This window comes from Vicia villosa, unplaced genomic scaffold, assembly GCF_029867415.1.
Source record: "Vicia villosa cultivar HV-30 ecotype Madison, WI unplaced genomic scaffold, Vvil1.0 ctg.001413F_1_1, whole genome shotgun sequence".
Classification (NCBI taxonomy): Eukaryota; Viridiplantae; Streptophyta; class Magnoliopsida; order Fabales; family Fabaceae; genus Vicia; species Vicia villosa.
The window spans coordinates 478,062-550,150 of NW_026705608.1; the positions used below are offsets into that span (position 1 = coordinate 478,062).

The 72,089-nt window shown below is 34.1% G+C and overlaps 2 protein-coding genes across 2 annotated transcripts; one reads left to right on the top strand and one right to left on the bottom strand.

The window, feature by feature from the left end:
• Positions 1-7,807: 7,807 nt before the first annotated feature.
• On the bottom strand, positions 7,808-9,751 carry LOC131635037 (uncharacterized). The gene is made up of 4 exons (XM_058905639.1): positions 9,245-9,751; positions 8,557-9,057; positions 8,248-8,449; positions 7,808-8,154 (listed from the first exon to the last, which is right to left on the bottom strand). The coding sequence occupies exons 1-4, from the start codon at positions 9,749-9,751 to the stop codon at positions 7,808-7,810; spliced, it is 1,557 nt and encodes a 518-aa protein (XP_058761622.1).
• A 21,094-nt stretch (positions 9,752-30,845) lies between these two features.
• On the top strand, positions 30,846-33,439 carry LOC131635027 (GRAS family protein RAM1). The gene is made up of 2 exons (XM_058905630.1): positions 30,846-31,682; positions 32,282-33,439. The coding sequence occupies exons 1-2, from the start codon at positions 30,846-30,848 to the stop codon at positions 33,437-33,439; spliced, it is 1,995 nt and encodes a 664-aa protein (XP_058761613.1).
• Positions 33,440-72,089: the final 38,650 nt, after the last annotated feature.

Consider the following 72,089-nt stretch of genomic DNA (forward strand, 5'->3'; position numbering starts at 1 on the left):
CTCTCTCATTTCTCAAGCTTGGGGAGCCAAAAAATTGCTTGCAAATTCATTTCTCACCCTTTCCAAAACCCTCACCCAAAGTTCATTTTCATAAGATTAGTAAGGTTCACATTGAATCTTGCTAATTTTGAACTAAGCCTCCTACATTTCACTCTTAACTTTGATTGCTCATCTCCATACTTGAAGGATCTACACTTTGTGCTTGTTCTTGAAGCTACTTCAACACTTTAATTCAAGAATTGGTAAATTTCTCAATTCTAAGATGTAGATCTTTGTTGCTTGTGTTCAATGCATCTTTGATGCTATATTGGTGCTATTTGATGATGATTTGATGGAAAATTCGTGCTCCAATGGATATGTGATCATAAGGTGTTTGTATGTTTGCTTAAGTCAAGTTTTATGCCTCCTAATGCTGATTTTTTGAATGCTGCGTGCAGGAAATCGATTTCCCTCTGTAGGAAATCGATTTCCACCTTATTTTTTTTCAAAATTTGAACTCTGCACTCAGGAAATCGATTTCCTACAGAGGTAAATCGATTTCCTGCTGGCAGAATGTGTTTTTTTGCCTTTTTTATGCTTGTTTTGGCTTCCTACTTCCTCCACTTCATTAATATCATTGGATCTAGGATGTTGATAGGTTTGAAATGACCTAATCCATAATATTAGATGAATGATATTAATGATAGTGTGAGTTGATTATCTTTTGTGAATTTTATTCTTATTCCTCCATTTCATTAATATCATTGGATCTAGGATGTTGATAGGTTTGAAAGAACCAAATCCATAATATTAGATGAATGATATTAATGATAGTGTGAGTTGATTATCTTTATGCATTTTATCTTCTCCTTCTCCTTTTTTTCTTTTGATCGATGAAAGTCTTAATACTTTGAGAATTCTTATGGATTCTTAGTAAAGACTAGATCGTTACCTATTTTCTTTTCGTGCGGTATTGCTTTCGGAAGGCGATCTACATATCGTTCTTCTCGCATGCATTAGCACATAAAGTTTTGACCGGCCTCGTTGTAGGGTGATTTCTACATAAATCACTTGGCGATCTGCTTAACATAGCGCAATATTTCGTGTCCCGAATAAAAAAGGATCAAACATGGAAGAGAATTGTATGCGGTTGATTTAAGACTTGTGGAGGTTTTTATCGTGTAGTCGCTATGATTTTATCAAGCTTCTGATAAACCCCATTGAATTTAAATCCGAGTACATCATTCACTCACCATAGATCTTCCTACTAACTTTGATAACATACTTGACAAGTTTCAAGATGGTTATCTTTAACACTTAACAACTAACTTTAATTTCCGCACTTTTACTATACCGCTCTTTATATTACCGCTCTTTATATTACTGCTCTTTATATTTCTCGCTTTATCGCTTTACTTTATCATTTCATCATATTTACTTTCCGTCATTTTCTCTTTGTCCACTTGGACATATGTTTATGTTTCCGTATTTTTTTCTTTTGTCCACTTGGACCATACTTTACTCTTTCGTTAAAACACTAATAAACAACTGAAAATCTAAAAAATACATAAGGTTCTCTTTGGACTATCGGTTACTATCCCTAGCGCTTTGGAGATTCGGACTTATGGACCTAGTACCTCTAGACTCATTCTATTACTATCCTGTGATTGTTCTGTCTGTCTGGCATTGTTCTGTTGTATGTTTATGTGTGCAGGTATTTCCTTGAAAGCCCTTGATGGTTAATTCCAAGGCATTGATATAAGGATTTTACCCGAAAACAGCCGTTACTCTGCCCAATTTTCGTCAGAATCTTAATGTGCTTAATGAAAAAGGGTTCTAAGACAATAAGTTCATCTGGATCCCCAAGTGTTAATGTGTTGGTATTGGTAAATCCAAAGGATGGGAAAACTACCTTGGCTCTTAATGTCAAGTGTTGGCTTCTTATTCGGTTAGACCGTTTCTTTCCTTAGCTTTTATTTTATGCATTAGGTTAGCCTCTTCATCTCCTCCCATTCTTAAATTTTCAAAATCTTCTCCCTTTTTCCAAAATATTCTTATGTTTGCAAACCTTTTCAAAACTTTTTTTTTTCTTTTCTTAAAAATATCTTTCGCCCTTAGTGGCTTTTCTTCAAAAGTTTAGACACCGTTAATTGTCGAAACGAGTGGTTATACCCCACGATTTTGAAATTGATTGATAATAACAAGATCTTTTCCGCGTGAGAGAGCTAGTGGCATACTCGTTGATTTTATCCGAGTTGGAGCCCTTCTTTCATTTGCGATGCAAAGAACTTGTTTGTTCTCATGCTCAAGGTCAATGGCTGAGTATTTCTCTCTAACGACAACAAAGTGTTTATTCGTTTTTAAAATGTTTTTTCCCAAAAGCGGAACTACATTAGCTCTGACTTCTCCATTGCACCGAGGAGGTATGTAGGCCCAAAGCTTAACGCTTTGCCGAGCTTATTTTAAAAATAAAACAAACCATTTTTAGCATACACACAACACAGATTTTCAAAAAGGTTCCCGTGGAGTACCACGGATATGAGGGGTGCTTTAAACCTTCCCCTCATATAATCAACACCCGAACCTGAGTTCTCTTTCTTGTTTTAAAAAAAAACAGAACTTTGGGTTTTACGTTCTTTTCCCTTTTCCTTTGAAAAAATAAAGCGCGGTGGCGATTTCAAACGGAATATTGATTCGAGTCAATCCCATGGCTTCGATGTCAGATTTTCCCCGCTACAATGGGCAAGTGTTTTCGAATGTGATTTTAGTTATGTTGATTTTTGTAAAACTGATGTTGTGTTATGTTGCAAAAGTGATTTTGAAGTGAAATGGCTTATATTTAGAATTTAACCACTTGAATGCGATTGCTAGGTAGAGTTTCTTTTGCCATGGTCATATTCAAACACATGAATGTGAAAGCTAGGTGGAGTTCTACACACGTTTTAAAATGACAGAGCTCTAGTTGATTGTTGAAAATATGGGGTTGTAGCACCAAATGCACTTTTGAAACATAGATAACGAAAATCTTATGTATCAATTGACCTTACTGTTGCTTTTGCTTAGAAATGATTACAACTTTAGATATTATATTAATATATAACACTTAGCTTCGTTGTAAGTCATATAGGAAGAAAAGATGAAGGTAATTTATTTTCCTTCATTTCCTTGAGACTGTCTCTGGTTTAAAGTTTATTTTGAACAAAAGTGATTTGATAAATAATAGTCCTTTTCTTAGCTTCCTTTTCCACACTTTACATTGTTTGTTTCTTTAAATGGTGTTTCCCAGACAGGTTTGTTTTGTATGATTTTAAATTTAGAACAATTAATTTATGTATTTAGGTTATCTTGAATTCATAATGGCCTTTTTTTGTGTAATCCTTCTCAAGCCTATATTTACTATAATTATGTTCTCGTGTTCTCCACTTCTTGTGGAGTTCGTTTGGTGGCTATCATGGTTATTATAATTAAGGCAGGTTTCGTTTAAGTGATTGTTTCTATTTTGCTCAGTCTCTGGCTTCGGATGGAGCATAGCAACTTTTGATATTAAGACAAAGACACCTTTCAATGTCATTGATACTCCAACCTTAAAAATACATAAAGCTTAAAAGGCAGTTGTGCTTGTGCTATAAATGATTTCTTCATATTCCAAGAGTTACAAACCTCATAATCTGCATTTTGCATTTGATAAAACAGTTTCATTCTTATGCCACTTTTTATTCATATTCCAAGATCTATTAATGTCATCAAACTTTTAATTTTTGACAAGTTTCATAAATTTTAGGGGATTAATTTTCAAGAATATGTATTGGCAGTTGTTTTTTTTCAAGGGATAGTTTTCAATTCACTTACTGAGATTAATATCTCTTGTATTAGTTTGACAAGTTCCCCTTATTTCAAGAATATGAGATTAGTTTTCAATTCAAAATTGGTATCTATTGTATTAAGCAAGGGTTATTTTGTATAGTTAATGCAATGAAAAAGACATGATTGTATTTACACTTTGAAAATTGTCATACTTATTAGCAGGATTTGACGGTGTAACCGCATATATGACTTCAATTTCTAATTGAAACAAAATATTCTGTTTTTTTTTTACTAAAAAGATATTCATTAATTCAAATTAAAAATACATCGATCATTACAAATTCAAGATCGCTAAAAACTGAAAAAGGTGAATCTGCAAACAATCTCCTAACACCTAGGTTAATAGCATGCAACGGCAACATGAAAGTGCCTACAAATATGACAAAATAAAAGTCACCAGAATATTTATACTTCTGGATCTGCAACATTGACGCCCAAGTCTTTCTTAGATCTGCAATGATTTGAAGTGAATGTGTCAATTTGAACCAACAAACACCGTACTAAGACGGAAAAATCAACAAACACCGTACTAAGACGGGAAAACCAACAAACACTGTACAAGACGACGGAAACTTAAAAACACACAAAACAAGAAGCAAATCTGTATAAATAACCACTTATTTAAATAAAAAAGAAAAAGAAAAACGGTGTTGAGTAAAATCACTTGAATTACAACAAAGATCATGAAATTAGTCCATTAAAATTTATTAACAATGAGTAAAATCAAATTAACTAATAATAAATATCCAACTTTTTAAATAATTCATTTTTAGTAATAGAAATCATAAAATGACATGTTTTTGACAGCTAATTATTTTATATAAAATGCTTATTGCATTGCGATATACTACTAATTTATAGCCTATAAAAGTTCTAAATAATTGGACATGAAAAAAAGTTATCACTTATATAATGCTACTTATTGAATTGATACTATATTGAATGCTTAAAATGTAGTACTAAACTTATATAGAATGCTTACAATATAGTACTAAGTTTATATAGAATGGTTACAATATAGTACTAAGTTTATATAGAATGGTTACAATATAGTACTAAATTTATATAGAATGCTTATTGAATTTATACTGTATTGTTAAATTTGGACATGAAAAAAGTTATCACTTATATAAAAAAAAAATTGGACATGAATTTAGTTTTTTAATCTAGAATATTTTTTATCACTTATATAATTTTGAAATGTATCAAAACAAATATAAAATCAAAGAATACAAAAAATAGTATTAATTTTTTTTAGATAAATAGAAAGTTTAGAATGGTAAACTATAAAATAAAATTCAACGTGGTAGTCCAGTCACGACTTAAAAGTAAGAAAAAAAATAAAATTAAAAAAATATGTATGAAAGGACTAGTTAAATTTTGTAAGAAAAATCAAATTTTTTTATCAGAGATTAATTTGAGTTCTATAATTTTTGTAAGAGACTAAAATAATCATCATTCCATATTTAATTTATCATCCTTCAATTTAATTCAATTAATAGTTTTCTTTAAGAACCAAATGAGCTCACATATACTCCAAGAGTGAGGCAGAACAGTATTAGTAGCATTTTTAGGAAGAAAATTTGGAAAGATTGTGTGCGAAACATTCCTCTTTAAATGCACGAGTAATGAGCAATAATCATGGAGCAGATTCTAGACATCTAGTGTGTCCACTGCATTAAACCATTTGTTGATTGAATTTATTTCCTAGTAAAAGTATCTGTGTTTTTTTATCTAACCGACATAAAATATGATAAGGCATTGAAGAATAGTGTGGAGAAGAGTTGGTGGAGGAGTGTTAAACAGCATTCATGTCACTCATGTGCACTTTCAGAGCAGAGCCGTTGCTGCTGGAAAGTGTCGTTTCAGTGAAAGCATTGAAAGTTGAAATAACTCCTCTCATCCTTTCTCATAAATATGACAACAAAAGGGTGCTTTTTGCATTTACTTTGGAAAAACTACAGTGTCTTTTAGCTTAATTTTTGCATCTACTTTTTTTATCCGTAAAAATGTTTACAATGTTATCAAATTTTAGCTTAAGTTTAGTATAGAGTGTTAAGACACTTGGCTATAATTTGATTTGTTTTTAAGAGAATTTGTTGTGTATTGCCCGCATCCAAAATTTAAATGTTTTTGAAATTTTGCCGAAGTGTATGAATAAGTCACTAGGTTTATTGAACAATTCATTTATTATTATTATTATTATTATTATTATTATTATTATTATTATTATTATTATTATTATTATTATTATTATTATTACATTTTTTTAATTAAAAAATAAACTTTATTGATGGATTTAAAAAAAATGATCCTAAGGATTCAATTAATCCAACTTACAAAATAACAACTAGCCTAGAATTAAGGCATAAGAATTCTAATGATAGGAATCTTTAACTTTGGCTTAAACCAACATTTGTACACAATTGCATCAATAATCTTAGAAACAACTATTTTGTGATAAGGTTTGTCCCCAAAACAAGTTTGGTTTCGAAACCTTGTAAACTGTCTCAGTAAAAGTATATTGTAAAATCTTGATCTTCCAACCTTTTTTGTTGCACATACCGGTCATCTATAGAATTTTCTCCTTCCACTCTTTAGGACAATGCACAATTTCCTGCCACTGCAATATACTCTTCCAAATTGCTTAGGTACCAGGAAATTCAAAGAATAAGTGATCCAAAATTTCAGTGTTCTTGCAAAAGCTACAAACAACATTATCCAACATTCCAAATCTATTGATTCTTTGATTAGTTGGTAGGCTCCCATGGCATGCCATCCATAAAGTGTGAATGACTCGTGGTCTAGCAACATTGCCATACACGACTTTTCTCCAAGGCACATCTTGGACTTGCTCAGTGAAAATCTGATAACCCCTGCCAGTATAGATCTTATCCTGATTTAAGATGTTGTTCCAATCCTGCAAATTAGCAATCTCACTCTTGAGATTCAAAATATATTTTATAATTCATGATGTCGAATTCTTGATAGGAACAATCATGATATCCAAACCTTTGGAATAATATATATGGATCCACCTAAACCAAAGGCTATCAGCCTTATTGTTCAGATTCCACAGGTTTTTTTAACATGCTTGCCTTGTTCTAAACTTGCAGCACAATAATGTTGAGGCCATCCTTATTTCTTGGAGAGCACACCTTCTTTCAAGACACATGGGATTTTTAGTAATAATCTCAATGCTTGACCACAAGAAGGATCTGCAAATAGCTTCCACCCTCTTGATAATTTTCTTAGGCATAGGCAAGCATTGCACCCAAAAATCACTAATGGCAAAAAGGACACTTTTAATCAGTTGAGTCCTACCAGCCATACTCAACGACCTAGAGCTCCAATGTCTAATTCTACTAACTATTTTGTCAACCAACCCAATGCAATTATTAACAGTTAGTTTCTTACTAGTGAGGGGAATACCTAAATATCTTAAAGGAAATGGACCCTCAACAAAGGTAGTGGCTCTAAGGATCTCCTATTTGACCTCATCCTTTACATTACCAAAGTAAGCTCTACATTTGTTGGGGTTAATTGACAAACATGTGGACTCAGAAAATCTTTTTAAAGCTTGCAAAGCAAGGTTTACAAAGCCAATGTCTCCTCTAGTAAATACCAAGAATCATCAGCAAAACTCACATTTATAATTTTCAACTTTTCACATTTTGAGTGAAAATTAAAATTGGGATTTTTACCAAGCTTTTGCAACACTCTTTGAAAGTACTCCATAACTAGAACAAAGAGAAGGGGAGACATAGGATCAGGGGCGGAGCCAAGGCCCAGCTAGCCCGGGCAGGCGCCGGGCTCAACCCCTATTTTCTTTGTATTCCCCCCGATTTAATAGTAGGTTTTTAGACAAAATTAAGGGCAAAATTAGGGGCAAAATTAGTAAAAATAGGGTGTGAAAATTAAAATAGATGAATAATCAATGGTGTAAAGATTTTGCCCAGGCTGTCTAAAATTCCTGGCTCCGCCACTGCATAGGATCACCTTGTCTCAACCCCTTTTTGGCCTGCATATTATCAGAAGTCACATTGTTAATCTTATACCTGGAAGAAACACTTCTCACCATGGTCATAGTCCAACCTATGAACTTGTTAGGAAAACCAAGTTCTAAGAGAATATCTTCCATGGCTTTCCATTCCACACTATCATAAGCCTTTTGGATGTCCATTTGGATCAAACATATGGGGGCTCCTCCTCTAGTACTATAACCCCTAATTAACTCATATGCTAAGAGAATATGGTCTTGAATGTGCTGACCTAAAACATATGCAATTTGATTGAGATCAACAATACTCCCTAGAAATTTTCCCATCCTATTAGACATAATTTTGAAGATCACTTTATATAAGATGGTACATCATGAGATAGGTTTAAAGTCTTTCCCCATACAAGCATTGACATGCTTAGGAGTGATAGTAACCAAGGTATTGTTCACAGCTTTGTTCATTCTTCCTCTAACAAAGAAGTCCTGAATAGCTTCAATAATATCCTCATTGATTACGTGCCAAGTAGATTTGTAGAATTTAGCACCATAACAATCCACCCCTGGAGCAGTTAGGTCACTTATCTTCTTCAAGGCAACATAAATCTCCTTTTCAGTTACGGGGGCAGTTAGCATTCTACACGGATCAGCATTAACTTGCTTCCTATCTCTCATAACCTAAATGTCAATTTTCTTTATCTTGGAGGCTGACTTACCAATCGGGTCTCTATAAAATCATGGGTTACAAGCTGATTACCATTCTTATCTTTGAGAAAACTAATATTAGTCTGCTTATACTTACTCTTCAAAGTGGCATAAAAGAACGAATTTTTGCTATCCCCAAGCTTGATCCAATCAATCTTGGCCCTTTGTCTCAACAAATTCTCTTCAATTTTAGCAAGATTCATCACCTCACGGGTATAGAATTTAACCATGTTGATCCTACCAACATCCATTCTATCAATTAACAGGTTTTGTTGAGCTTTATCTAGATTTTCTCTAGCCTTTTCTAACTGTTTCCCATTACCATGGAAAGGCTTTCTCCTCTCTTTGATAACCCTCTGCAGTCTTTGAAGTTTTTTCCACACTCGGTACATAGGCTTGCCCTTCATATCTTGTTTCCAGTTAGCCTCCACAACTTCCAGAAACCATTCAATTTGAACCATGACATTGAAGAATTTGAAGCTCTTATTAAACTTCGGTCTCTGCTTAGTAGTCTACAAGCACACAAAGAGCATGTTCAGGTAGCCTTTGTTCCATAATCCTCAAGATTGTGACAATATGCATCTGCTGCTAATTAACATTGCTTATAACTTTGTCTATTCTTGAGTAGATTGTACCACTACTATGATTATTGGACTAGGTAAAGTGGTCTCCTATACTATCTATTTCAAACAATCCTACTCTATTCATCATATATCTTAAGACAATGCATTCTTTTTCCTGAACTGGATTCCCCCCAATCCTCTCATGAATTGTCATCACATTGTTATAATCTCCCATAAAAAACCAGGGCCCTTTTGTGTTACTTAAGATAGCTTGAATATACTGCCACAAAACTTTCCTTTTCTCCAAAGTGTTATAAGCATAAATTACAGTGCACCACATACGAAGATCACCACTAGCATTATAGATTCCAAAATGCACCAATTGCTCAATGCTACAGGTAGCTCTAATGTTAAATTTATTATTATCCCAAAGAGTCCAAAGTCCATCATTCTCGTGTTTATTGTAATTATTTATAAAAGACCAATGGTTCCCCAACTTACTTCTAATACCATTGGCTTTATTCTGTTTAACTCGAGTTTCTATAAAAATTCCAATCTCAGGGTTTAGCTTCTTGAGACGAGTTGCAATCTCTCTAAATTCCCATGACCTATTCAACCCTCTCATATTCCTTGAGATATTCATGGCACATGCTTTGTTCCCACTTTAGGATCATCTCCAATCCTGAGTGGTTCATAGCCATTTCTACATGATATATTTACCCTGGTTATAACATCTTTAAGCACATTCTTTCCCTTCATTTTCCTAGTGATAACTTGAGTCCAAGGATTGAAAGTTGTCACAATAGGGTTGTTATGAGTACATACTTCAACTGGCTGATTTTTACCCTCCACTTGCATTGGTTTCAATTGCTTGTTCGTCTTTGGCTTTTCCTTCTCACATTGGTGGGCCAGTCTTCTAATAGATGTCACAGAACTTCAGCTTCCATTTAAACTCCCCCAGTTTCTCAAACTTATTCCCTTTATTGTCTTTGATAGAGATACGCTCCTTTTGTTTCTTGGTAATTTTAATTTCCACAAGAATTATTGTAAATGAAATCCTCAGTTTATTAGCAGTACACTCATCAGTGAAAAGAGGCTTCCCAATTCCATTCCATATCTTCCCAAGGTTTGAAGCATCCCATAAAGGGAGGGAAAGACTAGGAAGCTTCACCCACACATGTATTGTCCTTATTATGTCCCTTTTTAAGTTGAATTTAGGGCTCCAATTCTTCAATACCATTGACATGTTCTGAATTGAATATGGCCCTTTTAAAAGCATTATTTCCTTATCATGAGTCGAGTGAAACTTCATCTAAAAGTAACCTTCTTCGTAGTAGTATAATTCCGACAATTGAACAAAAATCCAAAACCTTATCATGAAATGCTTTACAACATTCATGCTCAGATCCTTGCCCAGAACATACATGATGATAATGTCCTTCCAAAAACGAACTTCTGATTTCACATATAAGGCATCAAATTCCACTTTAATTTCTCCTTCTATGATTTTTGGAGCTGAGTATACAATCGTTAATCCATTAGCAGAAAGTCTGTTACCACTAATAACATCCATCCATAACTTTTTGTCTTTGTTATCCTCTTTTCAATACCAAATGCAAATTAATCTTAACACTACAATGATTAGGTTTGGAGCTAGGATGACAAATCAAAACAATCTCCAAAAATTCCTCTCTACACCATACAAAATCCACTAAGAATTCATTGAGAATTCTCCTTTATACCCGCACTCCTGCTCACTAGCTATTGCCCCACCTACTGCTCTTTAATTTTAGTTACTCTTCTTCCTCGTAACCTTTGGTTTTTTTTCTAATCACCAACATAAAAAATAATTAAGTGTAATTATATATATATATATATATATATATATATATATATATATATATATATATATATATATATATATATTAAATTTTAAATAAATATAAACAAAATTTAAAAAATTGTCTTAATTATTTTTAATTTAATAGAGAAGCTCACCCAACTACCCGCATTTAATATTTATATATTATATGAAAGATATATTATAAGAATTAAAACATTAATTAATAAGTAGTTAAATTTTGTTTATAATTATTATGAGTAAAAATATGTTATTTGAACACTCAATTTTAAACACATATTGAACATCTTATATTAAATATTAAAGTATCTGTCTCTCTTTGTCTACCACTTGTAAGTATTTCTAAAATGTTATACACTCTAAATCACACTGGGTGTCATCTTTTTAATATTTATTTATCTCAAATTATTTGTTCTTTTAAAATACTAATGTTGTATTTATTATTATTTTTATTAATTTACTCTTGTTTTGATTCATTTAACTACTTCACTACTTATTATTAATAACATTATTCTAATAAATGATATTTATTTTATCATTGAAATCAACATAATTAATCATTATTTTAAAAAATTAAAAATTTCAAAGAGAACACTAGGGAGTATTAACCAATATCTATCATTATATATTCTACATCATTTTATGTTTCAAAAACTAACCATTTTCAAAGCACGCAGTGACAGAGAAAAATCCAAATAAAATCTAAGCCTATTTGACTTTGCCATAATTATTTAGTGAAAAATATAATAGGAAGATCATGCAGTAATAGAGAAAATATGTGATGATAACGGCATTCATGTGTTTGGAGCTATGTTCATAACTATCACATAGAATAGAACCAAAGCCAAATAGTATATGGTTCGAAATATGGAAACAATGCATAAAACAACTGATGATGCTAGTCGAATGTATTAGAAACATAGGCTTATTGGGCTTATTTCCTTTCCTTTTATTTCATTGGGCTTTAGATTATCTTATGTAACACGGCCCATCTATCATTGTATATAGGCCACTGCATATTGTGGTTTGACTTAATGAGAAACGAGGGAAAATTCTACATTTGAATTTTCCACTTCATCTTCATGTTTACACCTTCTTTACCATGTATCTTCATGTTGTAATATGGTATCAGTAGAAATACATTTTTTCTTCACCTTCCGCACCACTTCTCTCATTCATCTTCTTCCTTGATTTTTTTCCCCTATGGCTTCTGATTCTGAATCTGAACATTCAGAAGTTCATAAATCACCCAAAACAAAGATCACCGATCCAACCACAAATCCGTGTGATCCATTCTACCTTCATCCCGGCGAGAATCCGGGTGCAACCATTGTCTCCCCTCCGCTTGATGACAACAATTATCATAGCTGGAGCAAATCTATGCGTCGTGCCCTAACCTCCAAGAACAAGATCTCATTCATCAATGGAAGAATCAAGAAACCTTCGCTAATGGATGATAACTACGAAATCTGGGATCGAGCAAACAGTATGGTTCTATCTTGGATCAACCGGACATTATCTCCGCATATCGCTCAAAGCACGATCTGCTTCGATTCCGCTTTCGACCTATGGGAGGATCTTCGTGAACGATTCACCAGAGGTAACCATTTTCGATTCTCTGATCTTCTTCGTGAAATCCATTCTATACAGCAGGGAGATCGCACCTTATCTGCATACTTTACTGCCTTGAAAATACTATGGGATGAATTAGAGGATCTTAGACCAACACCTTCATGTTCTTGCTTCAATCCCTACACTTGCGATCTTGCTAAAGTTGTTCGTCATTACAAACACATGGAATACGTCACGTGTTTCTTGAAAGGGCTTAATGACACTTACCACAACATTCACATCCAAATCCTTTTACTTGATCCTCTGCCCAGCATCAGCAAAGTGCATTCCCTCATTGTCCAACAACAAATCATCCCCACACCATTGCCATCTCCCACCGTTCTTGCCGCTACCAGACACAATGCCAAACCAAAACCCAAAAGTAACCAAAAATCGGCTATGCTTTGCACTAATTTCCAGAAGACGAACCATACCATTGACAATTGTTACTTCAAACACGGTTTTCCACCAGGTTATCGTAACAACAACCCCAAGAACACTTCGGAATCCAAAACTGTTCCTCCTAACAATAAGGATATTGGTCTTACTCGAGAAGACTACAAACACCTTGTGCATCTTCTCCAACAGTCACGCAAAGATTCAACACAGCCTGCATCAGACAAATCCACACCTGCTACAGCCCTAATCTCAGGTATTGTACAAAAAGGGAGTATTTTTAATCAACCATCTATGTGGATCTTAGACTCTGGTGCTTCTCACCATGTATGTCCATTCATTCAATGTTTCTCCTATATTACTGCTATCAAATCTATTCCTATACATTTGCCTAATGGATCCTGTTTATATGCTGATTTCTGTGGTACTGTTATCTTTGATAATTCTTTTCAATTGCATCATGTTTTCTTTATTCCTGTTTTTAAATTCAACCTCATATCCATATCAAAACTATGTAGTACATCCAGATACAACATCTCCTTCTTACACAATTCTTGTCAAATCCAGGATGTGTGTACCAAGAAGATGATTGGCCCTGTGACTCAAATGCTTAACCTCTACATTTTGCACAAGACACCTATTGCACATACATCCACAAATGACAATCTTAGTGTTTTTTCTTCTATTAATACCAGCCATGCCACTCATAATGGTGACTTATGGCACTTTAGATTAGGACATCCATCCACTGAGGTGCTTCAGCATATGTCACAATCTTTTTCTGAAATTACATTTCATAAGAATTCTGTTCGTAATGCTTGCCACTTGGCCAAACAATGCAAGTTATCTTTTCCTTTAAGCAACTCTGTTTCATCTCAATGCTTTGATCTAATACATATGGATATATGGGGACCTATCTCCATTCCTTTCTTAGATAATTTTCCTTATTTCCTTACTATTGTTGATGACTATTCTAGATATACATGGACCATACTTATGCATTCCAAATCTGAAACTCGAATTCACATTCAAAATTTCATAGCTTACTGCAAAAATCAATTTAAATGCAATATTAAAACCATTAGGACTGATCATGGCTCAGAATTTCTTATGACTCCCTACCTTTCTTCCCTAGGTATTCTTCACCAAAAGAGTTGTGTTGAAACACCACAACAAAACTCTATTGTTGAAAGAAAACACAGACATCTCTTGAATGTTACAAGAGCCCTGCTTTTTCATGCCAAATTACCCAAGTGTTTTTGGTCCTATTCTCTTTGCCATGCCACCTACCTAATAAACAGACTCACTACCCCTGTTTTGCAAAACAAAACACCTTACAACATTCTTTTCAACACTGAACCAAGTTTCTCTAACCTTAAAACATTTGGTTGCTTATGCTATGCATCTACCCTTCTTAGACATACAGATAAGTTGGATCCTAGGGCCACCAAATGCATATTCATAGGATTTAGCTCTGGTATCAAAGGATACCTCTTATTTGATCTTAACAATAGAAAAATCCTTACCTCTCGAAACTGTATTTTTTATGAGAGCATTTTTCCATACACAGACTACCCTCCCACACAATTCTTCCCCACTCTTGATATTGACAATACCAACACCAGCTTCTTATTTGATATAGATCACTTTACCCCTAACAATGCCAACAGTCCTGCTATTGATTCCCAAAATAATCAAATCAATAACAACACTGATCTAGAACATACTACTACCCATCAGGATCCTGTCCTTATTCATGACTCTAACAATTCAGCCACTAATAAGCATAATACTTAGTCTAATGCCTCTAACAATTCTGCCACTGATAGGCATAACTCTGAGTCTAATAATGCTTCTCATCTTAACAATAATTCTGATAGAAACAATGATGCTGATAATAATGTCTCTAGTGATGTTGCTTCTTCTAATCCTAATATGTTAAGAAAATCTCTTAGAACTAAATCTGCTCCTGCACATCTCAAAGATTTTATATGTAACACTAATTGTCTTTATGATATTTCCAATTTTATTTCATATAAATCTGTATCCAATGCATATTTCAACTTTCTGTCTTCAATTTCTGTTACTGCTGACCCTACTTCTTATAAGCAAGCCAGCATACATCCCCATTGGAATCAGGCAATGAATGCTGAAATCCAAGCCCTTATCAAAAACAAAACATGGCAATACATGCCATTGCCACCAGGTAAAAAGTGCATAGGATGTAAATGGGTATATAAGACTAAGTTCAATTCTGATGGAACTCTAGAACGACACAAAGCAAGGTTAGTTGCTCAGGGATTCAAACAAGTACAAGGTATTGACTTCTTTGATACTTACTCACCCGTCATTAAACTCACTACTGTAAGACTCATTCTAGCTCTTGCCTCTATTTTAAATATGCACCTGTTTCAATTAGATGTTCATAACGCTTTCTTGCATGGAGAGTTGACTGAAGAAGTATACATGTCTCTTCCTAAAGGCATTACACCTTCTTATCCTAATCAAGTCTGCCGCCTTTTAAAATCTCTTTATGGATTAAAACAGTCTAGCAGACTCTGGTTTGAAAAACTGTCTCGGGTGCTATTGGACAATAAGTTCAAGCAATGCTCCTCAGATCACTCCTTATTCATAAATCAGTCCAACTCTTCCCTAACATTTGTACTTATATATGTTGATGATCTCCTTATTGCAGGCACTAATCTAACAAACATCAACAACACAAAGCAACTGCTTCATCATCATTTTCATCTGAAGGACCTTGGCAGCCTCAAATATTTCCTGGGACTGGAAATTGCTCGGAACAAGTCAGGCATTCACATAAATCAACGAAAATATACACTTGATCTTTTGTCTCAAACTGGTCTTCTTGGCTGCAAACCTGCCTCGACACCAATGACACGTGATACACGCCTCACCTCAACCAATGGCATTCCGCTCACAGACCCAACGAAATACCGCAAACTCATTGGCCAACTAATATACCTTCTCAACACTCGCCCTGATATTTCCTACGCAGTTCAACAACTGAGCCAACACATGTCTCATCCAACTGACATACACTACAACGCAGCTCTCCGTGTCCTACGATATTTGAAGTCATCTCCTGCCTAAGGCCTCCTTTTTCCCAGCAACTCTTCCCTTCAATTGAAGGCCTTCTAAGACTCGGATTGGGCAACTTGCCCCGAAACAAGAAAATCCATAACCGGATTCTGCATCTATCTCGGAAATTCGCTTATCTCCTGGAAATCAAAGAAACAAGCCACTGTCTCTCGCAGCTCAACAGAAGCCGAATACCGCTCCATGGCCACCACAGTTTGTGAGTTACAATGGTTGAACAACATTCTTCAAGAACTCCACATCAACTTCAAACAACCGGCCTTACTCTACTGCGACAATGCTTCAGCTATCCATATCGCCAACAACTCTTCCTTCCATGAACGCACTAAACATATCGAGATCGATTGCCACATTGTTCGTGAAAAGCTACAACAAAAACTATTCCACTTATTACCTGTCTCCTCAAACCAACAACTTACAGATATGTTCACTAAGCCTTTAGATTCATCCTTATTCAAATCAAACATCAGTAAACTTGGGTTACATTCCATATATCCTCAAGTTTATGGGGGGGTATTAGAAACATAGGCTTATTGGGCTTATTCCTTTCCTTTTATTTCATTGGGCTTTAGATTATCTTATGTAACACGGCCCATCTATCATTGTATATAGGCCACTGCATATTGTGGTTTGACTTAATGAGAAACGAGGGAAAATTCTACATTTGAATTTTCCACTTCATCTTCATGTTTACATCTTCTTTACCATGTATCTTCATGTTGTAATAGAATGTTTAAAGTATTTGACCCTTAAGTTTCACAATATTATTATGAGCTACATAATTCATATTTAATTGGACTTTTGCCTCCTTTTTATATTTTTTTAAGTGGGGTTAATTTATTATTTAAATGATGTGCGGACGTTTTCAATTCAAAGCTATTTCTTTTGTCGCATGTTTAAACCCATGGTTAAACCCTTAAGTTATATTTGAAAGTTTGAAGAGGAGAGGAAGTGACGACTTCGAAAATTAATTTTTAAAAAATAAATATATAGAAATTTTTTAAACATTTTTTTAAAAAAAATATTTTGTTTAGAATGATCAAATAATATTTATCTTTAATGTATTTTTATTTTTTGAAATACTATAACAACAAAAATTATTTTTGAACATTTTGTCTAAGCCCTCTAAAAACCTTCAAAATTTTTTTTTTAATACAAATTTCATATTCTCTAAATTAGGGGATTTTTGGTGTTATGAAGAAAACCAAATCCTCCAAAACCCTCAAAATTAAAATTTTCCTATTCTTTTTTCCCAATCCTTCATATTTTTCAAAACCCCCCTCCATTCTCTTCCAAACTCCCAAACATAACCTTATCAACTTTTAATCTCTAAAAATGAAAAATTAAAACAATATATATTTTTATATATAAGAGAAAATTGCACTCACTTTTCTTGAAGTTCTTTAAAAACTTAAAATAACATGGATATTATCTCTAGTTTTAAAATATGGACTAACTTTTCTTAAGCATATTTATACCAGCATAAGTTTTTAATAACAGACAAAAAAAACTATAGGTAAATCTCATTTATATCTACGATATTTGTCTGTCACTAAAAATTATAGATTATGTTGATGTCATTTTAACCAATTTCAGAGGAGATCAATATATATTTTAAAACTAGAAGGAATATCGATGACATTTTAATATAACTTAGGAAAAATAATTGTAATTTCCCATATATATAAAATAACAAAAATGAACAATTTGAAAAACTTCTCCATTTTTTTAAGTAAATTAAAAATATTTTGAAATAAATTCACATTTACTATTTTTAGAAAACCAATATCAACATAAAATTAAAACAAATATTTTTTAAAATAAACAAAGAGAATAGCATATATCAAAGAGTTTCAACTATGATGGCATCGACAAAACTCTTTATCATCTGTCATATTAACATCAATTATATTTTTGACAAAATTTAGTAAAATTGATACTTTTTCAAAAACATTCAACATCTACTCAAAAGACTTTTTAAAAAGTTACAAGGAACACGAGATGAAGCTAAAGAGGCTAGTTAGTGATGAAGAAGGTGACAAAAAGAAGAAAAACCTATTTTAAAAAGTCGAGGAAGAAAAACTTTGGGATTTAATTGAAGACTTTCAAAATGAAAGTGATGAAGATATGGATTTCATATTTCAAAAATTTGAGGAACTTCTAAGGCATGAAAAAAAAAAAACTTCAAAATTTCAGAAGTAGGGTAAAGAAAGATCAATTATCATTTCAATTTGCTTCTAGTGTGGCAAGAATAAAAGTCACATAAATTTAGAATGTTCACGGAATCAAAGGATATCTAGAAGATACAAAAGACTACAATAAGATTGAGAGAGAGAGAGAGAGAGAGAGAGAGAGAGAGAGAGAGAGAGAGAGAGAGAGAGAGAGAGAGAGAGAGAGAGAGAGAGAGAGAGAGAGAGAGAGAGAGGGAGGGAGGGAGGGAGGGAGGGAGGGAGAGAGAGAGAGAGAGAGAGAGAGAGAGAGAGAGAGAGAGAGCTTACACTGCATGAGGCGAAAATGACATGGACTCCTCTAATGAATCTATAAAATGGAAGAAACCATCCACACAAAAAATGAAGTAAATAATCTAACTTTTGAATTTACTAACAATGAATTGCCCATTTCGATTTGAGTTAAATACATAGTGGATAATTCAAATCTAGTGAGAGATTAATTTGAATAAAGTAAGCAAAATATATGAATTTCGTTTTGGTGACTCGAATCACACTCAAATAAATCATAATTCAAATGATGTTCCAAAGCTCATTTTAAAAGAATTAAAGAGTTGTTCATGATTCAAATCAAACAACTACAAATCCAAATCAAAACACACTTATGATTCAAATCAAGTGTGGGTGTGATATGAATCACATTTCCAAAACGAGATTCCATATTTTTAAACTTGCTCATGATTTGAATCAATGTTATTCATGATCCAAATAATATTTTCCGAAAACCAACTTTTGGGAAAAGAAAAGTATTCATGATTTGAATCAAAGATTTAAATAATTCGAATCATGTATGCTAAAATTTATTGATTCAAGTCACATACTAATTAGTTTGATTCAACATATGTTGACTTTTAGTCAAAATCTTGTTTTATGCATGCGAAAGATATTTTCAAGAGACGTGCAACAAATAATATTGTGAGAGACTCAATTACTAAAATAATAAATGTAGTAATAGGCAAAAAAAGACCCAAAAAAAGGGATAACCTAAAAGCAATTTCAGTCTCTCCCCTATTGATACCTGAAAACTTGCATTGTAATTGAGCGAACATGAGCAAAGCTCCCTTGAAAAAATTGCTTACAATTGCATAAAACAGGTATAGACTCATGATCATCTCTTCTCCTTTAACAAAATCAAAAAGAGCAACATGATTTAAAAAAAAATACATTAAAAAATATTTTAAATGCAACACAACTAGTTGTATAGCAGTTACAAATTAAGAAGATAAGGAGTCTATCAAATAAAAGTTCGTAGGCATAAGACTAGGCCAACGTTTGGTCGAACCTGAATAAATTATTGAATGAGAATACAGAGTAATGAAATGGTCTAGAGGGGGTGATTCAAAAACAATTTAAAAATTCGAGCGATTATCTAAAATAGATTACCAGAGATTTTTCAAAAATGCGCACAGAAGATTTAAAGTGAAAATATGAAGATTATATTTTATTGGAACTTGATCATGCTAAACCCTAATTTACTCCCAAATACCAAAGATGGTTTTAAGATGATACACAGAAGGTAATCAATTGATTTAGTTGTATATCTCAACAGTTTTTCAGACTTTAATCACCACTAAAGCTCGATTAGTCACCAATTATAACAAAACCTAACTTTACATAATAAATTTCTACCAATTGAATAAAGGATAAGCAAAACCAAATGATGCATGAAATGAATATGCAAATGATTGTTTAAAAAGATTTCTTTTTACGTTTTCAAGGAACGAAGAAACTATAAACATATTGCAAACATCATAAGTAATAACAAATCAATTGAGAGAAACTGAATCTTTATTTCACTGCCAAATTCTAGAAGGATTACAAATTCAGTACATAGTTTCAAAGTAAAAGATATAAACTAAAGCCTAGGAACTGAAGTAAATCTATATCTATGCTACAACTTCTACTTGAGCTTCCTAATATGACCTTCAAAGGCAGCCATCGTGCCAGCTTTCTCCTTCAAGACTTTGCCAACAACACCCTTCCAATTGTCGGATCTAGCTTGAGTATCATAAATATGATTGCTACGATGAGATAGAAGGTTGTTGGAGGAAAATAAACCATCTTGACCCTCTTCCTCTTCTTTTCATATTGCTCAAGTAAGTCATCCTTCTAGCGAAGCAACTCATATTTCTTATTCAATTGTCTCTGAAGCTCCAACTATTTTGCATTTAAAGAGTGAAACTGGTTCTCTGAAGTATCCCTCTCTTGCTTCATATGAGCCAAAGAAGCTTTGAGCTCTCCCACATCTTCAACTAGAACAATAGGTCCTATGACTTGAGGGAACATAGGCTCTTTAGGAGGATAAGGCATCTAAGTTGTAGTAGCTCTAGTTTTCACCCACTGAGTGTAAGCCTCAAAAGCAACAAAATTCTTCCTTCCTAACTCATCCCTTCCTTTCTTGTAATCTTATGTCAGGCACAACTATCCTCTCTTTCAACTCTTTGTTGTCAACACCTTCTTCGATGAAAAGACCTTTTACAAGACTATTGTTTTGGTTATCCTTTATAGCATATCTAAGTTGGCGTCGAGCTAAGATCAAATTGTAGTTAATACATCATTTTATACCAAGAAGAGGAACATTAGGGAATTCACACAACTATCAATAATCTTCATGTCATCATAAAGTCTAGAATACCAAGTCAGATTAACATTGGTGAGAGACATAAGCTTCTGAGACCACCTTAAATGGTTCTTATTATCCTTGAATAAGCTGGACTGTGGCAAGTGTGAAATAAACCACTCGTACATTAGATGAGCACAACACACGATGGTCCCTCCATTCTTCTCAGTGTTGTAACAAATGGAATAATAAGTGTCGACAATCAAAGTGGTAACCGGATTTCGAATCAGAAAGATACGAATATCATGGACGTCCACAAAGTTGTCAATGTTGGGAAAGAGAACTATGTCATAGTTAAGAAAAGCAAGGACAACTTCAAAATCAACCATACTTCCCATGCTAAAAAGAGTAATAAATTTCTCCATCAGAAATTTGGCAGGCAACCCCATAATTCCTCCTTTAGTCACGAGATAAGCTTCAATCTCTGCTTTCCTCAAGTGCACAACTTATCCAATAACAAGAGCCTTGGGAATCACCTCTAAACCACTAAACGGTAACTGATATGATACAAGTAACCCTATCTGATAAGAATAATCCTCCAAGATGGGTGCAAGCTGATAGTTAGGAAAAGTGAAACACTGATACGTCGAATCATAGAGCTAAACCAAAGTCTCCAAAATCCCTTCTTCAACATCAGTATTCAACATAGTCAGCAGTATTCCATAACGGTCTTTGAAATCAGAAGGACTAGCCACCAAAGATCATATCTTACTCAACTCTTTCAACTCAGGATGCTTGAAATGGAACTAGTGAATGCTTCTCCTTCCCAAATCCATGTTAAAATTACCTACTACGTTTGCAAGTAAAGTTCCTAAGTTCCTTGAAAACTAGATGGAAAAGGATGTTTACGAATGCATGCTTATGCCACAATCACAAACATGGTAGGTTCAAAGGTTCAAGATCACAAACATGGAGCCAGGTAGACAGGGTGACGACCATCCCACAAGGTGTGTTCTAGAGTTTAGGATATCTCGAACAGTAACTGGGTTCTAATAAAGTTCCCAGATTCACGGATCCCTTTTACAAATATTATCTGTTTAGTGACTGCTCACAAACCAATAATATTCCTCAGAGAACCTCATATGAGTGTAGTATCGTGTATCAACCAAAATAGTTATGCACCCAAATGGTCACCACACTACATCCTAAAAGGCCAATAGGGTTTATAAATGTTCTAAAGGTCTCTCAGAATCATGGGCTCCCAGGTTGAAAGTAACAACGCCAGTATGACTGCTCGTAAGACATCAATCACTTTCAAAGGGGTGTCATATGAGCAGCGGGTCTCAAGTCAACCAAACGAGGTTTGCGCCCAAAAGGTCAAACATGACTATACCATTATACTAACCTTAAGTGCACTCAAGTCTGGGTAGAGGAATTTTTCCTTACCACGCATAGATCACCAAGCACAAAAAAAAAAACGAACAGAAAAGAAAATAATAAGCAATAACATGAACATAGATAAACAAGTTAGGCTTAACCCGCTTAGGATGGAACAACTTCCCAGCAGAGTCACCAAGCTGTCGCGGCAGAAAAGTTGAGATTAAGCTACTGATTAACTTAACTCACAAACTAAGAGTTGCCACCGAATTTTATTGTTTCAAAAGGAAAGGGAAAATATCGATAAAACCCAACATAATAAAATATTTGGATATGGGGGTTGGTTATGAAAGGGGAAGGTATTAGCACCCTTCACATATGTGGTACTCCATAACAACCTCTTGAAAATATGCGTTTTAGGTTAAAGCAGCATGTTTGCAAAAGATTGATGAGATGAGAAAATAAATTTTTCTATTATTTTTGTATGCTCGGTAAGACGTTGCATCTTGTGCATACATACCCTTTATGTGCAATAGGGAGGTTAGAGCATTTATAGTTCTTCTTAAAAAGAACCACAGAAGTTTGTTTGTTTGATTTTTATGGAAAAGACATTTTGTCATCTTCGAGTGAAAAACACTTATTGCCATCCACAACTATGAGGGAGTGTGTATTTGGATCATCTTAATATGGAGATATTTACTTGGATTTAATCAACAAGCATGTCTCACATTCAAGTGAAAAATATCAACAACTTCAACCTTAACTCTTAGGGGCTTAGGATTTGCATCACTGCAAGAGTTGGACTAATGTTCTTCCTTTCTGAAAAGGTTTTTAAAATAAAAGTGCATAAAGGAACAAAAAAAAGTTTGATGAGGTTTATCTTTTTGAGGTTTTTTGAAAGAGCTTGAATATGCTTTAGTGTTTTAGCATTTATTTAATAAAAATATTTCCACGATCACTTGACAAAGTCAACGTTTATTATAAAAAGTTGTCAGGATTAGAGCCAAGTGTTGTTTTGAAGATCATGGGTCCAGATGAATTCTCTAGGTCTTAGATGCAACAAACTCCAAGACAAGGAAATTCTATCCTCGGTACGCAAGTCCAGATACTCCTTAAGTTATGGATAGTAACATCAAGTTCACACAAGATTAGTAAGAGTTCTTTTAGGGTTTTATCATTTTTAAATGTTTTTGGTCTTTTGACAAGTAAATGTAAAGCAATGAAGACAAGAAGCATAAACATAATGATATAAATGACATAAATGTAAATTGCATAATGATAAATGACATAAAATATATGACTTTAAAAGATAAAGTGCTTAAAAATAAATGTTAGCACAAATATTAGGTCAAATTAGTGTTAATGATGGGATCAACCTAATCGGGACAATTTAGCGCTAGTTAAGAAATCATAAGTGTACTTATGTAGAAGTAGAACCAATATGAGGTCATTCAATAGCAATTTATGTGCCATACCTGAAAGAAACGATAAAGATCATTCTCCTAAAACAATGTAGCACAAGTCAAAACAAGGGTAACAAAGAAAGAGATGAAGAAGAAGAGATAAACCAAATTGGAAACAAGATAAGGGATCAAGATTGGTCATTCTTTGATCACACTTAGATTCACATGAATTGTAACAAATTCTCACACATATGAGATCCATTCACATCAACTATAAATAGAGGAAGCCTCTGCACTCAAAACCAAGCTTGGAAAGCCTCTCAAAGCTTAGCTCAAACTCAGAATTTCTCACGAAATTTTCAAAGATCGTGAACCACTTATAAGAAAACTAAAATCCATTTATTGATTCCATTAGCACCTTCGGCATCCTCTGAATATATAGCAACAAGAACCAAGCTCCGAGACCTTCTAAAACGTGCTAACCAAGTCCACCGTTCATCACCTTCGATCATCACTTGGAAAAGGTAGATTTGAGAATTTTTTGGACTGAAACGAGATACCAAGGTGTATCCTATTGCTTCCTGATGCTTTCCCCTAACTCAGTTTGCATTGATTGTTCATTTTTACCATTTAATTTTACTTTTTGTGTTTTCATTTTTCATTGAGTTTTCATGAAATTCTCTCTGCCCACTTCCAATAAATGGGAGTGAAGCATATGATGGAGTTCTCCTTAATGAAACAGTCAAAATGTTGGTAGTTTTGTGATTCAAAGTTACATTTTACCAAACTCCGGTGACTAGCTCACCGAAGAAGATGACCGGAGAGGCTGAGTGTGGATTTCATTTTCATTTTATGTTTCAGCCAATCATGTGTTGACATATGTTTTAATTTGATTGATGCATTTAAATTGGATCCATCATGTTTATTTAATGAAGGACCATTGTGTTCTCTCTCATCTGGCCCATTAGGATGGCCACCTAGATTAATGAATTCAGATCCAATGACTGTTGTTTTTTATTTCATTTTAATTTCTTTATTTCATTTTGTTTTGTTTTCTTTTATAAAATTCATTTTAAATAAGATTTTCATCCAAATATTACCAAATAATTCAGAAAATTATCTTTTATTATTTTATACTTTGTTTTTTTCTTCACAATTTTATTTTATATTGTACTATTTTTCATTAATTTTCACTTTATTCATGCATTTTAATTGGTTTAAAAATCTTTAAAAAATTATTATATGTCTTTTGAGTTGCTTATGACTTTCCACGATTTTCTCAAGCTTTTATTTAATCATTTGATATTTGTTTGGTATTTTCCCTTTATTTTCTATATTAAAAATCATTTAAAAATCTTTTTCATTGCATTTTAATTGTTATTATTGTATTTAACATTGTGTTGATTGCAGGTTGCCTTGGATCATGACCTCGTTGAACATAATTCTCATCAATATCAATAGACTTCGGGTGTTGATGAGGTTTATCACCTTGATCCACCAAAAGAAGTGATTGATCTTGATGATGACTTGATCAATATTGTGATTCAATTTGGTTTCTCTCTTCGTATTCATCTCTTTCTCTTTCTCCTTCTTCTTTTTCTTTTGATTAATGGGATGATTGGAAGTCCATCTTATTCATGAAGTTTGGAGTGGTGCTTGATGAACTTTTATCATTTCAAATCTACCTTCCAATTGATCACTGATCATTTGAGGTACTTTGGATTTGTGATAAGTTTGTCCTAAATTATCATGAATAATAATTAAAGTAATGGACCAATCTCCTTTCCTTTGTGCTTGATCCCTCCTCGGTTTTTACTTGTGTACTTGTTTTAGGAGATTGATTTCTATCATTTCTCTAACAAGTATGGTACATAAATTATTATTGACTGGCCTCATAGATGCTACTTCTATATTAATACATCTATGATTGCTTAACATAGCGCTAAATTGTTCCGAAACGGTTGATTAATCATCAATACTAACACTAACATTAATATTGTGCTAACTTTACTTTAATGCATTTTAAATTCTTGCAATTTTAATTATTGCTATTTACTTTATGAAATTTATCTTTGAGCATTACATTTCATATTATTTTCTTATGTTTATGTTTATGCTTCTTTTTCATTTGTTCACTTGAGAATTTTCTTTTTCTTTAAGACATTAACAAAGAAAAACCCCTAAAAAATTCGGTTCTCTCATCTTAGACTAATGGTTACTACCCCTTTGCTTTGGATGTGGACTTTTGACCTTTAGACTTTGGTTATTTTTCCCTAAGCAAAGTAATTCATCTGCACTTTTATGCACTTTTGTGAACTCATTCAAATCGTTTTGTGCCTTTTATGCACTTTTTCTTTTAAAACCTTTTCTCAAAGAGTAGGTATTAGTCTTGTTTTAGAAGTGATTGCAAACCTTCTTACTTCCATAAACATGGTAAACTGATTGACATTTTCCACTTATATGTTGAGATATGCTTGTTGATGTTATCCAAGCTACAAATTCTCCATATTAAAGAAGATGTAAATGCTCACTTTCCCATAATTGTAGAGAGTACGTTGTGTTTTCCACTCAAATAAGGCAACATATCTCTTCATTAAAATCAATCAAACAAACATTCGTGTTTTTTTCTTTAATATAACTACAAATGCTCTGCACACCCCTTGCGCCTGCAAATGCTCTGCACAATTTCCCATAATTTTTATGACTTTCCTTTAGCATAATTACAAAGGTGTTAGTACGTCTTGCCGAACACAAAAATCATAAAAATTACTTCTTTTTCTCACCTTCACAATCATTTTGCAAACAACCAGCTTTAGTCTTAAATCGGATTTTCAAAAGGTTCTTTTGGATTACCAAACATGTGAGAGGTGCTAACACATTTCCCTTGCATAACTAACTCCCGTACCCTTATCTCTTTGTTTTATTAGTTTTCTTTTAAAATTTCTTTGAATTTTATTCGTTCTTTTCTCTTTTTTTTAGAAATAATAAAGAACGGTGACGACTCTTACTTATTTTCGAGTTCAGTTAATCAATAGTTTAATCTCAATTTTCCTTCTGCGACACATACATTCTAACCCTAGAATCTCTAATTTTAGATTGTCACTATCTTAAGTGTCAGAACTTTGCTGATAACACCGCTGTTAAACCAAACCCAAAAAACATAAAAATCATCATCAAAATTTGCTGTTAAATTTTTTAACTAGTAGAGGATACTTAGAGAAATGTAGAGGAATAATAAAAAATGTATAGGGGTATATTCATCATACGACTTTTATATTTTCATTTTTATATAATATCTCATCATAAGTCATAACTAAAAATTCTGTTAGCACACATTGAGATAAATAGATGGCGCCGAAAATAGAAAAAGGTTTTGGACAAGCACATCATTCCTTTGGCAAATCCAAAGGTGTATGGGCGGCCCACCGACGACGTTGCTTATGTCTCTTTTCTTGTCGTTTTTCATCACCTTTCATTTTCTCTTTATTTAGATATTATTCCTTGATTCATTCAAGAAATTGTCAACACCATACCCATTTATTACTAATTATTTAGTATATGGAATTCTTTTTGTTTCGTTGTTAGCGAAGAAAAAAATATATTGCAATTTATAAGCCTATAGCTATAGTATTTTATGGATTATTTTTAACTTTGGTTTATTAATAATTATCCTACCAAGATGAACTCATAAGTTAATTAAGTATGAAAATAGACCGACCTATTAGGATTTATAACTTAGCTTAGTGAAGATTATGTCAGACCAGATATATTTAATAAAGAGGTTAAATTTAAAATTTTTTTTAAAGACTGTTTAATTAAATAGGTCAGAATTAGATTATGAAAAAAATTCTATGACGTTAGGGATGACAACGGGTAGAGTCGGTGCGAATTTCATACTACCTAAACTCGCACCCGATATCACCTCCGAACTCAAATCCAAAGACTATGGGTGACAAATTAACACTCACGCCCACACCCGTTGAGTTCGGGTTTTTTCACCGAACTCAAACTCGCATCAAAACATATAAAATACAACAGCAACATCGAAATTTTTCATCAATTTTCCAAAAACTTTCCAACAACAACATTACAATTTTAGTACAACGTTTGAACATCAACATTACAATTTTTCATCAATATTGAAATTTAAATTAAAGTCTAAAACTTTCCATCAAATTTGTTACACTTATATATATTTAGGTACACTTATGTAATTTCAGGTCTAAACAGATGTAATTTTGGGCGCGAGTTTCACACTATCAGAACCCGCACCCGAACGCGTATCTAAATCCAGTCAACTCGAATTTTCATTCGTTAACTCGGATGCAGGTGGACCCATAGGTCAATCTATATATATTAAAAATATCTAAATAGACAGACCTCTCTATATATATATATATATATATATATATATATATATATATATATATATATATATATATATATATATATATATATATATATATCCCGATTTGTAGGCTTCTTAATTGAAAAATAATCTAAATGGATTAATTGAAGTTTTTAAATGAAAAACATACCTTTAAATATATTTTTGGATTAGACTGGACTTTTAAAAGATGAGGTCATGCCAAAAAAAGAATTTATAGTAATCTATTAACCACACTTAAACCTTGTAAATTTATCGTAGTTACGTCTTTTAAACCCTAGTTTAAGCCAACCTATTTCCATCCCTAAGCTAACCTACTATAGTAGATATTATTTTGTATCGTTACAGGTTTGCCAGACGAAGTTTTCTTTAAACCGCAGTAGAAAAGTAGGATAAATAATGTGAGTTGCAAATTGATAGTTATTTTTAAGAAATTGGATCATAATTCGAATCAATGATAGTTTTTATTTACTTATAAAATAAATAAGTAAACAAGAAAAATGGTACAATTAAAAATTTATAATAAAATAGCATAAAACAATTTCAAACATAAAATTATTATTCAAACATATTTTTTTAAACAAAATTAAATATAGTGGATCATAATACTTTAAATAAATAAAATAAAATATGTAAAATAAAACTCAAGCAATTTAGAAGATATAATACCAAAAACAAGCATAATATTATACTTATTTCAACAACAAATAAAATTAAAATTAAAAAAAATATCACTCACAAAACAGACAAATAGTCGAGCAAGGCACATGAATTGTTGCAACCTAACTCTTGTGGGGAGGCAATCCATACAAATTCTCCAGAGAAGATGATTCACTCTAGGTGGAGCCTTAATATTTCAAAGGCTACTCCACTCTCCAACGACCCCCTGGAAAGACGACCCTAACTCCTTTCTCCACAACCTGTTCCCCGACCGGACACTTGAGTTTTCTTAAAAAAATGAATATAAACATAAAAGTTTACATAGCAAAAGATTTAAATGTATGCATTAAAGTTATTTTAATATTTTTTGCTAAAAAATTATTTTAATAATTTTCTATAAATTCAAGTTTCTTCTAACATTAAATTTTATATTTTATTATTTATACTAAATTAAAATCCTATAATTTTTCTTACAAAAATTTTCCGCCAAAACTATTTTTCTATTAATCTATTATTAAGTATTAATTAATTATTAATTAATTGAAATAATAGATATAAATATAAAAAGTATTTAATATAGGAACATTTCTATAATTTAAATATTTCAACGTGCTACTTGAAACAATAATTTTACAAATAATGAATAAACAAAATTTATTTGTGCATCGCACACTAAACGGCTAATTTAAAACAACTCAGTTAAAATATGTAAAATCTTCTCTAATTGTTTTGTCAAGAGAAGAGAAGATATTTTTGATACTAGAGTTGTACCGTTGTTATTTAGGTGCAAGTTCCAATTTCCAACTTGCAAGCAATCTATTTGCATTGCATGTGATAGCTTATAATATCATTTCGTTTTTTTAATAATAAAAAACAAAAGAGTTTTTTAATCTACCATGTAAAATAGGTTTTTCTTGTTAAATAGTCTAAGTTGATACAAATTTAAATTTGCGACATCTCATTTATTTATTTTTAAAATTAAAAATTTGTCATTAACTATTAAATTGAATAAATAGTTTATAAGTTTGTAAATTTTAACTCAATTATCAGAAATTTGATATTATTAAGTTGGATGTTGATTAAATGTGGCAAAACGGATTGTCCGTTCCGCCTCTCCCCGTCTTAAGCCTGTCACAAAAAGAGTGAGACGGACAAACCCGTTAAATAGAAATAGACAGAAAAATCTAACCCACCCTATTTACTTATTATTATTATTTTTCATTTTTAATAAATTAATTGACTTTTTATATATTTCAATTAATTTTTTTATTATTTTTAAAATAATTTTTAATAAAACACCTTTTAAACAAATTTTCCTTAAAAAAATATTGCATATATTCACAGATAAATATATAAAATAAAATCATCAAGAATTAAAATTATTAGAATTAACTAAAAAAAATAAGTTTAAGACGGGACGGGTTGAACGAACAGGAAGGATGAACTTTGGCGGATGGTGGGCTAAAAACCCAACTAAATCCATCATTTTTTGACGTGTGCGCGGGGCAAACTATTTGGTTTCGGCCCATTTTACACACTTAGTATCGATATCACATGCAATTCAAATCTTAATATTCACAAATATGGATAGATTTTTAGTAGTTATTCCCACTTTATAAATAATTTTTTTTACACTTGCCTTTTCATGCCCATAATAGCCAAGGTGAGTATGAAAAGAACCTTGTAAATAGATGGGCCGGCCCATAGAAAATGGGGTCCACCAAAACCTTGTCTTTATTGCAAATACAATAATTCCAAAGCCTTCTAATTGTAAAATGTTAAAACAAGATCATATATGACAAAAATCACGCCTCTTAAAATCCAGCACAAACTCTTAACACTACATGAAATAACTCACAAACTCTTGGAACCAAGTGTTGTCTTTTCCTCCCATAATTTTCTCATAAATTTTGTACTTTTATGCATCCTACCTAAATAAAAAGAGAGAAAACCTACACATTGCTCTTTCCATAAACCAACTAAACTTCATTAAGCTAAGAAGTGCCTAAGTGAAAAATTCCCTTAGAATTTTAGATTCATAAAAAATAAACCAAAGTCACTTTTAGATATATATTTTTAGCTTACCTTATTTTTGTTCTATTGAGAGGTAGCAAAGAAGTTTAACCACCAAAAAATGATGAATTCACTTTGTGGAAGCTCAAATTCCATCAAAGAAAAATGTGTTCAACCAACTTCTTCAAAGAAAAATGTCACAAATTCTTGTGATGATTTAGATCAAATTAGTACTATTCTAACCCCACAAAGCTTAAACCTACCCTCACTCAAATTTGACTTAGATGGTGATGTGGAAGTCCAATCGCCAGATAGTTCAATGTGGGAATCATTTTTCAATGACCATTTAGATAATGATTTCATGATATCATCACCAATTAGGAACAACAACATTAACCCTAATTCACCACAAGCTTCTACTTACAATAATTCTAACTATAATAATAGTAGTAACTATGTTCAAGGAATGCAAATTCAAACCTTTTCACCACCTCGTTTAAGTAGTTATAATAATCAACAAAAAGGAAAAGGACTTAGTCCACTTCATAGAGTTTTCAACTCACCAAACAATCAATACATGCAACATGTTGAAAATCTTTCTTTGCCAGCAATTGAAGAGTTCTTAGAAGATTTTCAAGTTGATGTTGATTTTCCATCAACAAAGGCTATTTCTTCTTCTAATGATCAATGTTTTGACATGGAGACACCGATTTCGACGATTTTGGATAGTTTAACAATGCAGAATTCTTCATCAAGGTATGAAGAATCATCTGTTATGCATGGTGGTGGTGGATCTTCTCAAGTGTCTCAAGAGAGTGATATGTATCATCAAATGGGATCTATGGCTAGTGCTTCACTTTCACAAGCTTTGCAACAAGAGAGGTATCAAGAGAAACACCAAAAGTTGCAAGCTCAACAACAAAGTCTTACAGTTCCTATTCCAATTGGAATTGAACAGGTATTAAAAGCTTTCCTTTGTCTTACTTCACCTAAATATTTTAATTCAAATTCTAAGCCACTTGATCCTTTAATTTATTTAATTAACATAATTTATGGTCTTTTTAACATAATTAATATTATCCATTTATACAAAACTAATCAACTTAAAATTTTGCACACACCTTTATTAATTATGATGAAACATGTGATTTTATTTGGGGTGGCAGAGACATGTTCGTCTCGTTAAGGTCTGCCTAGCAAAAACTAAAAAAAAAAAAACAAGATGGACATAGTTGAGAGTGTGTGCCTAAAATCTTAATCCGCTGTATAAAAAAACGAGGGTGCAAAAACTGCAACCCTAAAGTTTAAAACCTGCAAAAATTTATATTATTGTTTACCCTACGAAAACTCGCAAAATAATAAAACAGACGAATATATTAGAGAGTGCAGCCTACAAACCTTGTCCATCCCTAAAAAAAGTGCGTGCAATGGTTGCGGCCTAAAATCCTTGTCCATCCCTCAAAAAGTGCGTGCAAAACAGGCACGAAAGTTAGGTGGGACCCGTTTTGTCTTATGTTATGATTTCTGAGTTGAAAAACTAATATATTATATATGTAGGAGCAAGACAGTGGACTTCAACTGGTGCACTTGCTGCTAGCTTGTGCTGAAGCAGTTGCAAAAGAAGAATACATGCTAGCAAGGAGGTACCTACACCAGCTCAACAGAGTAGTAACACCACTAGGTGACTCCATGCAACGTGTGGCTTCATGTTTCACAGAATCTCTGAGTGCAAGACTCGCTGCAACCCTAACAACAAAGTCATCATCAATGAAAAAAATAACACCACCATCTTCATCATCATCATCCTCATCATCAAGTTTCTCTACCTTTCCATCAAACGCCATGGAAGTCCTCAGGATCTACCAGATTGTCTACCAGGCTTGTCCTTACATAAAGTTCGCTCACTTCACCGCTAACCAAGCGATTTTTGAGGCGTTTGAGGCAGAGGAGCGTGTCCACGTCATCGACCTTGATATCCTCCAGGGTTACCAATGGCCTGCATTCATGCAGGCATTGGCTGCACGGCCTGGCGGTGCTCCGTTTCTCAGGATCACAGGCGTCGGGCCGTGCATTGAATCGGTTAGAGAAACCGGACGATGCTTAACCGAGTTAGCTCATTCTCTTCGTATCCCGTTTGAGTTTCACCCTGTCGGAGAACAACTTGAGGATCTTAAACCACACATGTTTAACCGCCGTGTAGGCGAGGCTTTAGCGGTTAACACAGTTAACCGCCTCCATCGTGTTCCCGGGAACCATCTCGGGAACCTGTTATCTATGATTAGAGACCAAGCCCCGAACATCGTGACGCTAGTCGAGCAAGAAGCAAGCCATAACGGGCCATACTTTCTAGGCCGGTTTCTCGAGGCCTTGCATTACTACTCGGCCATCTTCGACTCTCTGGACGCGACATTCCCAATGGAATCAGCACCTAGAGCTAAGGTGGAGCAGTATATCTTCGCACCAGAGATTCGGAACATCGTGGCATGCGAAGGCGAGGAAAGGATAGAGAGACATGAGAGGTTGGAAAAATGGAGGAAGATAATGGAAGGGAAAGGGTTCAAAGGAGTAGCATTGAGTCCGAATGCGGTGACGCAATCGAGAATATTGTTGGGTTTGTATTCATGTGATGGGTATAGGTTAACTGAGGACAAGGGTTGCTTGTTGCTTGGGTGGCAAGATAGATCCATCATTGCTGCTTCTGCATGGCGCTGCTGAATATTAGTTTCATATATATGTTTAAATTTATTTGTATTATCATGTATTTGAATATTATACTTTTTGTTGCTATTTCAAATATCTTGTTTTATTATATGTATGAAAGGAAGATGAGAAAAGGAAATGCTTAACTTAATTTCAGAAATATTGTAGAAATTTAAATCAAGGACTAATAGAAAGTGCTACATATATTTGTTTTTCTCATGAGAAATGAGATTTTTTTTAATAGATTGATGGCTAACTTATTTTCTATCTTCAACTTGACTGCAATGTGGTTGGTGATTTGTAATTCATTCATGAGAGATCGCAACCAATATGTCTGGCAAATTGCTAAGAACCGTGCAACATATTAGGCTTCATTAAGGATGAGTCACTGGTTCCTTTAGATTAGGTTCCCTATATATCATTCTACCCTAAACATAAACATGTGATGTAATTCTCCGTGAATGTCTTTGAAATTAAGGAAATTTCTTTCTCTACCTCCCTCTTTTCTTGGCCACCTCTGGTGAAAAATCCAAAATACTCTCACTTCGGAAATGCATTTCCGAAACGTTTTTTTTTTTTTCAAAATTTGTCTTATTTCGGAAATGCACTTCGGAAAACACGAAAAAAAGGTGTTTTCGGAGATGCATTTCCGAAAACACCCATTTTTTGGGTTTTCGGAGATGCATTTCCGAAAACACATTTTTTTTTGGGAGGGGGTGTTTTCGGAGATGCATATCCGAAATATTCCAAGACCAAATTGGTCTTGGAATGTTTTGGATATACACTTCCGAAAGAATTCAATAATTATTAAAAAATTAAAATCAAGGTGAATCAATACAATTAATAGGTATAAAATCAAGGTGAATCAATAAAATGAAGGTGAATCAATAAAATCAATATGAATCAAAATTTCCCAAACAATTTTAAAGTTCAAAATTATTTTTAACTTATATAAATCAAAATCATTTTAATTCCATAAGTAAATTTTGAATTATATAGAATTAAATATAAAATTTATCCATTAAATAAAATTAAGACAAAATCTTTTTTTAATTTTTTTAAACTAAATAAAAAATTATAACTCATTTTTAATTATGAATCAGAATAGAATTATATAAATATATATTAATAATTATTAATTTTGTAAGTGAAATATATAAATATATAATATATAAATATATAATAATTAATATATAAATATATAAATATATAATAATTATTATAAATTAAAACACTCATTTTTTTAATTTTTATAATTATTATATAAATATATAAATATATTTATAATTAATATATAATAATTATTATATAAATATATAAATATATAATAATTTTTATAAATAGATAATAATTATTATATAAATATATAAATTAAAACACTCATTTTTTTAAATTTTTTTGTAAATACATAATAATTATTATAAATATATAAATAAAAATTATAATTCATTTTGTAAGTGAAATTATTTTAGTTTTTTTAATTAAAATTATTTTAAATTTTAAAATATGAATCAGAATAGAAATATATAATAATTATTATTCATAACTCATAAATTATATCAAAATATATAATTATTATTATTCATTACTCTTAAATTATATCAAATTTATGATATATGAATTAATTAATATCCTAAAATTAATTTTTGGGATTTTTAGATTTTTTTTTTGTTTTTTCGGAGATGCATCTCCAAATTAATCAAAATCCCAATTTTTGGGATTTTTTCGGAAATGCACTTCCGAAGTCTGGAAAAATTTAGAAAAAAAAATATTTCGGAAATACATTTCCGAAGCAGGGGTAAAATGGGGTTTTCGCTGGGGTGACCCCCATAGGGAGGTGGGTAAAGAAAAAATCGAAATTAATTCTATTTATGATTATATAGTTTTGTTTGTGTTTAATTACATCTCTCATCTATGAAATTAGGAGAATTGGTTTAGATGGTAACCAAGTCTTAGTAGTGAATTATTCGTTTGATTGGTAAATTTATGAGATTGTAATGATAATTCGCGTTATGACAAGACTAGCTAGTCTCAACCTTCAGTCTAGTTTTATGCGGTATAAAACTTGTCATTTGGAGACTCCTAATATATGAGAGTTGCTCTTATAAAGTGGGTGCCTTGCGATTTGAGACCCCCACTATTTAGGGAGATGCGAGTTTGTAATTATGTGTTTCATAAAACTGTCTTTTTATTACATGTGTTATAAAACCTTGTTCATTGCGATTGGAGACTCCTAGTACATGGAGAGTTTCTTATGGAAAAGTGGACCGTCTTGAGATCGGATATTCCTAGTATATGGGGAGTTGCAAAGGTTGTAATTATGTTTTTTCTTGTAAAATGTCATATTTAAAATAGAGTTGTTGTAGGATCAATCATGGAAAGTCTCACATCTAGGAGTAGATGATTCGAAAGAGGAACTTTATGGTTTTATAATCATATTTGTAAACTGTGAGTTACCACCTTATATTTATAATTATGCATACAAACCAATAAGTCCCGCTCTACACACCCTCTATTACCGTTGCTTACTCACTACATTTAATTCGCAAATGCAATCACCTTATTCTTGTGCGAAGTTAGTATCATCTTTGTGGATATGAAAGTTTAACTTGCCACGTTATGAGTTTTATTGGCACAATTACTACAACATCTGTTTTTTACTCCAATAACTATAACATATGGCTTCTTAACCATCAAGAAATTAGTGATCCATGAAACTTGAATAAATAGCCACTTGTGCTCCTTTTATCCACTTTTTCACACATCAGGTCATTAGATATGACTTCTAAATATATATATTTTTTGGCATTAGGGACTTAGGAAATGAGAAGTCGTAGTGGATAGTTACATTAATTTACCCCAACAATTCTAGACAGATTTAGGACAAGAGAAATCTTTGAAAAATCTTTTTACTTCACAAAAATATTCAAAAGGGCTGTTTTCAATTTCCCCATTAGAATAACTTCTAAGAGTTAAATATGTTTTTGGTCCCTGTAAATATTGTGGTTTTCAAGTTTAGTCCCTCTAAAAATTTCCTTTAATGAATCATCCCTCTAAACTTTTTCATCCATAATATTAGTCCATGTCGTCAATTGGAGCTAACGGCATCCTACGTGGCACTATACGAAATAATAAGACACATCTTTTTAATTTTTCTAGAAAATTCCTATTCTTTCAGTTTGTTCTTCAAAATTTTGTTCTTCTTCTTTGTATCCTCGTACAGCCATTTCAAATATAACCTTGCTTCCATGTCTTCATACTCTGTCTTCACCTTCATTCCATCACGATTTCCATATTCTTCGATGTCATCATCCTAGATAAACAAATCACAAGTTTTTGCACTATTCCAGAACGGACACCACCAAAATAACCTCCCTTTATTAACTCCCTTCTTGCATTGGTATGCTACCATCCGACCATTGAAACCACATAAACGGCCAACTCGATTCTTTATAGAAGAAGATGCATACATACCGCTTATTGTGGAGCTTGAATTTGAAATCACCATGGAATACCAGAAGAAAGATGAAGGGGGAAGAAGATGATGTAACGAAGAAGAAGAAGAACCCAGGCGGAGGCGATAGAAACATAGTTAGGTTAGAGAAATTATTTTGGGGACAAAATTTTGGTTTAATAACTCATGAGAGCCACGTCTGATTTGATTAAATAATTAATACTCTATAAAATATAATGTTAAATGACAAAATATTACACGTGTAGCGCCATGTAGGCTGCCGTTAGCTCGGATTGACGGCAAGGATTAATGTTATGGATGGAAAAGTTTTGAGGGATGATTCATTAAAGGAAATTTTTAGAGGGACTAAACTTGAAAACCACAATATTTACAGGGACTACAAACATATTTAACCCAACTTCTAATGATTTCAATTTGCAAGTATTTTTTAACAAGCACTTGTTTGCAAAATATTGAGACACATAATAAGACTCATTCTTGTATCTTGGGAATTTTACTCATGTTCATCTACTATAGTCAGTAATAATGACTAGTCCATATTTCTTACCATTGAATGATTACATTTTCACTGGCCAACACATACTAATGTTTAAGAGATGTATGGTATAGAGGATGTTTTTATAATAAAAAGAGGTTTTCGCAAGTTTCCCTTTTTGACATGCCTCATAGAGAGCAGTTGATTGATACATCATATTAGGAAGTCCACTCGCAAGATCAAGCTTGTTAATATTTGTGATTAATCCCTAATCATTTGTTTCAGAGCCATTTCTCATTGTTCACTTACATAAGGTACACTACAAAAAATAACACTTTTAACCTTGGACGTGAAATGTGTTTTTCCTCGGCTAAAGTAGCGAGGTAACGAAGCACGTCATGAAAAGTTTCTGTATCGGAGAAAAATTGAGACTGAGGCAATTGGATTGACCCATCTCGTGATTTTTAGTGAAAGTCGCCACCATGCTTTATTGTTTCCAAAGGAAATGGGAAAAAGAGTGAAATAAAACCCAAAGAAGTTTTCAAATTAAAACTAATAAAATAAACAAAGATCTTAGGTTTGGGGGTTGGTTATGCAAATAGAAGGTATTAGCACCTCTCACATCTGTAGTACTCTACATGAACCACTTTGAAAATATATTTGTTATTATTGTTGTTTATGTGTGTAGCAATTGACTTAAAAATTCAGAGTCGCCACCATTACTTTTTGTCCTAAGGACGGGGGAATAACGGATAACCCTAATTATTTAGAGATTCTAGATTCGTGAGTCAATTAAATAAAGGGAAGGTGTTAGGTACCCTTTATTTCCCTTGTACTCAAGGGGACCCCCTCTAGGTTTAGGTTTTAAATGAGGATGATATTTAAAAGGCATTATTTCCATATATATATATATATATATATATATATATATATATATATATATATATATATAAGACATGGTTTTAATTTTAATTAGGGGACTCGCCTTGGTTTTGCAAACGTGTGCCTACGTATCTCCTTATGAAGAATCAGAGTCCATTTCGTAGTTCGTATGTGTTTGGTTAGCTTTGTTTAGAGGATTGTGCAAGTACTTTCGAATGATCCTTTAAAATTCGTCTGTATTTGAAAATTGCGTAGTCGTAGACGTAGTATAAAATTTAATTTGAAAGTAGATCCACAATCCTCTTTTTGAAAATAATATAAAATTTGATTTATGTAGTAGAAAGAAAGAAATTTTGATTGGTTAGCTATTTTTAATGCATAAGAGATATTTGAAAATAATGTAAAATTAGCAAGAAAGTTTATTGAGTTGAACAAATTTATTAAAATGAATTAGAAATAAAAAAAGAAATTAATTATTATAAATATATTGTTTCTCCTTTAAGGAAAGATAAACTATATATTTATAAAAAAAAAATTAATGCATTAAAAGAAAGATGATATAAAAAGATTAAGTAAATGAATAGTAAATAAAATGAATTAAATAAAGTTAAATAAATGAATAAAATAAAAGGATAGTAAATTAAGGGAGTGCATATAATAAAGGTTTAAGCCCAACATGTGTTTTGAGGTCCACACACAGGGGGTGTAATTATAGTTAAGGGAGTAAAAGAGGAGTGCATTTAGCGTTGGGCCTGACCCATAATCACTTTGGGGTTCGCTTGGTTTGTGTGTGGAAAGAGTATGGCTCTATGGTGTGTTGAGTTATGCTACCATCGTCTGATGGTGATCGTATGGTCCTCTAGGGTTAACCCAGGGGCGTTGATCAAAAGTATGTGAAATAAAATAACATGATAGAAAGTTGACCGAGGGTGTATGGGGTACGAGCGTTTAAGGGATAAGGTTTACCTATCAATATCATGTGGCCAACTAGTGGCCACATGTCACGGATCGAACGAAGGGACAAAGGGGCATTTAGTCAAAAAAAAGCTTTATAAAATTTCATTTCCCATTTTTATTTCTCTCTCTACTCCCTCTCGTTTTCTCTCACTCTCTTTCATTTCTCTCAAACCAATGCCCCACCACCACCACAATAGCCGCCGTGGATTGGCAACTTCCGCTTGAAGTTCCACCGGAAAATTCATATTTTCATCTGCAAAAACCCAGGACACCCTCCAAATCCACATGAACCCTAACAAGATCCATAGAACCCAAACCTTTAGTTTTAAGAACCCTAACCTAAATTTTGAATAACCCTAAGCCCCAAATTTTCAAAAAAAAAACATAAATATTTAACAACAATCAATCACACAACACATCAGATTATGAAATCTAAGTGGCTACCAACCTTATCCGCAGTGAATCTTATCGTACAAATTCCTCTTTGGTCTTCTGATTCTTCTTCTAATCTCCTTCCTCTTTTCCGATTGCAGGTACTGAATGCTTGGAGTTTAGCACAAAAGAGTGTAGGATTTCAGTTGTGAAACCCTAATCCTTCAACGTGAAGAGCTTTAGTGATGGGGTGGGGATTGAAGGTGTGAAAAACACTAGAAAGGGGGGGGGGGTTGAATAGGATTTTTAACAAACAAAACTTTGATAAAAAACAACTTCCCTCTTAAACAACAAACTATTTACTCTTGATAATAACTATAAAGTGCAAGAAGGAAAGAACAATGTATGTTTATATTAGTTCACTTGAGAAATTCCCAAGCTAGTCTAGTCCAACCGCCAAGGTGATTTCATCTCTCTCAATCGAGGTCTTAATCCACTATAACCAAACTAATAACAAATGCATGAACAACCACCAATGACTAACATTGCACAAGCTACCCGCAAGTGACTAACTACAATGCACGGGAAACCGCCGGTGACTAACCCTGCACAAGCAACCGCCTGTGACTAACCCTGCAAAAGCATCCGCCTATGACTAACAACCTTTAAGACTCTCTAGTCCTAAACTTCTCAAGATTACTGACCAACAAGTCTCTTGAGGCACAATCAAACAACCGTTTGAGTCAGAGTTTATTTACAGTATAAGTGCTTCTACACAAGCTGAATGTAAACGATATATTTAAAATTCTAGACTTAAGAGTATAAATCTATGAATAGTATTTCAATAATGGATATGATCGTGAATTTACATCTTTCTCTTGAGTCTTCAAGCCCTTTATATAGCCAATATAATAATATATCCGTGGAAGGGTAGTTCTGGAACTTCTAGAAGTTTGGCGGCTTGATCGTAGTGGGAGACAAGATAGTTTGCAATGTCCGTCCTTTCTCAATAGTGGAACGAAACATTCGTGTGTACCTTGTACCTCGTACTACATAACGTTATGTTATATTCTTCTTGAACTTCAGAGGCTGAAAATGTAACACCCCAAATCTTCCCGTTAATTATACGGAAAATCAGAGTATAAAATTCAAAACATACAATCATTTGGGATATCACATATTCGTCGTTCAAAACAATTACGACTTAATTGCCTTCACATAGATACATAGCACATGAATTTAAAATGACAATTAAATCATTACTCAAAAATCCCTTTGTTCAAATTAAACAATTAACTCGCAACAGAATCAACAAACTTCATGAATATTCAAATAACGTCGTAGCATCTTTGCACGGTAACTTTAACTTACAATTTAAACCAAAACCATATAAAATTCAGCAAATTAAACAATAATTAAAACAATCGTTTATCCCCCGAGTGCTACGTATCAGAGCGACCACCGACTCTACTCACAGCGTCTAAATGTTCATCAAAGCTATCACCTGCACGTTACCAGTATAAAGGTTACGGCGAAACAAAAGAAAGGGGTTAAATATCCAACAATATAAACAGGGTGATGATAAACAATATATTTAGGTTCAAGTCATTATAATCATCACTTTGCGGTATAATCGGTACCGTCTAGTTTACTTCACTGTTTCAGTCAACAACACAAGTCACAATATCTCACATAAGATCATATTCAAAGTTCACAACAAGTCACATAAGTTCACATATCAAAACACATATCATAATCACACACATGAAGTGCGACTCTAACAAATGCACATGCATGTGGTACCCAGGGCTTCAGCCCCCATCACCAATTGCCAATAAATAGAGGCATCAAAACAGACATAAGCCTTCATCGCTGTTTGTCAATCCATGCCGTTGCTAAAACATGCAAATCATAAGACACTGATAAAATGCAACAAATCACAAACATCACAAAACAACTTCGCGAGGCATACGCCTATATCACAAATGTTACCGATCATCAGGGTAACTCAACATCGCTTATTTATTGCATTAGCAGAAATTAAAAACACGTCGCCAAATATCGTCACAAAGGCATTTGCCTATATCACCAAAATATATTATTAATTATTGATAAATAAACGTCACATTATTTTCCTGCAATTCACAAAATTACAATATAGCATAACATGCATTTCGCCACAACATCGCCAAACGTCGCCAATTCACGGATACCGGATCAATTCCGGACTCGCCTAAATTATGCTACTCGGTAAATTTAGTTCCGGTCAGCTATTTAAGATTACTACTTCTGCAACTTATTACAGTCAGCTCTACCAAATACTACTAACTCTGCAATTTACTTGAATCTGCTATTTTCAATTCCATACTGCTACTGAAAATTCTACTAAATATAACTTTATTAGACTAACAATTGTATTTGGAACACTATTGCTACCAATTCTGTCATTCACTTACTATTTATTACTACTAGTCACTGTATTATCCTTCTACTAATTAATTTCTGCGAGGCTTAACCCTCTGTTACTGTATCCAAATATAATTAACTAACCAATCCCGTTTTCAATTAATTATTCACCATGTTTTTCATTACCAAGTGATACTCTTACTAATTACTATTAAATTGTTTCCATGTTCCAAGTAATGCACTGAGTGATCGCGTGGTGTGGCCCCCACCTTGGAAAGCAGGGCGCCCACCCCTTTCCCATTTATCCTTCTGAGGGCGCCCACCCCCCATTACTCACTTTAAGGGGCGCCAATCTCATAGTATGGTGGCCCCCACCACTAATTTTCATTTTCTCCCTGTTTTTGTATTTTCCTGCATTCTGAATTCAACTGAATTCAACTACCCGTTCATATTTTTCCAGAATAATTCGGAACACAGAATTTGCCTCTTCACAGATTCATCAATTAAATTATCAGGGACAATTTCCTCATAAAATCACAAACCAATACAGTTAATCAACATTCAACACATCAACAATTCATCATGCAATTTCTCAGAAAACCACAACACAACAAACACCACAAATTATACCAGACACAGAGATAAAATTTATCACCCAAAACCCCACACACGGTTCATCATATCCCCGTTTATAGAGCAAGAACCCCACGCTTATCTTGTAAACGGAGTCCGCTCTACAATCCGTTCCTTTGATTGAAATTCTTGTCGAATCCAAGATTTCCGGCTTCGCATAATTCTTCCGTTTTCTCTTTTACGGCGTCGCTCCCGTATCTCTTTTTTCCTTCTTTTTGCTACGACACCAAAACCCTTGTTTTCTTCCTTTGCTTCTCTTTTCCAAAATGCTTCCAATTATCTTATGTTTCTGGTTTTTCTGAAACCTAAGTGTATACCTCATCACCCAATTATTCCAATTGGGCCTATAAAATTACACGCATCGCGTTCACACTCAGCCCACTTAATTACTTAATATACTCCCTTTTACTCTTAGTCTCAAATTTCCAGTCCAATCTTAATTACTCGGAAAATTCCCAAAACTTCGAATATTATTCCAATAATATTTCTAATATCAAAAATATTAAAAATCTGCATTAAATATCGATCCGCTATCCCGAACTTATACCGACTAAATCATCCCAAAACGCGAAAAATTCAATAAATATCCCAAACGACTAAATTAAGCAATTAATCGTTTTTCCGGGTGTTACAAACAACATGAGTTAGAAGAAAGAAAATATGCTTCTGGGTCTTCAGAGCTTCAAGTGTTCAGAGTCTTCAAAATCACGTCTTTTGCACTTGGTCTTCAGTACCCTTTGTCTTTAGAAACATGAATCTTCAGAGCTTCAAGTCTTTAGAGTCTTCAGAACTACGTCTTTAGAGTCTCCAGCACTTGGTCTTCAGATTGGTTTCTTCAGACTTCGTATCAGTAGTGAATTATTCGTTTGATTGGTAAACTTATGAGATTGTAATGATAGTTCAGTCTAGTTTTATGCGGTATAAAACTTGTCATTGGAGACTCCTAATATATGAGAGGTGCTCTTACAAAGCGGGTTGCCTTGCGATTTGAGACCCCCACTATATAGGGAGATGCGAGTTTGTAATTATGTGTTTGATAAAACTGTCTTTTTATTACATGTGTCATAAAACCTTGTTCATTGCGATTTGAGACTCCTAGTACATGGAGAGTTTCTTATGGAAAAGTGGACCTCCTTGTGATTGGATATTCCTAGTATATGGGGAGTTGCAAAGGTTGTAATTATGTTTTTTCTTGTAAAAAGTCATATTTAAAATAGAGTTGTTGTAGGATCAATCATGGAAAGTCTCACATCTAGGAGTAGATGATTCGAAAGAGGAACTTTATGGTTTTATAATCATATTTGTAAACTGTGAGTTACCACCTTATATTTATAATTATGCATACAAACCAATAAGCCCGCTCTACACACCCTCTATTACCGTTGCTTACTCACTACATTTAATTCGCAAGTGCAATCACCTTATTCTTGTATTCTTGTGCGAAGTTAGTATCATCTTTGTGGATATGAAAGTTTAACTTGCCACATTGTGAGTTTTATTGGCACAATTACTACAACATATATTTTTTACTCCAATAACTATAACATATGGCTTCTTAACCATCAAGAAATTAGTGATCCATGAAACTTGAATAAATAGCCACTTGTGCTCCTTTAATCCACTTTTTCACACACCAGGTCATTAGATATGACTTCTAAATATATATAGTTTTTGGCATTAGGGACTTAGGAAATGAGAAGTCGTAGTGGATAGTTACATTAATTTTCCCAACAATTCTAGACAAATTTAGGACAAGAGAAATCTCTGAAAAATCTCTTTTCTTCACAAAAATCTTCAAAAGGGTTTTGTTTTCAATTTCCCCATTAGAATAACTTCTAAGGGTTAAATATGTTTTTGGTCCCTGTAAATATTGTGGTTTTCAAGTTTAGTCCCTCTAAAAATTTCCTTTAATGAATCATCCCTCTAAACTTTTTCATCCATAATATTAGTCCCTTCCGTCAATTGGAGCTAATGACATCCTACGTGGCACTATACGAAACAATAAGACACATCTTTTTAACTTTTCCAGAAAATTCGTATTCTTAAGTTTTTTCTTCAGAATTTTGTTCTTCTTCTTCGTATCCTCGTACAACCCTTTCAAATATGACCTTGCTTCCATGTCTTCATACTCTGTCTTCACCTTCATCCCATCATGATTTCCATATTCTTCGATGTCATCATCCTAGATAAACAAATCACAAGTTTTTGCACTATTCCAAAACGGACACCTCCAAAATAACCTCCCTTTATCAGCTCCCTTCTTGCATTGGTATGCTACCATCCGACCATTGCAACCACATAAATGGCCAACTCGATTCTTTATAGAAGAAGATGCATATTGTACGTATCAGATATGCCTAAGAGGGGGGTGAATTAGGTTTTAAAAATTAATCGGTTTAATGAGAATACTTCTAATAATTTTTGGTTAAGTGTTTGAAGGTTTTGGATGGTTCTTATCTTTTTCTTGGTAATGGTGATGAAAGCGATAAAATGCGGAAAGGTAAAGAACACAACGATATATACTGGTTCCCCTCACAATCCGAGAGTACTCCAGTCCCCTTTCAAACACGAAAGAGATTTCACTATAGTTAGAATGATTGTACAAGCCTATGCTTACTATCTAACCTATAGGGTGATCAAAGGTTCTTAACACCTTTAAGATCAAGCAACACTAATGTGAATGAAGAACATTCCTCTTCAAACACAACACTTACTTCCAACAATCCTGGATAGTAAGGAAAAATATTCTTTTGAATTTATACAAGAGTTTATGATGAAATATGTAGAGAAATATCAATCTTGGATTGATCTTCTTCTTCAAGTAAACAATTCTCAATAGGTATATAAGTGTTCACAATGTATGCATGAAACTTAGAATGATTTCTCAATGAAAATGTGTATGATAAGTTTCACTAAAAAATTCTGATTTGAATGAACACTTGAAGATATTGAAAGATGAAGAATTTTATGCTTATGAATTGTTAATGAAGAAGGTGAATAATGAATATGAAAGATGTAGAATATATAGTGTGTTAAACACCCTTTTGAAAGGTCATTTTTCGATGAAACAATGCAATGATTAAGTGAAGAAAATATATTTTCGTTTGGGTGAAAACATGCAAGAGAAAAACACACTGGTTTAGTAGGAACCGGTTCCTTCCTGGGACAACCCGGTTCTTGCTGAACGTTACAGCAGAATATTTGAATTTTTGTACATGGGAACCGGTTCCCAGATAGGGACAACCCGGTTCCTAGTAGTAAACCACAGAGCTGAAGAAATGCTGCAAGCTGGAACCCGGTTCCCAGCTAGGGAGGAACCGGTTCCTGGAACCTTTACTTAGGATTTTGACATTGAAAAAAAGGTTTCAAAGGTAATTAATGTATGAAACTTTGTAGTAAGTTATGAAATGCATGTGGGATATATTTGTGAACATTTATATATCAAAATGAGAATTATTTATACCTTTGACGCTTTGACTTGATTTAAATCTTCACAATTTCTTCAAGACTTGAAATGGTGTGAATTTGCTTAAGACTTGATATTCTTTTTGCACATCCTTTATGAAAGTTGATATCCACATTGTCTTCATCAAAACCAAGTATAATTGAGAAGCTTGCAATTACATTCTCCCCCTTTTTGATGATGACAACCAAGTCTTGAAATGTTTTTGAAAAGTTGTTTTGTGCTTGAAATATGTTGAACAATGCAAGGCTCCCCCTATGTTAGTGACTCCCCCTAAATCCATGATTTCTCATTGATAAATGGAGTGAGTTCATTTGATGCTTTTAGTTATGGCCTGCATTTTCTTTGAAACAAAACAACACCTAACATGCATATTCTTCTCCCCCTTTGTTATTATAAAAAAGGATGGGGAAAAAGAGATAGATATGAAATTTAAACATAACACACATGGAATAACATAAAAATAACACACATAGACTAAACGATACGAGAAGTACGGAACGATATGAAGTTTTAACGATTACAACACATAACACAAATACTTAGTCATAAACATCACAAAACATAAAGAACACATTGTCTAGAAAAATAAACATATAAAAGAACAACAATAAAACATAACATAGAAATAAAGAACACATTAGTCACTGTCATTCATTTGCTCTTCATCATCTCCACTTCCATTCCCACCATCTTGGTCATCTTCCTCTTCACTTGCTTCTTCTTCTTCATAGTAAGCCAAGATGCGTCTTTGAGTGCGTTGAATCTCACGGATTTGCCTCTTCATAAGACCATGTTCAAAGGTGTTTTCCCGTTGATTATTGTCAATGGAGGTTTGAATGGAGCAAAGTTTGTTGAACATCATCTCCATGGTATAGCCACCTTCGGGAGGTTGAGGAACATGGGGAACGGTCGGCTCAAACTCTACTTTGTAGAAGAATCTTCCTTCTCTATCCGTGAAAATTCCGGTATTTTTGAGCGCGGTGGAGGAGGATATAGCACATTCTTGTTCATCCATGGTTTTCTTAGGTTCCCTTTGGAGAAGGACACCGGTATTCCTAACAATGTGAGAGATTGCTCTTGCATATGGTAAACCACCCTTAAGAGAAGCTATGAGTTGCATGTGGCGCATGATAGAAAGAGCCCAATTAACCTCAATGCCACGAGTCAAAGCAACCAAAACCATTAGTTCAAATTCATTAACACGAGAATGGTTAGAGTTTTTCGGAAATAAAACATATCCAATGATAAGATGTACCATCCTATCACTAACCGATAAGCTTGAACCAAACATGTTATATTTTGTAGCAAGTTGTTGTTGAATCGTATCACGTTGAGTTAGTCGACACATGTTAACAAAAACATCAACCTTACTATAAGGTTGCCAATCCTCCGGAATGTTACCTTGAATGAGCACCAAACCCTCATATGGAACTCCTAACAATTTTCCAAATTCTTCAACATCTAAACAAATATCTTTCCTAGATACTTCAGAAGTTAACATAAAATCACCAAATTCATCTATAACAATCTTAAGGTTATGATAGAACTCCCTAACCAAATCCGGATAATATTCACCATGGTCACTCACAAAATTAGCGACACCGACATTAGCTAGCCTAGCCGTTAAATTGAAGCTATGAGTTGGAAAATCATGGAGTTTACCGTACTTAGCCGGAAGGAGATTCCTATTCCGGATGTTGAAAGTGATTCTCCGACTCTTTACCGTTTGAGGAAGCTCTTGAGGTTCTTCACTAGTTTCACCAACTTTGTTCTTCCCTTTTGCATTCCTTGTAGCTCTTGGTGCCATGGTTGAAGGAGGATTTGAGAGTTAGGGTTTTGGTTTGGGATTTTTGGATTTGGAGAGTGGAGGAAGATTTGAGTGAGATATGTGAAAGAATGGAAGATTATATAGAGGTTTGAGGTAGTGGGTAATTAAAATTTGTTGGTTAAAGTGAGATAGTGGAGCTTTTAATGGGGTTTGACAATGGAGGTGGAAGGGTGTTTGGAGAAGATGAAGATGAATGTATGTGAAGAATGAAGATAAATGTGTGGTGAAGAGATATAAAGTGTAATTAAGAGGTATAAAAGAATAAGTGAAAAAAAATAAAAATAAAATAAATAACACGTAACAGCCACAATAAAAGCAAGAAAATTCTAAAAAAAATACGTGGGAACCGGTTCCTTTCTACATGGAACCCGGTTCCTGAAACACAAAAAAAGTCACGCTTCTGGAATTTACTATGGGGAACCGGTTCCTCCCTACATGGGAACCGGTTCCTGGACAGAAAAAGTCCAAAAACTTGATTTTTATGAAATAGAAGGCATATATAACACATATAAACATCAAGGCATAATATATAAACATAAATAAAGCACTTTTTGACACACATGAATTGTTAGAAATGTGTACCTTTGATTTATGGTAATGAAGAAAATAATTAAATATCACCTTCATCTAAAATTCCAAGTTCTCGTCGAATTTTGTAAAACGATTCTTTTAGAAGAGGCTTGGTGAAGATATCTGCAAGTTGGTTATGAGTATCCACAAATGTGACTTCAACATCTCCTTGAAGGACATGGTCTCAGAGAAAATGATGTCGAATGTCTATGTGTTTGGTTCGTGAATGCATGACCGGATTTTTAGTGATATTAATTGCACTTGTGTTGTCGCATCGAAGAGGAATGCATCTGAGATCAAGTCCGTAGTCACGAAGTTGTTGCTTAAGCCAAAGAATTTGTGCACAACAACTACCCGCTGCTATGTATTCTGCTTCGTCCGTGCTAAGAGCAACACATGCTTGCTTTTTACAAGCCCATGATACTAATGCATTTCCAAGAATGTGACAAGTACCACTTGTGCTTTTACGATCAGTTTTACAACCTGCATAATCCGCGTCAGAATAACCAATTAAATTTCAAACACTACCTTTAGGATACCATAGGCCAACGTTGGTTGTTCCTTTGAGATACTTCATGATCCTTTTAACTGCCATAAGATGTGATTCCTTTGGATTTGCTTGAAAGCGAGCACAAAGACAAACACTGAACATTATATCAGGACGGCTTGCCGTCAAATACAATAAAGAACCAATCATACCTCGATACTTAGTAATATCAAGTGGAGTATCGGATTCATCTTGATCAACATATGTACCGGAGCCCATTGGAGTATTCATTGCTTTACAGTTATCCATATCAAACTTCTTCAATAATTCTTTACAATATTTGGATTGATTGATAAAGATTCCATCCTTGAGTTGCTTAATTTGTAATCCAAGAAAGTAGTTCATCTTTCCCATCATAGACATTTCTTTGTTAGTCGATCCAAAAATGATATCATCAACATAGACTTGAACCAATAAAGTGTTACTTTTGATTTTCTTAATGAACAAAGTTTTATCAACCTTACCCTTTTCGAAACCCTTTTCACACAAAAAATTGCTAAGTCTATCATACCATGCTCTTGATGCTTGCTTTAAGCCATAAAGAGCCTTTCTCAACTTAAAGACATGTGAAGGATTCTTGAAGTCTTCAAATCCCGGGGTTTTTTTGACATAGACTTCTTCATTGATGTAGCCATTCAAGAATGCGCTCTTGACGTCCATTTGATAAAGCTGAAAATTTAATGAACATGCATAAGCAAGTAAGATGCGAATAGCTTCTAACCTTGCAACCAGAGCGAATGTTTCTTCAAAGTCGATTCCTTCTTCTTGATTGTAACCTTGGGCCACCAATCTTGCTTTGTTTCGAACAATTATACCATTCTCATCAAGTTTGTTCTTAAACACCCATCGGGTACCTATGATGCGTTTATTACTTGGTCTAGGAACAAGTTGCCAAACTTGATTTCTCTCGAATTGATTTAATTCTTATTGCATTTCATTTATCCATTGATCGTCTCCTAAGGCTTCATCAACATTAAAAGGTTCAATTTGAGAAACAAAAGCCATGTGTAAGCAAGCATCTTTGAGATTTAATCTTGTTGAAACTCCTTGGCTAATATCACCAATAACTTTATCAATAGGATGGTCTCTATGAGTTCTCCATTCTTTTGGTAGATCATTGGTGTTTGATTCTTGTTGTACACTTTCTTGTTGAACTTCCGGTGCCTTCATAATTGAATCATTTGAAAGTTCTTCCGGGGGTAAATCTAAAGGATCATCATCATCACAAACAATTATTTCCTCCTTAGAGGTGTTAGTCTCATCAAAGGATACATGCATAGATTCTTCAATAGTTAAAGTTCTTTTATTATAAATTCTATATGCTTTACTAGAAAGAGAATAACCAAGAAATATACCTTCGTCGGATTTCTCATCAAACTTACCAAGATTGTCTTTGTCATTGTTGAGAACAAAGCACTTGCATCCAAAAATGTGAAAGTGAGCAATGTTTGGCTTTCTTCCTTTGAAGAGTTCATATGGAGTTTTCTTTAAGATAGGTCTAATGATTACTCGATTTCCAACATAACATGCCGTACTAACCGCATCCGCCCAAAAGTATTTAGGAAGATTTGCATCACTAAGCATTGTTCTTGCAAGTTCCACTAGAAACCTATTCTTCCTTTCAACTACTCCATTTTGTTGTGGAGTTCTCGGTGCTGAAAAATTATGAGAGATACCATGTTCTTCACAAAATTCTTCAAATGATGCATTTTGAAATTCTCCACCATGATCACTTCTTATGGATACAATCTTTAATGACTTTTCATTTTGGATTTGTTTTGCATACTTCTTAAAGGATTTAAAAGCATCACTTTTCTGCACAAGAAACAAAGTCCAAGAATATCTAGAATAATCATCAACAATAACTAAAGCGTATACATTACCTCCGAAGCTTCTTGTCCTTGATGGACCAAATAAATCCATATGAAATAATTGAAGTGGTCTTGTTGTAGTCACCACATTCTTTGGTTTGAAAGATGATTTGGTTTGCTTTCCCTTCTGACAAGCATCACATAATTTATCTTTGACAAACTTTATCTTAGGTAAGCCAATAACAAGATCATGTTTGGTTAACTTATTTAAATTATCCATATGAATATGAGCTGCTCTTTTATGCCATAACCATGATTCATTATTGTTGTTTACTAAAAGACATTTTACTTTCAAAGATAAATCATTTAAAGAAATCATAAAAATGTTATTAATTCTTGTACCTTTGAGTTTTACCTCATTGGTGACTTCATCAATGATCAAGCATTCCTCTTTAGTAAATTTGATCTTGAAGCCTTTGTCACAAAGTTGGCTAATGCTAAGAAGATTATGCTTTAGTCCTTCAACATAAAGAACATCTTCAATGGATGTGAAAGGTGGTGCACCAACTTTGCCTTTTCCAAGGATCCTTCCCTTATTGTTGTCTCCATAAGTGACAAAACCCTTGGCCTTTAGCCTTAGATCTGAAAAATTGGTTTAGGTCTCCCGTCATATGCTTTGAACAACCACTATCTAGATACCAAAGGTTTGAAGTGGTCTTCAAGCATGCATACAAAACAAATTAAGTTTTGTTAGGTACCCAAGTGGCTTTGGGTCCATCATAGTTAGTTCCTTTCTTAACCCATACATAATGTCCACTTGGCACACTAAAGTTTCTTACATAACAAGCGTTGGGTGTGTGACCAATAATACCACAATAAAAACAAGTAGGTTCAAAGTTACTTCTATATCTAGGAGGATAAGATTTATTTTTAACAAAGTTCTTCCTTTTAGGATAATGTTGCATTACTCCAGACTTGTTCAATTTCTCTTGAATTGGTTGGTTACTAGCCTTGACAAAGATAGTCTTGTTGGAACTTGGTTTATCAAATTTTGAAAAGCCAAGTCCGCTTTTATCATTGGAGTATCTTTGTGTGCTAAGAACATTTTCCAATCCAATTTGCCCCTTTTCATATCTTTCTAAAACACGTTTTAATTGGACAACTTGGAAGGAAAGTGATTCACAATTCTTGCATGCAACATTATCTTTTTGAACACCAATCATTTTCTCTTTTTCATCTTTATGTTCTTCTTCAATTATTTTAAACTTCTCTTCTAAAGATAATATTATTTTCTTTTGAGATGAAATAGTTTTATAGAGAATTTTGCACTCTTTTAATAATTCATCTATTGCACCTTGTGCACCATTATCAAAAAGAGAATCATCATAACTAACCTCGCCTTCTTCATCGTCTGAGTGGTGTGATGCCATTAGTACTAGGTTTGCACTTTCGTCACTATCGGAGTCCGATGAGGAACTTACTTCATTATCTTCCCATGCTATGTAGGCCTTTTTATTTTTGAACTCCTTTTTGCCTTTGAATCCATTCTTCTTAGAAAGTTTTGGACATTCCGGCTTTATGTGTCCTTGTTTCCCACATTCATAGCATGTAACTTCTTGTGATGAAGTGGATGCTTCTTTATCCTTATGCTTTGAGAACTTCTTTCTTTTGACATAGTTAGCATTATCAATATTATTTTTATGACCAAAAAATTTGCCTAACCATTTTACAAGAAGTAAGAAGTTTTCATCTTCATCCGATGCATCTTTGATTTGGCTTTCTTTTGAATCTACCTTTAATGAAATGCCTTTGGATTTCTTTTCTAAGTTTTCATGCTTTTCCAATCTTCCAAGTTCTGTCTCATATTCTTGAAGCTTTCCAAATAATGTTGCGGAAGTCAATTTTAACGGATTTTTCTTTTCGGATATCGCCGTCACTTTTGGTTGCCACTCCCTTGTTAAAGATCTGAGCACTTTAAGATTAAGTTCTTCGGTAGTAAGGGTCTTACCAAGTGCCTTCAAGTGATTTGTCAAATGTACGAATCATTTTTGCAAATCAAGAATTGTTTCTCCGGGCTTCATTCTAAACAGTTCGTACTCTTGACTTAAAGTATTCAATCTTGATCTTTTAACTTCAGTGGTACCTTCATGAGTTTCTACAAGAGTATCCCATATTTCCTTTGCCGATGTACATGCCGATACTCGGAAAAATTCATCCATACTAAGAGCACTTTGAAGAATATTGATAGCCTTCTTGTTAGCAAGAACCTTCTTTCTATCGTTATCATCCCATGACAATTTAGGTTTGTTTGACCCAACACCATCGACAACAGCTACAGGAACATGAGGACCTTCTAGGACAGCCTCCCACACTTCTTCTCCTTGGGCTTCAAAATGAGCCTTCATTCGTATTTTCCAAAAGTCAAAGTATTCACCACAAAACAATGGAGGCTTGTTGTTACTACCATCATCTTTGAAAACCAGATTTGCGGAAGCCATTCTGGATCTTTAGGAATAAGTTACCTATAACTTGCTCTGATGCCAAATGTAAGTATCAGATATGCCTAAGAGAGGAGGGGGGTGAATTAGGTTTTCAAAAATTAATCGGTTTAATGAGAATACTTCTAATAATTTTTGGTTAAGTGTTTGAAGGTTTTGGATGGTTCTTATCTTTTTCTTGGTAATGGTGATGAAAGCGATAAAATGCGGAAAGGTAAAGAACACAACGATATATACTGGTTCCCCTCACAATCCGAAAGTACTCCAGTCCCCTTTCAAACACGAAAGAGATTTCACTATAGTTAGAATGATTGTACAAGCCTATGCTTACTATCTAACCTATATGGTGATCAAAGGTTCTTAACACCTTTAAGATCAAGCAACACTAATGTGAATGAAGAACAATCCTCTTCAAACACAACACTTACTTCCAACAATCCTGGATAGTAAGGAAAAATATTCTTTTGAATTTATACAAGAGTTTATGATGAAATATGTAGAGAAATATCAATCTTGGATTGATCTTCTTCTTCAAGTAAACAATTCTCAATAGGTATATAAGTGTTCACAATGTATGCATGAAACTTAGAATGATTTCTCAATGAAAATGTGTATGATAAGTTTCACTAAAAAATTCTGATTTGAATGAACACTTGAAGATATTGAAAGATGAAGAATTTTATGCTTATGAATTGTTAATGAAGAAGGTGAATAATGAATATGAAAGATGTAGAATATATAGTGTGTTAAACACCCTTTTGAAAGGTCATTTTTCGATGAAACAATGCAATGATTAAGTGAAGAAAATATATTTTCGTTTGGGTGAAAACATGCAAGAGAAAAACACACTGGTTTAGTAGGAACCGGTTCCTTCCTGGGACAACCCGGTTCCTGCTGAACGTTACAGCAGAATATTTGAATTTTTGTACATGGGAACCGGTTCCCAGATAGGGACAACCCGGTTCCTAGTAGTAAACCACAGAGCTGAAGAAATGCTGCAAGCTGGAACCCGGTTCCCAGCTAGGGAGGAACCGGTTCCTGGAACCTTTACTTAGGATTTTGACATTGAAAAAAAGGTTTCAAAGGTAATTAATGTATGAAACTTTGTAGTAAGTTATGAAATGCATGTGGGATATATTTGTGAACATTTATATATCAAAATGAGAATTATTTATACCTTTGACGCTTTGACATGATTTAAATCTTCACAATTTCTTCAAGACATGAAATGGTGTGAATTTGCTTAATACTTGATATTCTTTTTGCACATCCTTTATGAAAGTTGATATCCACATTGTCTTCATCAAAACCAAGTATGGAATACCAGAAGAAAGATGAAGGGGGAAGAAGATGGTGTAACGAAGAAGAAGAAGAACCCAAGCGGAGGCGATAGAAACTGAATTAGGTCAAGGAAATTATTTTGGGGACAAAATTTTGGTTTAATAACTCACGAGAGCCACGCATGATTTGATTAAATAATTAATACTCTATAAAATATAATGTTAAATGACAAAATATTACACGTGTAGTGCCATGTAGGCTGCCGTTAGCTCGGATTGACGGCAGGGACTAATGTTATGGATGGAAATGTTTAGAGGGATGATTCATTAAAGGAAATTTTTAGAGGGACTAAACTTGAAAACTGCAATATTTACAGGGACTACAAACATATTTAACCCAACTTCTAATGATTTCAATTTGCAAGTATTTTTTTAACAAGCACTTGTTTGCAAAATATTGAGACACATAATAAGACTCATTCTTGTATCTTGGGAATTTTACTCATGTTCATCTACTATAGTCATTAATAATGACTAGTCCATATTTCTTACCATTGAATGATTACATTTTCACTGGCCAACATATATTAATGTTTAAGAGATGTATTGTATAGAGGATGTTTTTATAATAAAAAGAGGTTTTCACAAGTTTCCCTTTTTGACATGCCTCATAGAGAGCAGGTTATCGATACATCAGATTAAGAAGTACATTCGCAAGATCAAGCTTGTTAATATTTGTGATTAATCCCAAGCTAGTATGCCCTAATCATTTGTTTCAGAGCCATTTCTCATTGTTCACTTACATAAGGTACACTACAAAAAGTAAAACTTTTAACCTTGGACGTGAAATGTGTTTTTCCCCGGCTAAAGTAACGAAGTAGCGAAGCACGTCATGAAAAGTTTCTGTAGCGGCGAAAAATTGAGACTGAGGCAATTGGATTGACCCATCTCGTGATTTTTAGTGAAAGTCGCCGCCATGCTTTATTGTTTCCAAAGGAAATGGTAAAAAGAGTGAAATAAAACCCAAAGAAGTTTTCAAATTAAAAATTATAAAATAAACAAAGATCTTAAGTTTGGGGGTTGGTTATGCAAAGGGAAGGTATTAGCACCCCTCACATCTGTAGTACTCTACATGAATCACTTTGAAAATATATTTGTTATTGTCATACCCTAATTTTTGACCCCCTGAGATGTCATAATCTTTTAGACTTTTCATCAAAGACAAAATAGATACTCAGAGCAGTCACTTGTTCATCTGATACCCAGTCTAGGGTTTTGAACCCCATCAAGGACTAAAATCAGGGATCACATTTGGGAAACCCTAGAAAACTCCAGGGGATCACTCAAAGGCATCAATCATCTTCAAATGGCTCATATAACAATATCCATTGGGCATTACACTCCAAGCCAAGATCCATAGTCATCAATTTCATCTGGTCGACAATTAGGGTTTTTGACCTAATTCACCAAGATAGTTGACTTTTAATCAGGATATGGATCCAAAACTCAAAGCATGACTCAAGAGCTTCTATTCCCTCAATATAATCCATTCACATTACTCATTTGAAGAGGAGATTTTGATTCATCACAAAAGTCCAAGAATTCACTTCATTTGAAAAAGTCAACTGCACAGGATCACCTTTGACTTTTTGGAAATTTTGGTCAACCATGACTTTTGAAGTTTTAAATCATCAATATATGATATTTGAATTCATTTGATCAAGGAAAATCAAGAAAATCAATCAAAAATCAAAAGTCAAAAGTTTGACTTCTCATACTTAGAAATTTTTTCTAAGTGTTTTCAAGTGATTTTTGCCAAACTTTGGAAGGGAGTTTCTCAAAATTTCACCTACAAACTGAAAAAAACTCCCAACATGAAAGTTGTAGATTTTGATCCAATAAACAACTTTGACACATATGATGTTTTGGCTAAAAATCAATCATTGAAGAGTTATGGAGCTTCAAAGTGGATGCCTTCACAAAACATGCAAGAAAACCCTAGTTTTCTTCAAACTTTATGGGACTTTTTCACTAATTTCCCTAAAGAATTTGGGCAAACACTAAACTAATGAATCAAAGTACATATTGAGGGCTTTCCAAATTGTGCTCAACCTCTCCCAAATTCATTTTGAGCTAAGAGATATGATTGACCAAAGTTAGGCACTTGAAGTGAAAATTATAGGTCATGTGCAATTTGAAACTTTGCAATTTTGTGCAAGTAACTTCTCTAAATGATGCTACCCGACCTCTAATGCATCTGAAAACATGCCATACATCCAAATTCATCATTGCATAAGGATTAGAGAAGATTCCCAAAAACAAAGGCATGTGATTATGTAATGATTGCATTTTTGAATTTATGGCAAATGGTGAATCATCAAGGAATCTTGCTCTAAGCCAATTAGAACTCTCCTCTGAATCAGAAATGTTCCCTAAGATCATACAAGATCAATGGTTGGGGAAGATAGCCCGAAAATGCATCATTGCATTTGGGATGTTTTCAAATTTTCTTCATGGCTAAGAAACCAAACTCACTTCACTAAGCAAGCTTGCTATGTTCAATTGCTCTGAGCCATTTGCCTATAAATAGAGGGCTCTTTCTCATTCAGAAAACACACCAAAGCAACCATATTCCTTGCTTTCTCTTTCTCTTCTCATGCTTATGGTTTTTCAAAGTTCTTTGGCAAGAAGAATCGTTTTCTTCAAACCAGAGCTTATCTTTGGAAAGTAAGCATTCTAACATCTCAAGGGGGCTCATTTGAGGTGATCCAAGCACCTGGATCACTTCTGTAGGTGGAGGAACACCATTGTTGCTCTCACTTTGGAGCTGTTGCAGTTGGAGGTCCATAGAGCAATTCAGAAGGTTTCCAACAAAGCCAAGCATCCAGACACATTCCTTAGGTCATAGTGAAGCTGTTCAGATGGCTGCAGCTCATCTGTAACTCAAGATTCATCACCCTCCATGTCCACTTGAAGCTCAAATTGAAGGAGGTCCATAGAGCAATTCAGAAGGTTTGAAGTCACAATAAGCATTCAGTTAGCATCACTGAGTTCCAAGGAAGCTTTTGGGATCATTCATACAATCCCAGGTGCTCTCTATCATCCTCACGACCTCCATTTTCAGAGGTAAGTTTCTCAACTCCATCTCTTTAATTCATGTACTTCTTTGGTTAAAGCTCGATACCATTTCATTCAGCATCATCAGAGGATTAAAAACCCTCTATCATCAGTCATTTATACTTCAGTATGATCATTTAATTTAAATTTCAAATTTTAGGGTTCTTCACGTAATTTAGTTAATTCAGTAGATGTAGTTAATATAAATTCATGTTAGTTACATGTCTGGATTCGTGAGGAAATTTAGAGCAAGATTGATGTTTACATCATGCCATTTAGTTGAGAAACCAGAGAGTTAGAATTTTGAAAATCCTTGAGCTCGAGGAAGAAGACGACCATGGTGGCGCGCGAAATTCAAATCTATATGCTAGGTTTATTTTATTTTGAATGGAATGCGTTTTATAAACGAATTCATCGTTTGCCCTAGTGGCCTCACATGCGCTCTTAGTCTCCTCATGCCTCAAGTCTGGGGTTCGAATCCCCCTCGCCCCAGACTTTTTGTTTCTTTTATTTTTCAATGATTTACCACTTGTTTGAAAATATAATGAACTGGATGTGTGTCATAAACACCAAGCGCGCGTTGGCCCAGTGGTGTTATTTTGGGTTAGTGACTTGGAGGGCGTGAGTTCAATCCCTCTAGGTGACAAAACCTTATTTTTTATCACTCTTTTTCATTTAATTTCTTCACAACTTTAAACAATTATTTAACCTATCAAATTAATTCATTTTGATCTCATTTTTTACACACTTGTCATTTAATATATCTATTTTGTGAATGATAAAAAAAAATCATAAAAATATTATTTATTTCATATATTTTTATTAGGTTTAAAATAGTATGTGTTAAGTGTTTTCTTAAATACTTTGAAAATATATATCTTCATTTTGTTTTAACCTAATTATTTTGTGAATAATCTTATGATAAAACCCTAATTATTTAGGTCTTAATTAGGTATAAGATTTCATCTTTGCCTTAATTAAGTTGACTTTTGTCAATATTCAAAACTGTTTTCAGTCTCCGATTAAACAAATGATTAAGGTCTTCAAACAACAAAACCTTGTATCATTTCAATCTCATTCAACAGTGAATCATTTTCATTGGGCCTCTAATAGAGTGTAAGTCCCAGCACCTTTTTCTTTTCATAGTTTGTTTTCAAAACTGTATTTACAAAATCTCCTTTCTGTTTTCAAAACATTCTTCTGGTATTTGAAGGGCATTATTCCCGATGAAACTCTTCAGATACCTATGTGACCTTTGTCCATCTTCACTTCTTCTGTTTTCAAAAACCTTTAACTGTTTATAATAAATATACAACTGTTATCAACAAAACAACAAAATTGATGGTAAGGCTTTGTACATACTTCTTCAAAGGCCTCCACTCCATCCAGGTTAGGCTTTACAAGCTTTCAATTTACAGTCTTTTATTTAAATTACTGTCAAATGTAGAACTGTTTATATATTGTTTAGAACTACGTTTGAGTGTAAACCATAGGACAGTTAAACTATATATATATTATAGGAATATGGCCTAGGATTGGGAATGTCTTCCCGGTGAAGGCTCTTTCCTAATTAGAGATCTGTAGTTCAAACCCCCAAGATGAATTATTCCCGGTGAAACATCTTGGCAAAAACCTTAGAACAAAAAATAGGGCACATCCACCCAAAGAGGAATTATTCCCGGTGAAACCTCTTACCCATTTGCTTAAAGCCAAAATAAGTTCAAAACCACATAGCTTTTTCTTGTGCTATAACAAGGACCCTCGATGACCCTCGATTAGCCTCCTCTTGGGCTTTGTACAAGGACCCACAGGCTTCTTAAAAGCATTTCCAGCTTCCTCTTGAGCTTTTATACAAGGACCCATCAGGTTTCTTATAAACATAGGAACAGGTCTTTAGTTACCTTTTAGCCTATCCTGGTGAGTTTCTTCCATTCTTTAAACCAGACTTTAAACAAGCTAAGATTGTCTCAATTTCATATTGAGTACACTTTTTGGAATGAGAGACATGGACAGTCTCTGTCACCCTTATCTTCATCAATCTTCCTTAGCAGAGTCTAGGATCCATATTTGCTTGTCCTCAGCAAGTGTCAGCCTTAATTTTGGGCTTTAAAACAAGAAGTCTCCACTAGATAATCTTTCTGCCATTTTAATAAAAACCCCTGGAAAGGGTTAGCCTCCACACATTCTTTCAATTTAACAAAAACCCCTGGAAAGGGTCAGCCTCCAAAATCACTCCTTCAAATCCAAAGATTTATTCCTTTAAGAGATAAATTCCCCAAAAGAGTCAAAACCCCTGGAAAGGGTCAGCCTCCAAAAAACATGATAAAAATCAGTCTTTTAATAGTCAATTTCCTCAGCTGAGTCAAAATCCCTGGAAAGGGTTATCTTCCAAAAACATAAAAATAATAAATTAGTTTGTTAGAACCTCTAGCAGAATAAAACTCTCCCAGTGAGTCTTTCATTTTTAGTAGCCACAACCTTGGGCTTTGTACAAGGCAGATAAACCATATTTCCCTGTGTCAAAGATTCCTAATCTTAAGGATCTTTTCCCCATAGAGTCTTCCATACTCAGTTAATTTAAGAGTCCGCCACAACCTTGGGCTTTGTACAAGGCATAAAATAATATTCCCCCTAGCTAGAGTAGCCACAACCTTGGGCTTCATACAAGGCACAAATTAATAACTTCCACAGTTAAGAGTCAGCCACAACCTTGGGCTTTGTACAAGGCACCCAAAATAGAGTCATTCATAGTCTTAAAAACTCAGTTTCCTCAGCAGTTAGCCACAACCTTGGGCTTCATACAAGGCACACAAAAAATAGAGTCTCCCTAAGTAGAGTCAGCCTCAATTCTGGGCTTTGTACAGAACACCAAATAAAATCCATCAAATAAACACTCTCCAATTAGAGTCAGCCTCAATTCTGGGCTTTGTACAGAACACAAAAACTCCTTAGTTTAAATTCTCCCCAGTAAAGTTATCTCTCCATAAATCATTAAATCAATCAAAAAGCCTCAAGCTTGGGCCTCATGCAAGCCAGCTAAAAAATCAAATCTTTCAAACAATAGATAGACATAGCTCATCTTCATAGGTAGATATTTCTCTTATCTCACCACAAACAAACAATCATTTCAAACAATCATCATTTCAAACAAATCATCATTTCTCCCATTTAGGACACTGAAAGGCATGCTCTGGCAACACACCCAGACTTGTACGACCCTTTCCCTAATTTGGTTGAGAATCTTTCATTTTAGAGGCACGATGGCTGTCATACTTGATCAACCAAGTAGACTCCCCTCTTAATGAAACGTCTTTTTTTTAGCTTTTCTGTCACTTTTAAAATGTTTGTGGTGGAATAGTAGAATTACCTCTCTGTAAAGATGATTTCATGTCTCTTTATTGTAAACAGAGATTTAATTCAAAGCTTCAACCTTGAGCTTCAAGCAAGGCACCAAAAATCTTTTAATTTCCCTAGTTAGTTCCCCGAACTACATTAAGCTCTGACTTCCACTAGGGATATGTAGGCATGAGGTTCACAAGGAATCTCAGCGAGCTAATAAAATACCAAAAAATAGTCAGTTTGTTTGTCTGTCTGTCTTTTTAAATCAATTCAATTCCTTCTCCTAACACAAAGGAGAAACTTTCCCAATCATTAGCAATAAACACAATCACAATGACACAGAGAAGGTTCCTGTAGAGTACTACAGATATGTAGGGTGCTTAAACTCTTCCCTATGTATAACCGACCCCCCGAACTCTAGAATTTCTAGTCTAGGTGAAATCCCCACACTTAGCAAACTCCTAGGGTTTAGTTGAGATCTTTTTCCCCTTTCCTATTCGTAGGACAATAAGAAAGTTCGTGTGATATCGTAGGAAGAACTGAAACAAAATTCATCCCATCCCGGGCGCATTCTCTTTCCAAATTTCGCGTGAAGGGTCTAGCGTGCCGTCCTCCCAAGTGAAACGGGGAGGTAAAAAAAACGACACCACAGTTATTATTGTTGTTTATGTTTGTAGCAATTGACTTAAAAATTGAGAGTTGCCACCATTACTTTTTGTCCTAAGGACGGGGAATAACGGATAACCCTAATTATTTAGAGATTCTAGATTCGCGAGTCAATTAAATAAAGGGAAGGTGTTAGGTACCCTTTATTTCCCTTGTACTCAAGGGGACCCCCTCTAGGTTTAGGTTTTAAATGAGGATGATATTTAAAAGGCATTATTTCCATATATATATATATATATATATATATGACATGGTTTTAGGTTTTGCAAACGTGTGCCTACGTATCTGCTTATGAAGAATCAGAGTCCATTTCGTAGTTCATATGTGTTTGGTTAGTTTTTTTAGAGGATTGTGAAGGTACTTTCGAATGATCCTTTAAAATTCGTCTGTGTTTGAAAATTGCATAGTCGTAGACGTAGTTTGAAATTTAATTTGAAAGTAGATCCACAATCCTCTTTTTGAAAATAATATAAAATTTGATTTATGTAGTAGAAAGAAAGAAATTTTGATTGGTTAGCTATTTTTAATGCATAAGAGATATTTGAAAATAATGTAAAATTAGCAAGAAAGTTTATTGAGTTGAACAAGTTTATTAAAATGAAGGGGGAAGAAGATGGTGTAACGAAGAAGAAGAAGAACCCAAGCGGAGGCGATAGAAACTGAATTAGGTCAAGGAAATTATTTTGGGGACAAAATTTTGGTTTAATAACTCACGAGAGCCACGCATGATTTGATTAAATAATTAATACTCTATAAAATATAATGTTAAATGACAAAATATTACACGTGTAGTGCCATGTAGGCTGCCGTTAGCTCGGATTGACGGCAGGGACTAATGTTATGGATGGAAATGTTTAGAGGGATGATTCATTAAAGGAAATTTTTAGAGGGACTAAACTTGAAAACTGCAATATTTACAGGGACTACAAACATATTTAACCCAACTTCTAATGATTTCAATTTGCAAGTATTTTTTTAACAAGCACTTGTTTGCAAAATATTGAGACACATAATAAGACTCATTCTTGTATCTTGGGAATTTTACTCATGTTCATCTACTATAGTCATTAATAATGACTAGTCCATATTTCTTACCATTGAATGATTACATTTTCACTGGCCAACATATATTAATGTTTAAGAGATGTATTGTATAGAGGATGTTTTTATAATAAAAAGAGGTTTTCACAAGTTTCCCTTTTTGACATGCCTCATAGAGAGCAGGTTATCGATACATCAGATTAAGAAGTACATTCGCAAGATCAAGCTTGTTAATATTTGTGATTAATCCCAAGCTAGTATGCCCTAATCATTTGTTTCAGAGCCATTTCTCATTGTTCACTTACATAAGGTACACTACAAAAAGTAAAACTTTTAACCTTGGACGTGAAATGTGTTTTTCCCCGGCTAAAGTAACGAAGTAGCGAAGCACGTCATGAAAAGTTTCTGTAGCGGCGAAAAATTGAGACTGAGGCAATTGGATTGACCCATCTCGTGATTTTTAGTGAAAGTCGCCGCCATGCTTTATTGTTTCCAAAGGAAATGGTAAAAAGAGTGAAATAAAACCCAAAGAAGTTTTCAAATTAAAAATTATAAAATAAACAAAGATCTTAAGTTTGGGGGTTGGTTATGCAAAGGGAAGGTATTAGCACCCCTCACATCTGTAGTACTCTACATGAATCACTTTGAAAATATATTTGTTATTGTCATACCCTAATTTTTGACCCCCTGAGATGTCATAATCTTTTAGACTTTTCATCAAAGACAAAATAGATACTCAGAGCAGTCACTTGTTCATCTGATACCCAGTCTAGGGTTTTGAACCCCATCAAGGACTAAAATCAGGGATCACATTTGGGAAACCCTAGAAAACTCCAGGGGATCACTCAAAGGCATCAATCATCTTCAAATGGCTCATATAACAATATCCATTGGGCATTACACTCCAAGCCAAGATCCATAGTCATCAATTTCATCTGGTCGACAATTAGGGTTTTTGACCTAATTCACCAAGATAGTTGACTTTTAATCAGGATATGGATCCAAAACTCAAAGCATGACTCAAGAGCTTCTATTCCCTCAATATAATCCATTCACATTACTCATTTGAAGAGGAGATTTTGATTCATCACAAAAGTCCAAGAATTCACTTCATTTGAAAAAGTCAACTGCACAGGATCACCTTTGACTTTTTGGAAATTTTGGTCAACCATGACTTTTGAAGTTTTAAATCATCAATATATGATATTTGAATTCATTTGATCAAGGAAAATCAAGAAAATCAATCAAAAATCAAAAGTCAAAAGTTTGACTTCTCATACTTAGAAATTTTTTCTAAGTGTTTTCAAGTGATTTTTGCCAAACTTTGGAAGGGAGTTTCTCAAAATTTCACCTACAAACTGAAAAAAACTCCCAACATGAAAGTTGTAGATTTTGATCCAATAAACAACTTTGACACATATGATGTTTTGGCTAAAAATCAATCATTGAAGAGTTATGGAGCTTCAAAGTGGATGCCTTCACAAAACATGCAAGAAAACCCTAGTTTTCTTCAAACTTTATGGGACTTTTTCACTAATTTCCCTAAAGAATTTGGGCAAACACTAAACTAATGAATCAAAGTACATATTGAGGGCTTTCCAAATTGTGCTCAACCTCTCCCAAATTCATTTTGAGCTAAGAGATATGATTGACCAAAGTTAGGCACTTGAAGTGAAAATTATAGGTCATGTGCAATTTGAATCTTTGCAATTTTGTGCAAGTAACTTCTCTAAATGATGCTACCCGACCTCTAATGCATCTGAAAACATGCCATACATCCAAATTCATCATTGCATAAGGATTAGAGAAGATTCCCAAAAACAAAGGCATGTGATTATGTAATGATTGCATTTTTGAATTTATGGCAAATGGTGAATCATCAAGGAATCTTGCTCTAAGCCAATTAGAACTCTCCTCTGAATCAGAAATGTTCCCTAAGATCATACAAGATCAATGGTTGGGGAAGATAGCCCGAAAATGCATCATTGCATTTGGGATGTTTTCAAATTTTCTTCATGGCTAAGAAACCAAACTCACTTCACTAAGCAAGCTTGCTATGTTCAATTGCTCTGAGCCATTTGCCTATAAATAGAGGGCTCTTTCTCATTCAGAAAACACACCAAAGCAACCATATTCCTTGCTTTCTCTTTCTCTTCTCATGCTTATGGTTTTTCAAAGTTCTTTGGCAAGAAGAATCGTTTTCTTCAAACCAGAGCTTATCTTTGGAAAGTAAGCATTCTAACATCTCAAGGGGGCTCATTTGAGGTGATCCAAGCACCTGGATCACTTCTGTAGGTGGAGGAACACCATTGTTGCTCTCACTTTGGAGCTGTTGCAGTTGGAGGTCCATAGAGCAATTCAGAAGGTTTCCAACAAAGCCAAGCATCCAGACACATTCCTTAGGTCATAGTGAAGCTGTTCAGATGGCTGCAGCTCATCTGTAACTCAAGATTCATCACCCTCCATGTCCACTTGAAGCTCAAATTGAAGGAGGTCCATAGAGCAATTCAGAAGGTTTGAAGTCACAATAAGCATTCAGTTAGCATCACTGAGTTCCAAGGAAGCTTTTGGGATCATTCATACAATCCCAGGTGCTCTCTATCATCCTCACGACCTCCATTTTCAGAGGTAAGTTTCTCAACTCCATCTCTTTAATTCATGTACTTCTTTGGTTAAAGCTCGATACCATTTCATTCAGCATCATCAGAGGATTAAAAACCCTCTATCATCAGTCATTTATACTTCAGTATGATCATGAGACCAAATTCTTTAGGGAAATTAGTGAAAAAGTCCCATAAAGTTTGAAGAAAACTAGGGTTTTCTTGCATGTTTTGTGAAGGCATCCACTTTGAAGCTCCATAACTCTTCAATGATTGATTTTTAGCCAAAACATCATATGTGTCAAAGTTGTTTATTGGATCAAAATCTACAACTTTCATGTTGGGAGTTTTTTTCAGTTTGTAGGTGAAATTTTGAGAAACTCCCTTCCAAAGTTTGGCAAAAATCACTTGAAAACACTTAGAAAAAATTTCTAAGTATGAGAAGTCAAACTTTTGACTTTTGATTTTTGATTGATTTTCTTGATTTTCCTTGATCAAATGAATTCAAATATCATATATTGATGATTTAAAACTTCAAAAGTCATGGTTGACCAAAATTTCCAAAAAGTCAAAGGTGATCCTGTGCAGTTGACTTTTTCAAATGAAGTGAATTCTTGGACTTTTGTGATGAATCAAAATCTCCTCTTCAAATGAGTAATGTGAATGGATTATATTGAGGGAATAGAAGCTCTTGAGTCATGCTTTGAGTTTTGGATCCATATCCTGATTAAAAGTCAACTATCTTGGTGAATTAGGTCAAAAACCCTAATTGTCGACCAGATGAAATTGATGACTATGGATCTTGGCTTGGAGTGTAATGCCCAATGGATATTGTTATATGAGCCATTTGAAGATGATTGATGCCTTTGAGTGATCCCCTGGAGTTTTCTAGGGTTTCCCAAATGTGATCCCTGATTTTAGTCCTTGATGGGGTTCAAAACCCTAGACTGGGTATCAGATGAACAAGTGACTGCTCTGAGTATCTATTTTGTCTTTGATGAAAAGTCTAAAAGATTATGACATCTCAGGGGGTCAAAAATTAGGGTATGACAATAACAAATATATTTTCAAAGTGATTCATGTAGAGTACTACAGATGTGAGGGGTGCTAATACCTTCCCTTTGCATAACCAACCCCCAAACTTAAGATCTTTGTTTATTTTATAATTTTTAATTTGAAAACTTCTTTGGGTTTTATTTCACTCTTTTTACCATTTCCTTTGGAAACAATAAAGCATGGCGGCGACTTTCACTAAAAATCACGAGATGGGTCAATCCAATTGCCTCAGTCTCAATTTTTCGCCGCTACAGAAACTTTTCATGACGTGCTTCGCTACTTCGTTACTTTAGCCGGGGAAAAACACATTTCACGTCCAAGGTTAAAAGTTTTACTTTTTGTAGTGTACCTTATGTAAGTGAACAATGAGAAATGGCTCTGAAACAAATGATTAGGGCATACTAGCTTGGGATTAATCACAAATATTAACAAGCTTGATCTTGCGAATGTACTTCTTAATCTGATGTATCGATAACCTGCTCTCTATGAGGCATGTCAAAAAGGGAAACTTGTGAAAACCTCTTTTTATTATAAAAACATCCTCTATACAATACATCTCTTAAACATTAATATATGTTGGCCAGTGAAAATGTAATCATTCAATGGTAAGAAATATGGACTAGTCATTATTAATGACTATAGTAGATGAACATGAGTAAAATTCCCAAGATACAAGAATGAGTCTTATTATGTGTCTCAATATTTTGCAAACAAGTGCTTGTTAAAAAAATACTTGCAAATTGAAATCATTAGAAGTTGGGTTAAATATGTTTGTAGTCCCTGTAAATATTGCAGTTTTCAAGTTTAGTCCCTCTAAAAATTTCCTTTAATGAATCATCCCTCTAAACATTTCCATCCATAACATTAGTCCCTGCCGTCAATCCGAGCTAACGGCAGCCTACATGGCACTACACGTGTAATATTTTGTCATTTAACATTATATTTTATAGAGTATTAATTATTTAATCAAATCATGCGTGGCTCTCGTGAGTTATTAAACCAAAATTTTGTCCCCAAAATAATTTCCTTGACCTAATTCAGTTTCTATCGCCTCCGCTTGGGTTCTTCTTCTTCTTCGTTACACCATCCTCTAACCAATGCCTTTGGTCTCATGTCAAAATGATTTTTGATGCTCCTTGTGTGTCCTTTTGAAAAAAGTGTCTTTTTGTTGAATTTGAAAATGACCTGTAATGTCTTTGGTCATATTTTTCAAATGGTGAATGCAATGACCATGGGATCAATTGCATTTGAAAGATAATTGAATTTCCTTCAAAATGAGCTTTGGTTTGAATTTTTTGGATGAAGGATGAGAGAGTTATGACCAGTCAAAGTTGAGTTGACTTTTCAGGCAAAAACCCTAATTTTGAATCTTAGGGTTTTGTTGATTTTTGATCTTTCCTTGATGAATTATGATCATCCAATGATCAAATGATGAATCCTTTGACAAAATATGGACTTTGACAAAAAATTTCATTTTTGACTGTCTGTTGACTTTTTGGGTCAAACGGGTCGTCTGTTGACTGTTTGAGCCGCTGACGATGCGTCTGAGTGAATTGAAGTTTGAAAATTTGTATGATGGTACTTTGAGATACATGGATGTGCATGAAATCCATTTGAGGTCTCAAAAACTTGTTTCTCCTGTAAAAACAAGAAAACCCTAGTCAGGGACTGTTTGTGTAGGAGACAGTTAAGCGTACCTGATTTTTGTGCAGTGTTGAGTCTCTGCTAATCGCGTGATATTCAGAAGACTTCTAGAACAAAAATCTTGGAATTTTGAATTGTGAAAGATTGATTTGATTGATGGTACAAAACACTGAGAATTGTACTGCCAGCAGTTTGGCTGTCAACTGACCGTTCAGGTATTGACGTAGCAGTTAGAGTGAAAAATCAACAGTCAAAGTTAATTTTCTTTTTTGTTGTTTTTGTTTTTGTTTTATGTGAAAAATGAAAGTTTATTTACATGACTTGTTAAAAAAACACAGACATAATAAATAACTTAATATTTACTGTATGCGGGCAAAATTACCGATAATAACCCTGAAAATCATTTAATGCACAGAAAAATGAATATTTGACTGGCAGAAAACACACAAAATATTATCTGAGTAATTAAGCAATATTATGAAAAATAGTACAACATTTAATACTGACAGTACAAATATTACATACTATATTGAACAGTACGACGAATAAACGGTACATTTAAGAAATAAGAAATACGGCAAATTTTAAGAATGACGATTGATAACCCATGCTACAAATAGTAACATGTAGATGATTGGGAGCATAAACATCCCAGGTCCACAGTGTTCCGGGCTATGCAAACAGAAGAAAGACATGATCACCGTAGCAATGGTGATGATCATAAGAAAACACGTTTCCCACCGCTTCGCCATTTTGTCGGGGAAGAAGAAAGGATGAATTATGAAGTAGAAATTTGAGAGATGAATTAGAATTTGATGTGAGATTTTTATGAAAAAATGAGAGGTATTTATAGAGTGGAAAGAAGGATAGAGACGTTGGGGAATGATGTGATTCCGTACAAAAGGAAAATTTGAGTGGAAGTAAGATTTGAAAGAAAGTGTATGATAGTGTTGGGAAAAAGAGAGATGTAGAGAATAAAGTTAGGATTTGATTTTTGGAAAAGAGATTTGAAAAGATTTTTGAAAATAATGGAATATAGTACAAAAATTAGTGGGAAACAAAAGATAATAATAATCTACTTATTACCAGTACAGTCTGAGTTTCCTGATTCTGCGCCTGCAAAAAAAGATTTAACTCTGTACCAATTGTGTCAGTACTATTTATCTGTAAATAAATAAATAGCATGTGTGAAGTAATAAACAGTATTTGGCGTTTGCGTAAGAATAAATTCAACTGCAAGCCAAATTACTGTATAAGAAAAATTCTAAAAACTAAGTATTTCATATGTCAGGATATTTGTTGAAATAAAAATCCATGATTATATGAGACTCTTAATTTCTAGATTGGAGTTTTCTTGAAAAAAAATGCGGGCAAATTTTGGGGTATAACAGTTGCCCCTATTCAATCTTCTTAAACCTGAAGAGATTGTCTGAAATCTGAAGGTAGAAGATGATTGAATATTTAGATGCCCTGAAAATTTGCACTTACCTTGATCAGAAGAGATGTTGGAAGTTGCATTTGAATGTCGTCTGTGAAATGTTGTTGGCAGATTGAAACATTACCTGAGATGGGCTTTCAGATGCCACCTGGTAAATGTGTTGATGGTTTGTTCATCAGAATGAATCCATTGATTATATCTTGATGAAGGATTTGAAAGTCTTTGTGTTGACTGTTTCGGAACCGTCCAAGGTTACCGCTTTAAGTCTAGGAGGATGATTGCTACGGAACTTGTCCAAAGTTTTTCCGCTTTAGATTTTGAAAGTTGATCATTGTGGAACCGTCTGAGGTATCAGCTTTAGATCTTCGACGTTAGATCGTTCTTGAACCGTCTGAGGTATCGACTTTAGATCTGCAATGTTAGATCGTTCTGGAACCGTCTGAGGTATCAACTTTAGATCTGCGATGCTAGATCGTTCTGGAACCGTCTGAGGTATCGACTTTGATCTGCAATGTTAGATCGTTCTTGAACCGTCTGAGGTATCAGCTTTAGATCTGCAATGTTAGATCGTTCTGGAACCGTCTGAGGTATCGACTTTGATCTGTGATGCTAGATCGTTCTGGAACCGTCTGAGGTACCAACTTTAGATCTGTGATGCTAGATCGTTCTGGAACCGTCTGAGGTATCAACTTTAGATCTGTGATGTTAGATCGTTCTGGAACCGTCTGAGGTATCAACTTTAGATCTGCAATGTTAGATCGTTCTGGAACCGTCTGAGGTATCGACTTTAGATCTGTGATGCTAGATCGTTCTGGAACCGTCTGAGGTATCAACTTTAGATCTGCGATGCTAGATCGTTCTGGAACCGTCTGAGGTATCGACTTTGATCTGCAATGTTAGATCGTTCTTGAACCGTCTGAGGTATCAGCTTTAGATCTGCAATGTTAGATCGTTCTGGAACCGTCTGAGGTATCGACTTTAGATCTGCAATGTTAGATCGTTCTGGAACCGTCTGAGGTATCGACTTAGATCTGTGATGCTAGATCGTTCTGGAACCGTCTGAGGTATCAACTTTAGATCTGTGATGTTAGATCGTTCTGGAACCGTCTGAGGTATCAACTTTAGATCTGCAATGTTAGATCGTTCTGGAACCGTCTGAGGTACCAACTTTAGATCTGTGATGCTAGATCGTTCTGGAACCGTCTGAGGTATCAACTTTAGATCTGCGATGTTAGATCGTTCTGGAACCGTCTGAGGTATCAACTTTAGATCTGTGATGTTAGATCGTTCTGGAACCGTCTGAGGTATCAACTTTAGATCTGCAATGTTAGATCGTTCTGGAACCGTCTGAGGTATCAACTTTAGATCTGCAATGTTAGATCGTTCTGGAACCGTCTGAGGTATCGACTTAGATCTGTGATGCTTGTTTTTGAGTTGATAAGTGATCAGAATGAATCTTCGGCTTGATTATATCTGAGAGAATCGTTCATGGAACTCAGGTGAATACTGCATGTGATTGAGAATATCTTTGTTGAAGATATCCGTCTACCTGAAAAATCAAGTTAGTGATATGCAACGTTTATGATGCATGTAAATGTGAGATATTCCCGGAGAAATATGCATGTGATGTTGTGTATGAATATGCGCATGATGCATGATGTATGATGTATGATGTATGAATGTATGAATGTGTGATGTATGAATATGATGTCAAGCTTCTATTTGGGAAAATAAATTTCCGTCAGTCATCTGGATATGACTATATTGTGATTGTTGATGATCTTTTGTCTTGTTTGGGTACCCTCGGCTGGGGAAATTCTTTGAGAACCACGGTACTCTGTTGAAGGACCTTTGCCTATCACTTGGGAATGAAAGGTAGCTGGAAGTGCTGATGCCCTTTCAAATGGGAATGAGGAAGATGCATAATCCTCCGATGCACTATCTGACCAAGTCCGGGTGCGGGGATCACACCTTCTGAAGATAGTAATCTGGAACAACCCTGCTGGGGGATAAGACTTCTTTTGAAGAGAAAATCTTTTTGAGGAATTTGCTGAGAAATGCGTTTCTCTCGGGGATTTTCTTTTGATGGAATGATGTCCAGATAATTGGGACATTTCCTGAATGCTATTCCTGTTTTTCCTGGTAAACATCAATCATATTCAAATGCACATGTTCATTCAAAATTATCATTGGGACATTTACGTATTCAAAACAGAAAAAGTGAAAATAGTGATTTTTGAGCCTAAGCTGCATTGATTTTTGAAAAAGAGCCATGATAGGCTGATTAGCACAGGGAGACAACAATCCTAGAAGTAGGAAATTGTCAGAAAGTTTTGGAAAATATTTATAAAGATAAATAGCTATGTGAAAACAATCCAGTCAAGTTTCAATTCTGCTATTGCCAATCTGTCTTCGAGCATCTCATCCCTCACTTGTTGGAAGAAAGTGATTGGACTGATCGGTGTCTTTGAGGTGTTGAATCTTGATGGTGAGTAGGCAGCTAAACGGAACATAGTTGTATGCTTCATTCCCTAACTTTTGCCTAGGCTGCCCTTTCAGGTTTT

What these genes read in the sequence shown, in the direction of transcription:
- LOC131635037 (XM_058905639.1), bottom strand. Translation starts at nt 9,751, where the DNA reads ATGAATATCTCAAGGAATATGAGAGGGTTGAATAGGTCATGGGAATTT. An exon ending in ATTTTATAGAGACCCGATTG is followed by an intron (nt 8,450 to 8,556) that starts GTAAGTCAGCCT and finishes GTAACTGAAAAG; the next exon opens with GAGATTTATGTTGCCTTGAA. An exon ending in TCCTAAGCATGTCAATGCTT is followed by an intron (nt 8,155 to 8,247) that starts GTATGGGGAAAG and finishes GAAAATTTCTAG; the next exon opens with GGAGTATTGTTGATCTCAAT.
- LOC131635027 (XM_058905630.1), top strand. Translation starts at nt 30,846, where the DNA reads ATGATGAATTCACTTTGTGGAAGCTCAAATTCCATCAAAGAAAAATGT. An exon ending in TTCCAATTGGAATTGAACAG is followed by an intron (nt 31,683 to 32,281) that starts GTATTAAAAGCT and finishes TTATATATGTAG; the next exon opens with GAGCAAGACAGTGGACTTCA.